This window comes from Silurus aristotelis (genome assembly GCF_946808225.1).
Source record: "Silurus aristotelis genome assembly, chromosome: 3".
In the NCBI taxonomy this organism is placed as follows: domain Eukaryota; kingdom Metazoa; phylum Chordata; class Actinopteri; order Siluriformes; family Siluridae; genus Silurus; species Silurus aristotelis.
The window spans coordinates 14,796,097-14,868,185 of record NC_139576.1 but is presented as its reverse complement, the minus strand read 5'-3'; the positions used below and the strand labels follow the sequence as shown (position 1 = coordinate 14,868,185).

The 72,089-nt window shown below is 38.2% G+C and overlaps 1 protein-coding gene and 1 long non-coding RNA gene across 2 annotated transcripts; both read left to right on the top strand.

Annotated features, from left to right (window-relative positions):
* Window positions 1-32,370: 32,370 nt before the first annotated feature.
* On the top strand, window positions 32,371-46,085 carry irs2b (insulin receptor substrate 2b). The gene is made up of 2 exons (XM_083535925.1): window positions 32,371-36,155; window positions 43,466-46,085. The coding sequence occupies exons 1-2, from the start codon at window positions 32,951-32,953 to the stop codon at window positions 43,468-43,470; spliced, it is 3,210 nt and encodes a 1,069-aa protein (XP_083392051.1). The 5' UTR covers window positions 32,371-32,950; the 3' UTR covers window positions 43,471-46,085.
* Window positions 46,086-50,542: 4,457 nt separating this feature from the next.
* On the top strand, window positions 50,543-58,092 carry LOC310724297. The gene is made up of 3 exons (XR_014533030.1): window positions 50,543-50,801; window positions 55,000-55,312; window positions 55,406-58,092. It is a non-coding gene; the product is annotated as an uncharacterized lncRNA (long non-coding RNA).
* The last annotated feature ends 13,997 nt before the right edge of the window (window positions 58,093-72,089 follow it).

Below are 72,089 nucleotides of genomic sequence, written 5' to 3'. Positions count from 1 at the left end.
TCGCCATAATTCTTCATCTTCTTCTTCCGCTTCTTTCTTATTGCCGGTTTGCATTTTTTTAAGTACAGCATTACCGCCATCTACTGTGGCAATGGATCAGAGACTTATATCCCTATTCCAAAGATCATAAAAACGAGCAACTAAAAGTACGAGCAAACGGAGATATGAGCGACCTTGATTGCGACATTTTACCCTATTTCACAAGCAAATTTCGAAGGCATGAGCACACCCACGCTGCCGGTTCCCCGCTTTCAGCCGAGGGAAGCATCAGTCGCTTAGTTGATGACATATTGCTCGGTCGCTCTCGTTGTTCAGTGCAGCAAAAACTTTTTTTTGTGTTATATTTTTATTTCACTAGAAATCTTGAAAAATGTCTCCCAAGAAAATCAGTGATGGTGCTGTGAAAATGAAAGTAAATAGAATTACCATTGAAACTAAGGAGGTTACGAGCGTAGTGTACGTCTCACAATCAACCACTACCACATGGGTAAGTGTTAAATTATGTTTACATGACGGTAATTTGCGGTGTATTTGTTTGTTAAAATAGGCTACAAATACTTTTTAAATGCAGAAATAAGCGATCGAATGAGGTCTCGGAACGGATTAAATCAATTTTACATTAATTCCTATGGGGAAAACTAGTTTGAAAGTATGAGCAAATGGACCTACGAGCAATTTTCAAGAACGAATTATGCTCGTCCAATGGGGTTTTACTGTATGCATATATGTCACCCTACTTTGACCTATACAGGTGTGATAGATTGGACGATCCAGTGACCCCTGAAGTATTCACAAGACTAACCAATTCGTTCAGGTTACATCCCACTAGCAGCTGACAGTGATGAACTATGAGGATAAAAGCACTCGCGTATCTCCATCCCTACACACACACACACACACACACACACACACACACACACACACACACACACACACACACACCTGTATGTTTTTATCTATGCTAACTCTGTCTGATCCAAACACTAACCCAACCTACAAGCACACTGTAAATTGCAGAATTGTATGTATCCCATTCCAGGCTGTGTCACAACCTGCTGTAAGCTAGGTGTTTTTAATTCACCTATGTGAGGTGAAAAGAAGAAGACCAAAGTGACTCCATATTCTGCTTCCACATTTTTAGCCGTATTAAACCAATCAGTTTGATTCTGAATGGTTGAAGTGTGTGTCACACCTAGTGAGCACAACATCCCATGAGTTTAATTCAGTGTTGAATGATCACCCACACAGATCATTTTAATCTGTCTGAACACAAATAATTACTGCAAGATTAAACTTTCTATCAATTGTTTACAAATAAAGTACAGAAAATCATGTAGGACTTTGCTCCAGCATTTTTGTAATTTGATCAGATGCAACTTTGCAAACCTATGTCATGCTAGATGTTCTCTTTTTTAGAGAGAAGAGGCTTTCTCCTGGTGATCCCCCAAACCATACTTGATCAGTCTCTTGCTAATTGTACCTAACCCTAACTTGCTAACTGAGGCTAGTAGAGTTTTAGTTCTGTTCCTCACTGTACAATGATTGATGGGTGGCAACAATTCGTTTTCTTTCATTTTTACATAAATGTACATGCGTATATATGTGCACCACTCTGTAGCGCACCGGTACATTCATAGGCTGTTTGTGGGCTACAGAAACAGAGATAATAAATAAAAAGTTTAGCTTGCATTTTGCTAAGTGCTCAGTAAGGCAGGTTGTTAATAATATCTAACAACTAGAAGTGAATTAAAGAGAATCTACTTGTAACGTTTAATGCACAGTGCCAGGTTTTGCAAACCTGTGCAGCAACATATTATCATTCATGTTATCACAAGTCTCTACATATAAGTCATTCATTGTAACATCGAGCAATATGAAACTGGGGAGAAAAATCTTTATTTTCTTTCCATTCTTAATTAATTTTTTTATATTATTTATTTCAATTTACAGTATTGTAAATATGATTCCTTTAATCTGTCCTGGTCAAGGACACTGCGCTATGTAAAAATAAGTTATTTCACTTCATTTGATTTTCAATAGCAATATGATTTTTGACATCATGGATATTTAAAAGAATGATGGGTAAACTTGTAGGAGGGTATTAAATAAAATGAGTGTTATCAAGTAGCTGAACAATCTGTACTCTTGTGCAGTAGTCTGGGTGGGATCAGTTACATATACATGTCAAAGGGTGTTATTTTATATGAATGACTGCAGCAAGAGTGTGGGAATGAAAACAAACCCTTGTCAAATAAAAAGTTCCTGTTTGCTCATCTCTCTCTCTCTCTCTCTCTCTCTCTCTCTCTCTCTCTCTCTCTCTCTCTCTCTCTCTCTCACTCTCTCTCTCTCTCTCTCTCTCTCTCTCTCTCTCTCTCTCTCTCTCACACACACACACACACACACACACACACACACACACACACACACACACACACACACGCACACACACACACACACACACACATACTGTAGCCCAGAGGTAAACAGAATTTAGGGAAGGGTGACTAAGTTGGACCAGGTTTAGTGATACATAAATCACGAGTATTCAATGAAGGATTTGAGAAAGATCATATCCCAATGTGTCCCAAATCAAACAATTGCTAATCTCATTTTTGGTGACTGTGATCATGGACTTTTATGTATTTGCTGGAGGGCAAAAAAGCTCTCTAAAGATGGAGAGATAATAAATAAATCATGAGTAATGTCCTAGTTCTGGCCCACACATTTCCTACCTTAATCGGGCCCACATAGTATTTTTTGCCAAAATCTTGATAAGACTATGTATCATGCATGCTATGGACCAGAGCTTTAAATGCTGCTAAAGGTTAGATCAGATTAGCTGTTTTTTAGTAAAAAGCTATTTAAGTACCTGATTTTTATTTCATACCCTACAAGCACTTAAGAATGCATGACTGAGGCCAACAGTGTCAGGATAAAGGAATGTCCTTGATGATTTGTTAGGTGAAAGCATGTTCATGCTAGAGGGTAACTCCTGTCAGACAGATGAGCAAAAAAAAAATAGTAAGGTAAGGCTATTGTGATTCCATTACCTAACTTATTGAGGGCATTATTTAACATGAAACAAGGACAAACAATTAATGCCAGCATTAATATGCCACATGCAATGTTTATTAAACAATGTTGACAAATTTACCCACATAAAAATCCATTCCACGGCTAAAAACAAGTCCAAAACAATTAGTGGTAATTAAATCACAGAACGTTCCTAAATGTTGCAACTTCTTAAAATCTGGTGTAAATAAGAGAATTTAATATACAGCCTCCTAGCAGCAAACACAAACAAGATGTCGACTGATATCAGAAATTGTTGACATACAATAATATCAGTGGTGTGTATAGGAAGGGGTGTGTCCAACACGACTCATTCTTCAGCAGTGGTGAGTCAACTTCCCTGCAGCTCAGGTGAAAAAAAAAACAAAAAACACCAAGGCTATCCGATTGCAGTGAAAAAGGTTATAATATCTCTAGAACTGCTCAGAGTTTTAGTTTTGTCTGATATTTCTACAGAAGAGCTTGAAAAGAAATTCCCTGTAACCTAGTGTAAAAACATACATGGTCTGTAAAAGAAAATGTAACTCTGACTGCATAATTTTGTAAGGGTATCTTCGATATAAATATTGTTTGTTGAATTTGTATTATAATGATATCAAAATGTACTTTACACTACTAAGAAGAACAAACGTAAATTAATAAAATGTGAAAACAAATTATTTTTTTTGCTAGTACATATTGAACACATTTGTGTTTATATGTATGATTATTTATGTTTTACAGGTTCTGTAAATATACCCTGACACATAGCCAGGAAAATGAAACAATCTAATGAGCCACACAAGGAAAACATGGCAAACTTTCCTACATTAAAAAAAAAAAAAAAAAAAAAAAACAGTGCTATGAAAAGAATTCACAATACTGTTCCAATGCTATTTCTTAGTAACTGACAAAGCATCATTGCTGAAGCCTAATTAAAAGCTCTTAAGCAGTACGTAGACAAAACATGTGTGCGCACTTGGAAGCTACAGGGAACACACTGGAAAATAGATGCAATATCCTGTTCAAGCTTGTAATCATTTCAAATAGTGGTGGCATTAATATCAGCTAATAATGAATAATGGTGCTGTAATCCAACTCATTGTGCAATGGCAGTGGCGCAGCAGGCATTTTCCCTAAAAACAGGTTAGTCTAAATGGAAAGTATGGTGTGTGTTTTGATAGGATTAAGAGAGACCTTAGGAAAATGCTGTGACTCTGGGACCAGTTGAAATAAGTCTGGCACATCAGCTGACTATATTCCTCCCTAGAGGTAACATTAGGACACCGTGAACCTGAGAAAAGAAGGTGATTGGAGCAGGCCCAGCATCATGTGCAGAAACGTACCCACTGAATTACAATAACCCGATGCTAGGGCAAGTTGCTTTTTCTAAAGAGCTTTGCGATAGGGCTTATAAATAGACAGAAGAAATACCGCTGCCTCGTTATCCGGCATCCTGCTTTCTCTCCATCACGAATCACAGCCCAGATCACACCTCTGAGACAGGAGTTCATTCAGAATAGTAGTGGGAGCTGGAGAGGAAGAAGGAGCAGCGCTGAAAACAGAGGCGTGTGGATGAATGGGCGAGCAGACACCCACGGCCGAGCGTGGGGGATTTGAGTGGACGTCACAGGAACAGAGTGTGTGTGGGATGAGAGGAGGAAGAGGAAAGTGGGCGATGGGTGGGCAGTGAGCCATCGCAGCTTGCTTTGTATTCCATCTCACTCTTGTAGCTAGTTCTTTCCCTCCACCTGTCTATGCTCCCATGCTCAGCTATTCATGCTAAATCTATTTCTTTTTTCCCCTCATGCTTTTGTCATGAACAGCTTGCATGTACATTTTATTTCTTAAATCTTTCATTTGCTCATTATGTCTGCAATCCCTCGGAGTCGAAGTGAACAAATACATGCATCTTCTCTGTCTGTGTGGTACTGATAATGGCTAATCTCTTTTGTATGCTGATGGTCTGCTATCAGATATAAAATGCATGAGGGCCTGTGTGCACCTCCTGTTGTGCCACTACCATCAGATGGTTGAGAATCCCTTGCTGAGCCAAATGCTTTGGAGTAAAAGAAAAAAAAAGAAAGTAGCACAAGCCTGTGTGGAAGAGGCTGTTGAAGGTCTCAGCTAACAATTTCAAGTTAGCAGGACATTTTCTGAACATTACAGATCTAGGGACTTTGGGTTCAAATAACATTCAGTCTGTCTTAGTCTGTCTGTCTGTTTGTTGATTGAATATTCAGTGGAGCTGCTTTAATAATGAGTTGCTTTAAATGGCTCACAAAATGTTTTCTGTAAAACAAACACTAATATTAATGACATGCATTTGTGAGTGTTTCTGTAACTGAGATTTTGTATAAAAGTAAACTACAGCATTTTTTTTTTACATTACAGGAACATAATTTAACACTTACCCAATATCCTGATGATGTTCTATATTTGTTCAGGTTTATAACTATAATCCTTCCTTTTTCCAATTTAATTGCCTATGGAAAGCGCTTGGTTTGTCTCATTTTAACAGTGAAATTTGGCCATGTTAAATTCCACAGCAAGTTCCAGCTATTAGGAAGTTCACGCCATAGTTTTTCACGTAATCTGGCATCTCATTATCATTTGGTCAGAAAAGCATTCAAAGAACAATTACCTTCAAAAGTAAACAAACATAGTGTGGAAACACACAGGAGGTGGTGTAATCCCCTGTGTGCATGTGTGTCTGTGTCTGGTGGTATAAAGGCACCACCCAAGGGCTGTATTTTTGAAGTCAGAGAGATAGAACCTCAACAGTGGGGTGTCTTAGCTCAGTACTAAGGTTATCTTGTTGTCCATTCACATATGGATCAGACAGTGGTCTAATAGGTGCATCCCAAGAGTTTCCAGATGATCTTTGGCCCACATATGTGAGCAAAGAGCCCAGTGGGACTAAATGCTCCTTGCATGGACACCCATTTCTGAAGAAATGGGGTCATGTAAAGAACAAAAGTTAAGGACCTCCTAAGAGAAAATGAAATGAAATGCAATGTTAAGCCTTTTATGTTTTCAATAGTCATGCTAAAAATATATACATTTACAGATTAGAAAAACTTCATAATGACAATGAAAACATAAATGGGATCTTTTCCTTCATATTTTCTGACAGTATTATAAATTATATAATTGAGAATGCTTCACTTCTAATCTTTATGAGATTGTCTTTATTTTTTTTATTTTACATTTGTGTGTAACTGTGGTTCTGAAACTAATTGAATGGCTAATATGTTCCATGTGCTTGTTTTTTTGTTGTATATTTGTCAAAATATGATGTATACAGTAAAGCTAATTTGTCTTTTTGCGAATCTGATGTCAAAGATTGTTGATATTCATATTTCTGTCTGGCCATTCTCATGTCCAGGGCACAAAAGTGTCCTGGAGACACTCCATTAAGTCAAGCATTTTTACATATGTACATTCCATTCTATCTCCATATGTTCCATACTACAAGGGCAATTTCCTTTGAAACTAGTAAAGATGTCAACATGAGGAGTCATGACATGTCCTGGCAGTGCACCCCGCCAGGCAATAACAGACAGCACTCATAGTGCTGGTACAACTCTAAAAAAATAAAAAATTAAATTTGAGTGTGCATACTGTTCCATATTAAGTATGCAAACAGTTCAGACTCATCACAAAAGAACATGCTGAGGTAAATACTTCTAAAAGGGCCAATCATAACTAGCTGACTGGCCTAATATCTCATTGCCTGTTTTTCTAGTAATGGCTGCACTTTTGCAGTCATTATAATCAATTATAACTTTGGCATCAAGGCTAAACCTCTAACTTTCTCCTTTTTGAGTTGCAGAGGAATACATATGCCTAACACAAGTGGCCCATGCTAGTTACTGCACAATTCTGGTCACCTGCTTTTGTCTTTTCTGATCCATTATCACAGGAATATTCTGTGATGGCAGATAGGGCATCTAAAATAATCTGGTTTCATAGAGGACCTGTTCTTGCACTAGTGACAGGTAGTGCAAAGTGTTATCTTCTGCTTGAGCCATCTGCATTAACAAACCAAAAATGTTGCTTTTTTTTGGTTATGGGCAATAGGTCATGAAGAGTCAGTCATTTTGTTACCACCTTAGAATATATAGACCTGTTTAACAGGCTACAACAGACTCTCCCACAACAACACAGTAATAAATAATGGCATTGTAATAGCCTGCAAGGTCAGCTAAATTACACACTTATTTGACATAAGATTTAGCAGAGGTTTAGATAATAATTAAGAATAAAAGGAAAACAAAAATAAATTGTTAAAGATAGGTTTACTAGTTTGTAGTGTTTTGGAGGCTCTTTTCTATACCCCAAAACTCACAGTCCTTTCAGCAAGGAAATTACAGCTTTTGCCATCAAATAATTAATTAATTTATTATACATTTTTTTAATTGCTTTTTAGGGCAAAAAACATTGTCATGTTTTAGGGCAGAAAACATTGTCATATTTTAACACAAAATGTTATGTTGAATGTTAAAAATGTAAACCATATATTTTTAGCACATACAGTATTCATTTCATTCCCACTCTCTGCTTTATGTATGTTATATTAAATACAAAAAAAGAAAACACACACACACACACACACACACACACACACACACACACACACACACACACACACACACACACACCCACACACACACACACAAAGCATGTGGGGATCATCTTGGCTTAATTAGTATTTATATATGGGGGATTGCCTGAACGGATGCACAGGCAGTGCTGAATTAATCTTCATACACACATTACCTGTTTATTTATAGTACAGTAAAATTAAGCACTTAGGCAGGAAAAGCAAAGATTTATTTTAACACACACACACACACACACACACACACACACACACACACACACACACACACACACACACACAAACAATCAGTGTGTCTCTTTTGACAGGCAATGTGCTTGTTTGAGGAATTGTTGCTTTAGCTCAGCATATCTAGTGGACATTAGCACTGGTCATGAATGCTTCAACCCACTGTTTTACATTAACTGTATCAATCTGTGGTGATTAATCAAGATCCAAGCTTCAAATTTTACACTAAAACCAGTCTGCTTTATCTCACTGTTTGCATTAGTTTTTCATACTAAATTATGCCAGTTAATATCAGCAGTAGGTATATGCATGAAGTGATATGGTTTAAATGGCCTCAGGTTTAGTAATCACTTTGTCTGGGTACTGAATCCCCCCAAGCTGCCATTTCATCACTCAACTTCAACCAAGTGCTCCTGCTTCATTACAGAAACAGTTTTCTTTAAGGCAGTCCCATTACGCAGTGCGACAGCCACGCATGGCCTACTGATTAACACTGATAACCCTGTCTGAATCACACTGCTTCACACAGTAACCAGATGCCCACATTGCTCAGGATATTGTACCGGCTTAATGTGGTTAGTGCTGATTAAGATAATGTGGCGTGAAAACGTATGTTGTGTGCTTTTTTTTTTTTCGTATCTTAATGACATTGTCTGGACATTCGCTTTGTTATATAGAACAATGCATAAAGCCATTCTTAAACACTAACAACAATTAGATCAGGTCCATTTGTCAGCCTTACACACTTGTCTATGAGCAATGACAGATCTTGACAGTCTTTTTCTACATATAAAAGAAGGAAAAACCTCAACCTTTGACCTTGAACTAAAGACTAGCAGAGTGGAAAATATCAACAAACAGTGATGGCATTCAAATGTAGTTAATGGTTGAAAAATAAATGTGCTGAATGCAAGTGAGAGAAAGATAGAGAGAGAGAGAGAGAGAGAGAGAGAGAGAGAGAGAGAGAGAGAGAGAGAGAGAGAGAGAGAGAGAGAGAGAGAGAGAGAGTATTGCTAACATGATCCAGCTCTCCTCAAATCCCTCTGCCTCTGAATGCCTGCGTCAGGGATATAGGTACGCAATTTATTAGCAAGCTTAAGGCCCATTATTTCTAATTGTGGGTTATATTGAGCCAGAGAGACAAATCCAATAAGGCTACAGAAGCTAAAGTTATATACACAGGGATTACCTCTGTGGCTTTATAATCATTAGCAATATTTCTGTAGCTGGGTGTCTGCAGGGGAAACGCCCTGAATGCAATGATTAAAAACTAGATGTTAAAGAATTCATGTCATTGTGGAGCTGCAGGCCATATATTCATGTTCAATATAAAATGTGGAACCCTAAACTAGGACAGTTCCTCTTTCCTGACTGAGAAGGATTTTTGAGAAGCTGTATGTGGAAGTGTGTAATTAGCTGTATTTTAGCATCCTTAAAGAATTTTAATGTCTCAGAAAGACCTAAATGTTTCAAGAGATGTTCAATCAGTGATTTGAGAAACTATCTATAGTCATATGTAGTAAAAGGGATGCTTTAACAATACTGTATCCTGCACTCTTTTGGCAGTGTTAGCGTTGATGAAGGTGCATACAGTGCCTACAAGAAATCTGAAAATTTTCTAATACAGAAGGTAAAGGACAATCACAATACCTTTTGTTTGGAGTTTGCAATTAACTTTGCACTTGCTTTTCAAAATCTTTTAGAAATCAAAAAATATTGTTGTTTAGATTTCAGGTAATTAGCAATTCAAACAAGTATTATTGATTCCAACAAGTTGATGTGGACACTATAACATTAAACAATTCTACCTATGTTTTAGCCAACTAAACACTGATGACTTTTATGCAACTTATGTGACCAATTAAACTCAAGGGAATTTTCCACTAGTATGAAAATTCCAAAACTGAAATATTTCTGATATGATAATGCGGTTGTTTTTAATTTATATGGCTAGTGAATTAATTAACATATATTCCTACTGTTTACCTTTCTCAAGGTCAGCAGGTTTGTAGAGGTAAATTTTAAACAAGAAAAAACCTGTATTAGTTACAAAACCTTATCCATTTTATGGTCCTGTTCACAAGTGGGTCGTTTGATATTACGTTTGTTATTTGTGTGTTGGAATATCGTTAATCCTTGACTGAATAATAATCAATTTCATAGCATGCTTAACACTGTTTTCTGTAGGTTTAATAATTTGTTATTTGATTGATTGATTGATTCATTCATTCATTCATTCATTGATTCATTCATTAATTGAGAAACTCTATGTCAGGTTCATGGTGAATATGGAGCCTGTCCTAGGAAGTCCCTGGGTGTGAGGCAGAAATACACCCTTGATTGGGTGTCATTCCATCACTGAACAGACACATTTACACAATAACTCACACCTAGATGTAATTTAGCACAGCCAGTCCACCTACAAACATGATTTGGGACGTGGGCAATTCCCAATTTAACATGTTTTGTGTTGTCTTGTTGATGTATAAGAGCCTCAGGAAATTTACCTTCAACAATGTGTGTGTGTGTGGGTGTGTGTGTTCATTTGCTTAAGGCCGGGGGTGTTATACTTGTGTGTGTGTGGGTGTCTGATGCTACAGGTCAGATCAGTCAGTCAAGGTGAAGGCTCATCAATGTCCTTTAGGCAGAATATCTGTTTACTAAACAAATAAGTCAGGAGGTGAACAGAAAAGAAGAAAACATTATATTGTCTGCCCTATCCTACATACATAATATGTGTTTGCGTTCATGAATAACACAATTTGGTGTGCTGCCTCTACAAGTCTATATTTCTATATGATATTTAATTCTGTATTTTCGATGTGGTTTAGATGTTAGCTTCTACAAATCACTCAATGTTTCAGTCACAGTAGAGCTGACAGACATTTAACAAACCACATTTGAGATACAGTGGCCAACTCGCCTGTCATACCTGGTCACGTAAACATCAAAAACTCAATTATGACAAATCCCTAGTTATAATGGAATTTTCTTTTCTGAACTAATGAGACAAATTAGGGTGGAGAAAAAAGACTGATAAGGCCAAAGGATTTTGCAGTAATCTAGCATTTCTCAGCTGTCAGTAAAACACAAAAATGAATATAAACATTTAAAAATATAGCAAATTACATTTTTATATTCAAATCATCATGGGCATGGAGATTTGTGTGTGTATATTAGGGATATATATAGTTACTATTTACTAGGTCCCTGGTGGTCTAGTGGTTAAGATGCAGTGCTCCCACCGCTGCGACCCGGGTTCGATTCCCGGTCAGGGAACCATCCCCAGCCACTCTTAGTGCCGGTCCCAAGCCCGGATAAATTGGGGAGGGTTGCGTTAGGAAGGGCATCCAGCGTAAAACATGTGCCAAATAAAACGTGCGGAGGATCCGCTGTGGCAACCCCTAACGGGAGAAGCCGAAAAGAAAGTTTATAGTTACTATTTACTAAAGCTTGTGGCCATCTATATGTGTACAAGATTTGTGTGGCAGTCTAAGAAAACTGTTGGATGTTGCTGGGTTGGCTAAATAAGTAAATGCATGTTGTTATCCTTCGGCTGCTCCTTTTAGGGGTCGCCACAGCAAAACCATTGGTCTGCATATCTGATTTGGCTCAAGTTTTATGCCAGATGCCCTTCCTGATGCAACCCTCCCATTTTATACAGGCTTGGGAACGGCACTGAGAATGCACTGGCTCGTGAAACTCCCAGTGGTTGATTTGGTTCCCTGCTTGGTGAGATCCTTAGCCCCTAGATCATGAGCAAACAATGTAACTAACTAACTAACTAACTAACTAACTAACTAACACTCTAGAGAAGACAGTGGATGATGATAATGATGAAAGTGATTTGTTGTTTTCGATCTTTCAGATAATTCTTTTTTGTAACTAATTGTTACTAATATAGAAATTAGGCCACAACTGTATAAGTAGGTGGGGTAAATGCTTGTAATAACCTATTATCATAGGATAATATTAAACAGGTTATGATCAATCCAAGTGGGATAATGAAGAGATGACTGCAGTGTTGTTGAGGACTCTAAATCTAGGTTACAATGAAAATTTAACCAGCTATTATTTCTTTTTAAATAGAAAAATAAAGAATATTAAACATGGAATGACTACTCAGTGGGCTAGACTCAGAATTAGTGCATGATTTTCAAAGGTAGTCTAATGTGTCACATATTTATATTATATACTAAATATACATAGATAGTAGTTGTTTTAAATGTGTTGGTGTCTATTAGTGAAATAAGAATTAAATTATTTAAAGAAAATTCCTCCTTTTTCACTTTTGTGTTTAAGCAGATTTTAAAATGCAAATACTTTAATGATACGAGATTTGCAAAAGAGAAACATATTGCAATTTGGATAAAGTGGTATTATGAATTTAATATTGCATTGTTAGGTCAAGATTTCTTGTTGCATAGGTTTCCCAGGATCTTTGCAGAAAAGATCAGCAGCACATTGTTTTATAGAACATATGGTTTCTTTGCAATACTATGCCAGCCATTAGAGACGCATACAGGGTTTGGCTAACATCTTTTCTATATTGGATACAGATCAAAAGTATTTTGATGTGAAGTAGACAGGCTGGAAGATTCAATGTTTGACACAATGGCCCCAAGATGACAATTAACTGTAACAACCAACTCCTGCAATCAGCTCCTTGGTTATTAAACAGTAAAAATGTAAAAAAAAACACAACAACAAACAAAAAAAAAAAAACATTTTACATTGTGGTGTTTTCCCAGGTCACCATACAAATGAAAATCTTTGACTTAATTCATCGTATTACAGTGTTTCTTCTCCTTTTTTTATGCTGCTATTTGCTTTTATCTGATAGGAGGAACTTTCATCCAGCTTAAAAAATTACAATAAGAGACAGTGTGTGAGTCAGTCAGGCAGAGGCACTCCATACTTGTTTTGATGCTCCCTGCTGTTGCCATGTATTACAGTGATTGTACACACACGGTGAGCTGCACAATGTGTCTGCGGTCTAGGGTGGGCTCAAAGATGTAGGCTGCTATGTTTTAGTGACTTAAGCTGCTGGGTTTTCTTGAGTAGTGCACTCGTTCTGGTGTGGGATAATGAGGTTGTGTTGGGCCTGGGTGTTATGGACTGTTTAGATTCCATAGGGACAGCCATGCCTGTTCAGACATGTTGGGCTGCAAATGTCAGCTCTGGGGCTGTTTATGGCTGCTCACCATGGTGGAAGAAACAATGGGACCAAACCATCTCATCACTCTACATCCTGAACTATTATAAAGAAAAGTAAAAATAACAACGTTGTATTTGGATAATCAGCCAAGTTCTTTTTTTTTATTATTAATTGAAGGCAGTTTTTAAAACCCTATATAGAGTTTTAGTAAGTACAGCACATAGTCAACATATGCTGGATATTTCAGAGTAGCTCTGCGAAAAGCCTGGCTACAAACACTAAAGTCAAATAAAATAAAACTGAATAAAATAAAATAAAATAAAATAAAAACCCAAATTAAAAATTGCTCTGAGGCTGAATGAAATGGAGAAGGAGCTTTAGCAGGGTAATATGAGCACTAAAGAGACTCAGCATTCAGCTTGGCTTTGCTGACTGCAGCAAAGCACCACACTTACTGTAGGCTGCAATCACACACTTTGCTCAGAGTTGTCAATCACATGCTCATCATAATCTATGCAGAAGCCATTCTAAGCAATTTCTTTCAGGATGTAATCTAAACATGTGTGTGTCTGAGTATGTAAGGTAGAGGCCATAATATATGTGATATATTCCCTTCTCTGAGAACTGACAGGATTTGGTTGATTTGCCGACATGGTTTTAGTGGTGGTCTATTAGCGCACAATGCTGAAGGCAATGGTAGGTCTAGACTGAGTGAGTGATGGCTGATGGTTGCAGACTGGGCAATTCTGCATTCAGTACACATCAACATTTCTGTGCCTGTCTTGATTCTGCTTTAGGTTCAAAATAATTGTTCTACATTGGATGAGAGGTGAAAGAATTCAGCTGTTTGCAGAATAAGGAAGGCAGATAAGTCTTACAGTATGTCTTATTTCAAATATGTCTTAATATCAGAGCAGGAGAGTCAAATGCTTTCTTTTCTTCAAAAAAGTATTAGGAAAGAATCAGAAAAGAAATGATCAATAGAGGCAAAAAATGTGTTTTTATTTATTTATTTATATAATATGTGGGCATTATTTTTCTTCTTTTGTGCATAAGCCTGCCATATTGCACCAGCGAATGCTACCTAAACACAACAAACCACACCACACCAGAACAGTACAAACAGAAAAAAAAATGTTGTTCTAAAGAAACACTTCAAATAAACAAAAAATATTTCTATGTTCTAATCAGCCAAATCTTTGTGTAGAATTCTACTAGCACAGTTTGGAACCCTTGTCTCACTCTTGATTATTTTTTTTTGCCCACAGCATGCTGATTGTATCGCGTCTCACACACACACACACACACACACACACACACACACACACACACACACACACACACACACACACACACACTGAACAAGAGAATCCAGCTCAGAAGTCTGGAACAGCAAATCCATGGGGCTTTAATGTACTGTACCTTAAAAGAGCAACAAAAACAGTGAGTAAGACATAAAAAGCTGGAGAAATGAAGTGATGTGATATTAGAAGTTTAGGTTCTCAGGGAATAAAAAGAGGGCAGATTCCACAAGTCACATTATTTCTTTGCATAGTCCCTGGAGCGATGGCACTCTCTTGTCCTAATCACATCCCAGTGCCAATACTACTCACTGTGGAGAAGCTGCAGTTCTCTACAAAGAACAAAACCACTCACTGATCTACACTGACTTCTAAGCACTATTTTGTAACTACACAAATTTTGACCAGTTTTCCTCCAGTCAAGAACCATGTTCTTTCTTTCTTTCTTTCTTTTTCCTTGTCATGTTGTCATATGGGCAGATATGATGATGAGGCACTCTAGAAATTCAGTCATCAAATGTACTCTTCACAGAATTATGACCAATGGTTTGTTTCAAATTCATATAGCTGATTCATACGTTATATGGCCAAAGGTTTGTAAAAAAAAAAAAAGCTGATCATCCCAACCAAACAACAGCTAGACCAATCCAAAATTACACGTTTGCAATTGCAATTTTCCCACCATGGAAATAGTTTACCATTCCTTGAAAATGTCGTAAATCACATATCCCACAGATTCCCCAAGCAGAATAATAAAATTAAAGCAAAGGGAATAATGTATTTCTGCCATAATTTAGGCAATGATGCTGGAAAAAAATAATCAATTGCTACACTCACTGAAGGTTTTTGTTCTCTGTGGTGTATTTGTGAGCTGTGTGTTTTCCAGTGGTGGACTTAGAATGATAGGATGCTATATATTGATATGAGCACTAAGATCAAAGTATTAGAAGTATTTAAATAAAAGGTTGATTAGGAGGCAGCAAATGTCCTGGCTTCTTAATCTCATCGCCACTCCATTTACATCACAACCTATAGAGAAGTGGGAAAGAGAGAGTGAGAGAGAAAGAGAGAAACAGAGAGTGTGAGAGAGAGAGAGAGAGAGAGAGAGAGAGAGAGAGAGAGAGAGAGAGAGAGAGAGAGAGAGAGAGAGAGAGAGATTTGTAACAATGTATAATTGTTCATCATATATAATGACCATGCTGGATCAACAAATAGTTTTACACATGACTTCTCTATATAATGGTATTAAATGCACACTTTCAGTACCTTTAAAGTGTTCCCGAATGTATTAAAGATTTTTCCACAGAGGGAGCAGCTCAATAGAATTCACCACTTAATCCATATTTTTCATTTCTCTAACATGACAGTTATAGCCATGATCTGAAAGAAATATTACTGCTCAGAGTAAATGTCACTGCTTCAGTCAAGCATCATGTATGTACAGAAACATGTAGAGGGTTAACACACACACACACACACACACACACACACACACACACACACACACACACACACACACACACACACACACTTGTAATTGTATGTCACTTGTATTTCTGTAGCTAAATATGCTAGACCTACCACCTATATTTAAAGCAAACTAAATAAATATTTAAAATTTGTCCAGAATAGCATCTATAGGTTCATCTTCAGCTCAGTGGTTGAGTGACTCTATCAATTAATGCCAAACTGCCATTCATAGATATCTACCCCTAAAATAAGATTGTTGTTATATGTGTTCATCCATTCCACTCTTTCGAACTTCTCTCTGTAAGCATTACATCCCAACCCAGTCATTCTTTCATATCTAACCCTGATTATATAAACATGTAGTCAGCTTTTCAAAGGAAATAGAGAGATCACATTTAAGTTTACAGAAATGCCAATCAGGATAGAGACAAGCCAAATAAATGACATTGAAGTCAGTTCATTCACTATCCTTTCTCTATCCTGTCATCTTCTTTACTCAGCTGGCTTTCTACCCCCCTTTTAACCACAAACTATCCCAAGACTCAAAGCTGCCCTGAGGATTTGATGGTGAATAATATTATTTTTAATTTAACTACTCTCTGCCTAAACATGTTTATAGAAAAAACAATATACAGTAATATATTGCCCTTATCAATCCTAAAAAGACATATGGCTTTTGCAATGCTTCCTTTATATTGCACCATTCATCCTATGCTGTATGAAACACATTAATATGGCAGGAGTAGTTCAGCCTGAACACCTTAATTTAAATTTATGTAAATCAGACCACAAATAAGGCCACGTCTGCTTATATAGGGGTGCATATGTCTATAACTACTCCAGGGCTACAGACATATTTACCCCACTTCTGAAAACATTTATGAGAAATACATACAAAATATATAACACCACCAGAACTACTTTAATTGTCATATCTGCTTGAGCCTGTTTGAGCCTTAGTGAATTTACCTACATTGTGTACTGGGCACACCTATCTTATAAGATGCACACTTGAAGACTGAAGTTGCTTCAGGAACTACCCAACTTTTCATATAAACAAACAGGATAAATTAGTTCATGTGAAACTTAAATTACCTGAAACAGTAAAAAAATGTAACATTGACAGAATAACGTAATTAATAACACATTATACATACAGTAGTTCTGCAACTAAAAGAGAGTTAAAATGTTATTGTTTACTAGCTTCAGACATGAAATGTTATTTGCATGACATCCTTAAAACTAGACATCCTACATTATTTGTACAATACGAAGTGTCTAACAGAAAAGTACTGAAGAAATTAAAATACATTACACACATAAAACAGGTTATTGATCATTGGCAGATTTTGTTGTTTTCGTTGTTATGTTGCTGCAGTATAAACATATGTCTTGCTTGTCAGCTGTTATCACTCTTTAGACAAGGGAATACAGTGAGGGCCACTGAGACATATTTGTATTGCTGAAAGGCCTTGTTAACCTGCGTGATTGTTCCCAGTGGAGACTTAAATAAATGGTAAAGCAAGATCTGTCTATTAACTTCCCTTTGGTGCACTTCATTTTTTCTTCTTCCTGATATTGAGGAAAAAGGGCCAGAGACGGTGATGACAACTCTTCCATCCCCAGTAGTTCAGCGTTTTGGTCCACACCCTAGCTCAGGGCAGGATAACTCCTGTGCTGATGATGTAGGCTTTGCTGCACACAACCCAGTTAGGAGCTCTTCCATAACCACTTACAGCTGCCAAGACATAAAAAAGTTTCTCAGATGGACATAAAAGACATAAAAAAAGTTTCTCAGATGGACTAGTAGACACAAGTTGAATATTCAGCATTCCTTATCATGCTGTCAGACCATTTGAATCATTATATACATACAATGTGGATAAAAGAGCAAACCTTGTGACCTGCTATGAAAGCTAGGCACAATTTTTTTAGCAGCAGTCATACACCAAATTTAATTGGATAATTGTATGCAGCTTGACAAATTGGCATGATATGCAGTGTGCAAACTTTCAACATCAAGGCCAGCTCACATGCTCTACGTGCACATGAATGTCAGGAATCTAGTTTAGTTCAAATGGCATCTCAACGTTAGTTCATGCTGTACAGTCCATGCATACCATCAAGCATTCTCAAAACTCCCCTTTTCATCTTTGTAACAGTAAAATATCAACATAAATGTTTGAAATTAAAGACGCATCAAAATTGTGTGTAAAAACGTGCCATTCTGGTGGTTATATGAAAAAATAACTCATACCTTTACACATTTTTTTTACATTTTTCATGCCTGGTTAAAGGTTAATAGTGAAGTTAATATTTCAACCTTATTAGATTATTATTATTTTATAATTAAATTGTGTAAATTTCCAACCACATTTCCCTTTGTTCAATTGAAAAATAAACCTATTGACTTCAATTAATGTGGCAGATGCTGTTATGTAGCATGACTTACAAACTCTCCACTCTAAGCACAGTGATATAAAGCCCTAGTAAACCTGTAATGCTGCTTTCACTTTTTAAATATAAATTCTTAGTCAGGATATACTGTAGCTGTAGTTGGTGGTGTATAGTGCCATATAGTCTCTCCAATTGCAGTATACATTCATACATTTTTCGATATAGTATGCCATGCATATTTATGAACTTTGACCTATAGGCAAAAAAGGGTCGTGTGCATGTTGCGAGATAGAGAAGGAGGGGGAAGAAAGGCCTTAGGTGGTGTAATACAAGTTTCAATTGTTAACCAGAAAAACAGTGGGTTATCTTGCAAAAACCCCTTATAGATAGTAACTCCACAGCTTAGGCATACAAAACATGCTTTTAACTTATCAGTGTTTTGCTTACGTATGCAACTAGTTTAAAAAAATTATCTCCTTGGATATTTACACAGCCTTTCTTGAAATGATCAAAATAAGTTCAACCTATTGTCATTATTAAATATTAAATAGCATGTAAAAACAAGTATAGGACTATCCTCACATTCTTTCTCATTCACCTAGGATATATCCTCAGATATTAATTTATTTGCTTTATCTTTATCTTTATAATCTGATGCAAAGTAAACCAGATGCTGTGGTCAAAAAATATAACTTGGTTTATTACAAATTTATGAAAACATGGATAATTATTCTGCCAACCCCCAAGTATTATCTAGGTCAACTGAATGCTGATATTTATTTCACCAGATATAATTTAATAATATAAGTTATGTTTTTTATTGACAATTAATGTAGACTGTGATGAAACTATCTCAACGGTGCTCTTATTAGAAAATTTGTGCCATTTAAAATACAGTACTTTATCAGTAAAACATGAAGCCACCTTCTGAAATTGAACCTCATATAGTAATGATGAGCAGATGAAGGAATATACTAAAACCTGCAATTTTTGTTAACACATGACCAGCATTATTAAATAGTCTTGGCATTAATTAAATCACTTCAATAGTGTAGGATTAAATAACACTGCAAGCTTTAATAAAGAATAAACCAAATATGAATGCGATACAATAGGATAAAATATTTTTATAAAAATAATATTAAGTGACAAAGACTTAAAAATTAACCTGAAATGTATTTTAATAGCAGACACAGGAAGTGTTTAACAAGAACAAGTTGGGCTCTAAATGTTATTTCTAAAATGCATAACTCAGCCTTCTAGAATGCTTAGCACCTGTGCTGTTTTATTTTCATCTTTATAGTTGTAACATTATTACACTGTTATGACATAAGCTTTCAAATGCATGCTGGAGACCTTTTTATTTACTCCTCTCTGACATTTCTGAACTATTACTCTTAAAATGAATAAGAATTTGATGTTATTCCAACCCAATATTCAATATTTTATTATTTAAAAATACATTTCCATTTTGGAAATATGCAAAATGGAAGCTTGCAAAGATGGTATTCAAGGAACATAAACTCTAAACTAAAGGGCATTAGTTGGACATGTACTGCAATTTGGATGAAAGCACAAAAGTCATAATATAGTAAGGAGACCATCAGCGACTCCACAAGGAAGCATCATAGGTGAATCAGGGTTCAGGTGCATTCCAGGTCTTGTCTGTTCTACTATCATCTATCTTTGGTGGGTGAATAAGCCCAGGAGGGTAAACAGAGAGCTGATTCCCATTAATGACTGCTGCATTCCTGGAAGGTCCATGTTTTCCCCTGGAGCATAAAGCTCTAAAAATACACCTGTTTTGTTGAGAACAAAGTAGGAGAACTGTATGTTATTGGTAGTCACTGTTGAGCGTTAAAATCTCTGCAGCTTTCTGTGAATCTGATTAAAAAAATACATTGCTCAGTGCCTCCCTGACTAGGCACAATTCCATAATATTCCAGCTAACCTATGCCAGTGGTGTTACATGTGCTCTGTAAATACATCTTTATCTATGTCTGGAATCAGCAGTGTGGGAATGTGTCGGTAAGTCTACCCCTCCCACATGCGGTGACCTTGTCAGAGGTCTCAAGCTCTAAAAAACTTTGAGCATCCAACATCCTCTGGAAATCGGCCCAGAAATCTTCACTCTGGCCTGGGTAAGAGTACGAGACCTGTCTCCCACACACACACACACACAACCTCCAATTCCCTGCCAAATATGGGCTGTGTGTACACACAGATCCTCTAAATATAGCCTGATGAACACATACTGTGTCATTTACAATAATATCAATAATGCTTCTAAGCATTTTATATGTGATTGGTATGTCTGGGGAATGCTGAGCTGTGTTTAGTAGAAGGCAGGAAGAAGAAGAAGAAGCAGCTTCCTGCTGTGATCTAACTTCAAATGATGTTTATAAATAATGTTTGTAAATAATATCTATCCCACAATGACACTGTTATTCAGAATAAAAATATTATTTGTGTTGCATCCAAGTGTATTTGACAATAACAGTGGGCAGAGATTTTGTTTTTAATCTTTTAGATCCTGAAACTAAAAAGAGAGTTTTTTTTCTAAAAGACACAAAGAATTCGATTCAAGCCCGATTTGGTTCATGTTATTGTATTATTGACTTGATACGGTAAAGATTAACCCCTTCCTATATATCTGCATAACCTGTACATTATGTTAAACCTCGGTACTAGAGGGTTCATCAAACTGTCAATACCGGTCGTGCTCTTTGAGTAATGGGGTCGAAAAGCGTTTGGACAGTACGTCTGTTTGCAATCTCTGTGGGTCAGAGTTGACATTACAGATTAATGCCTGTTTTAATGGCTATGCTAAGAACTTAATATCACTGCAACAGCGCAAATTGCATTCATAGCATATCTGCACTCGCAGTTTAATTGGCTCTGCCTATGTCCAAAGTCTTCTCAGCAGCTAACATTAATAACACCCATAATAAATGAAACTGAATATGTTAATTTTTTCAGATGAGTTGCTTGAGTGTTAAGGCACAGGGTCAAATGGATATGTGAGAGTATGAGGCACTATTTCTATAAGTAGACAAAAGAGGTAGTCCATGCAGGCCATTATGCATCTTCTCGGACAACAAATTATTCCACCTGACTTTATAAATGAGTAATATTCTTTAGCAAACATAACACTATGTGTCTTCTGTAAATATAAATGGTGTAATAACATAAATATGTATGAGGGAATATAAAAATCATGTCAGCATTTAAACTTTGCTTTCATCCACTTTGTTAGGAAGGAAGGAAGGAAGGAAGGTAGGAAAGAAAGAAAGAAAGAAAGAAAGAAAGAAAGAAAGAAAGAAAGAAAGAAAGAAAGAAAGAAAGAAAGAAAGAAAGAAAGAAAGAAAGAAAGACATGAGAAGGAATGAAATACAGTAGGAAAGAAAGAAAGAAAGAAAGAAAGAAAGAAAGAAAGAAAGAAAGAAAGAAAGAAAGAAAGAAAGAAAGAAAGAAAGAAAGAAAGAAAGAAGAAACAAAAAAACGAAGAAAGAAAGAAAGAAAGAAGGAAAGAAAGAAAGAAAGAAAGAAAGAAAGAAAGAAAGAAAGAAAGAAAGAAAGAAAGAAAGAAAGAAAGAAAGAAAGAAAAAAAGAAAGAAAGAAAGAAACAAAGAAAGAAAGAAAGAAATGAGAAGGAATGAAAAACAGTAGGAAAGAAGAAATGAAGAAATGAAGAAAGAAAGAAAAAAGATGCATTATATTGTCCAGCGATAACAAAAAAAACCCGCTTTCTTATCCAGAGAGCAAGCAGATTGTTTATCACCGTTTTAATTAACATCCCATGTTCAATTGAAAATTTTCATTTACAAAATCATTCTTCATGATTAATTTAGCCGAGTGCACCTTTATCATGGCACCATCTGTTTTTTGCGCATTTTCTTTATACCCCTTTCTGCCCCCTCCCCCCACCCCCCATTCCCTATCCTCACACACATACAAACGAATGCGCATAGAGCTGGATATACCATCCATGAAATGTCTTCCTACCTCAATATGAAAAAGATTTCTTTTTGGGACAAAGCATGGCTTTGTGGGTGGTGTATGAAACGATGAATGGAGAAAGATTTAGCCTGGAGTGACCTCCTGAGATGACTTGAAAAAAGGAACCCACAGCAGAAAATAAGGGCTAAAACAAAGAGGACTTCTGTCTGTTGTGAAATGCGTAATTACATCCTTTGAGTTCTAATGTTACAGACACCTTGGCTCTGTTGCTTCAGTGTAGCATAACAGGGTGTCATTGGTTGTTGTTGATATTTTTAAAAGCTCATCTTTGTGCACACACACACACACACACACACACACACACACACACACACACACACACACACACACACACACACACACACACATATGTACACCCTTAGCAGATACACCTCTTTTCACTGTCTTAGGAGAAAGCAGTCTCGCCTGCAGTTCTCTTGCTCTGTGTTCTCTTCTCTTGCTTGTGGGCTGAGTAAACAGACTGGGCTCTCAGTGCCATGCAGGGTCAGTTACCTCTGCTGGACATAATGCATGGCCACAGTAGTCATCTAGTAGACTGAAGAGGCAATTATGTCAAATCATCAGCGAATATGTCTAAGGGACGAGCCACAACTGTAAACCACCAAGAAACCATCCCATCCTGTTTTCCACTTGTGTCCAGCTTCTTCTGCTGCATATGTGAGATAGAAGAGAAACGTGTATTTTGACAAAAATGCAACTTTTTTTGCAAATGTTTTTTTTTTCAACCAGCCTCAGAAGCATTATTCCTACTCTCTGCAGAAAAGCATTGCATTATATAAATGCACACTGCATGTGCGTATTTTTGTTTATTTTAGTTTGTAGCTACCGCATATGTGTGTGACTAACATGCACATGTGTGACTAAAATATTTCCAGGCTTCTATCTGTGAGCCTGTCTGGACTTTGCCTGTCTTACTTCACTGGTTAAAAATGTCATAGTCGAACGGCCTTGTTTTTCTTGTTGCCATGTTTTTCTTGTTTCAATTGGTTGATTCTTGTGAAATGTTTATCTCACTAACCAAGTAATAAAAGACTTGGCCACTTGGTTCAGCATGAGATGACTTGCTCAGATACATATCTTATGTTTATGAGTTTCTCTTTACAATTTAAATAGCTGGCTGTGCAACATAAATAAAGAAGGCACATTGCAAGTCTTTGTAAAGTACTGAACAAGTACTTTTGAAAATGTGGCACACGGGGCACTTTGATCTTCAGGACTGCACAAATTGACTACAGGGAGATTTATAGAGAGAGAAAGAAAAAGAGGATAGGAAGGAGGAAGTTTAGCAAATGGAGGGCATATGGTTAGGACGTGAATGGAAGTCGGTAAACACAAAAGATAGATAGAGGAATTTAGTAAGTGGGAAGGAGGTGAACTTGGAATATTTTACTGTTTTCCCTGAGGGTGCCATCAACCCAGGAGATCCCATATGGAGTAGTATATACGAGTAACTGACAGTCTAAGAATGGAGGAAAAGTCTGGTCCAGCTGTGATTACCTCATTGTTACCACAGGTGTGCAACATTGCTGTGCTTTTAGCTAGTACACTTTCTTTGTCCAGCATGTTTCCAGTGAAGGAGATACACACAAATACTTAAGAAACTACAAAAATCAAGAAACAGACAAAACATTTACAACACTGATGAAAGACCACATCAAATCACTGACTTTACTCAGACGAAACATTGAATCATTGATCAAACTCAAGCTTTTTATTCAAAAGATTTGCTTTGCTGTTGTTATTTATATCACCAGGATTATAGTATCCACATACAAAACACCAATTTAATTTATAACTAAAACAGTACAAAAAAATTAAGATATAACACAAATAAAAAATAAAAAAGCTTACAATTCTAGATCCAAAAGAAGGTTATCAACTCCATTTTTTGTGATTTTTTTTAAATCTACAGTGACTTTTGTATTGAGTTTGCCTGCATGTTCAATACATTATAAGTGTACTATATGTAAAATTTTGACTTTCAAATATTGTTTAAAAGGAATGGTCTCTTGTTGGGTTCTACTACAATTAAAATGCCCTAAAATTATTCATTGCTAAACTAGTGCTAGATGGAATTCTTTTTTCTTGAGTGTACAGGCATGGAAGAACCTCATGAATTTATATTTATTCAAAGCACATTGTTTAATGACCAGAACAAAAAGAAAAAAGATTGTTAGATTGTTTAATTGTTAGCGCATAATCAAGACAATAGCTCTTTTCAACCCTGAATTTGCAACAAATAACATTTAATTTAAATCTGCTTGATTTCGTACAACAGTTTTTAAAATACATTGCCACTGTGTCTGAGCTATTCATGTGGGTAACGGTAAACTGCTGCAAAAAGACATAGCCCACTGTAATAAATACAAGCAAATCCAATTTTAATCTATATGGCCCTCTGTTCAATATTTTAAAAAGACCGCTAAGTGTGATTAGTTTATGTGCTTCTTGATATCGTTTGCTGGAACTTCGCCCCTCATTGTTAACCAAAAACAAACCAGAGGTAAATTTCTGTAGCCTGCAAAGCCCAGGGTTTGGATGATAAATTGGTATATAAGTACTATGCGCTTGTCCTTGTTCCATGTGACTCTATGCCCTCCCCCTTTTAGTTTCACCCCAGCATGCAAAAATAAAAAGACGAAAATGTTTGTCTAGATCCACAAACACACCCCCATAATCCCAATGTTATATTTAAAGGGACATTAATGATGTTTGGAACATACAGATACTGCTGGTGTAAGTCATTGGACTATTTGAATGAAAATCTCACAAACTGGATGTGATTTATAAATCATTTTGTAAATTATGTTCAGGACCTTCTAGATAAGTAAAAATAAACCATATACACCGAAAGATCTCTCAGTGAAAGTCATCTTCAGTTTTACACTCTTTTTACGCTCACTGCATTCACCTTTATTTAGGCTTAATTTTTTTTACTGTTCCTCCATTCAAGTTCCTGAACATCGTCCCTCTTAAATGAAACATGTGTAGTTTCATGCAATGTCAGATTTGGGCTTGCTCATGTGTAGAATGATTTGTGAGAAGGTGAGCTTCGGGGGACAGAACCTTGGGTCAAGCTTAGGATCCATGAACTTGCTATCCATCATCTCTCATTATTATTCATTGTCTTTGGTCATGTGACCCAAAATAAATACAGTTGATTAATGGCTTTTATTGGCATTATGACCTCAGGGGAAACAGAAAGGTAATTGTAGAGGCAGGATAAAAAGGCAGTGAAGCCAAACAGTGTTTGTCTAACCTTGTATACATTTATATACACACATAAATAGTAGTGTTAGGTAGACTGGTCCACTTTTTTGTCATTCTAGTAGGCAGTTTGGTATTATATTGTTATTTATTAAAATCTAATCAGCGAAATACAAAAGGAAACAAAAAAATACAAATGCTGACTGATGACTGTTTACAAGTTGACCGCAAATTTTGTAATGATAATATTGTGTCAACTTGTTCAGTTAAAAATATAGCAATTAAAGTAAATAAGTACAACCTCTAAGTACTTTTAACCAGCTTCCAGGAAACTAATTTCGTGTTTCTGTATGTTGGTTAGCTGATCTTTCACTCTTCCCTCTCATTGATATGCACTCACTCCCACTCAGGCCCACTGACATTGCTCTTACATCCGGATTCAAGTAAACATGGTTAAAGTTTCAATGTTTTGAAGAAATAAAATCTCTCCTTTTTCTCTTGTCCTCTAGTCAACTAAATGCATCAAATTCTGCATTTGTCATTTCCTCATTGATCATACTGGGATTATGTAGGACTGTGAACAGTGAAGAAGGAGGAGGGTAAGAGTGGGATGAACAAGTAAGCATAGAGAAACGCTTCCACTAATGAGTAAGAAAAGTTCAGCCTGTTTCAGAAGCCTACTTGTGTCAGCCCATGAAACACGATGGTTGGTTACCAGATACCTTAAAACCTTTTACATACAAGTGAACCCAACAAAAGAATACTATATTCATTTAAGATTACTGTTTCTGTGTATTGTAATGCTGTCTGAGGAGAGCATTATAAAACAGGTGTTTTCTCAGTAGTTAGTGTATGTACAGCATCCAGAACTCGTCAGCAATGTACCCGGGGCCATAAATCAGGGACTTCCAAACAAAACAAGGACTCTATTGCGTGTGTTGCACATGTCAGCCTAAATGCCTATGGCTGGCTGAGATTCAGGCTATCTGGTAAGGATAAGGTAAGGCTCCAGCATTTATGTTTTCGGTCCTAATTAGACCATAAAATAAGACAGTTTAGTTTGAGACATTCATTTAAAAAGAGATTGGGGTGACAGGCTAAAAATACCAGAGTTTACAGAGGGGCCAGCAGTAAGAAAGGCTTACCACCACAGCCTATAGCTATTAAATGAAGGAAAAGCTGCAGGTAAGTCCTGGACTCACTACTTTGGCACATTTATGAATGTAAAAACTATCCACAGCTGCAGGTTTAGTGGTTTTTTTTTAAGCATTTTAAATGAGATATAATAGAATTCATCAGGGCTATACAATTGATTAAATTCCTTGCTTCTCTGGAGCCACATGCCCCAGTAATGGGGACATGCATATTGATGTCAGTGGTCGAATATTTGATGAGGCAACAGGGGGAGGCAAGGCCTGAATGCTCTAAGAGCGATATAATTGAATGAAATTCATATTTCACCATGGTGAATTGGATGCATTGTTGTTTTTGCCATAACTCATGGGAGTAAGAGCCCTGATGAGGTAGAAAAACAAAACAGTGGGAATGGCTCCCTAGGGTGTCTGTGGGCATTCTTAAGCCAGGGAAAATACATTCACTTAGATTAGATTATTTGTAACAATGTTCGAACAATGAGGGAATTTCACTGACAGGAAATTTTCAGTTTTGCCTTGGGCAACCTTACAGCAAGTAGCTTTTCAATCTTATAATGGCAAAGCTTAGTGACACCTGGCTGATTTAATCCGTTTTTAATCCTACCAGTGTGTAATTGGTAGACCAAGTTAATAATGAAACATGACGAATAAATAACAGATGTTTAAATTGGTTTGATTCAATCATAGGTATGAGCTACTGCATAGTTATTGTACATGTACATATTGTACATTAGATAATGTAGCTTTGTAATATAATTTCTTCACAAACTGATGTTATATAAGTTTTTTGTTAATGATGATGTGAGAAACTAAAGTAAGTAAAATCCATTTTAACACTGTCAAAAGAATCTGTCATGGTGTCAATTATACATGTTTATTATGCTTTTTATGTCATTTTCTTACATATTGAATAACGTTTAATATAGAAATGCAGACCTGAGAAACATTAGTAGGCTTACTAATGTAGCCATCTTAAAAAATGGTTTGCATAATAAGCCTATATGAATTGTCAGTGAAATTATCACACATTTCTTTAATATATTTTCATAAAGTGAATAAAGAGCAGATTATCGACCTGCTCTTTGATGCTGTGATGTTACATTGTAATTGTAAGGATAATAGTATGTTCACCTTTACAACTATTTACCTTTTTATTTCATGACTTTAACATTATGCTCAATTAACAGATGGCATGGCATCACATTCTAATAAGACTTCAATGGAAATTGCATAAATACCTAACAAGAATGGTGTTTTTTTTCCAGCCCAGATACTTTTGATCAGAATCAGCTGAACTACCAAGGTGAATTAACCCAGAATTAACCTTTTTCATTACTCTTTCATTGCAGAGAAAGAGAGAGAGAGAGAGAGAGAGAGAGAGAGAGAGAGAGAGAGGGAGAGAGAGAGAGAGAGAGAGAGAGAGAGAGAGAGAGAGAATGAGAGAGAGAGAGAGAGAGAGAGAGAGAGAGAGAGAGAGAGAGAGAGAGAGAGAAAGAGAGAGAGAGAGAGAGAGAGAGAGAGAGAGAGAGAGAGAGAGAGAGAGAGAGAGAGAGAGAGGCTTCCATAGTAGACATTTTCAGATTAATCTAAACTAGATAACATCTAGGGCTAGAAACCTAATTGAAGTATTCAAGGGTGTAATTACTGATGTATAGGCTGAAAGCTGGGGTGTGCACTCATGTCCAATAGAAGTTAAATCATAGACAGGCTCTCTGATTGTATTCTATGGCATTGCACTGGTTCAATCGAGACATAATCAGTGCAGTCAATAAGCCATAGGAAGGACACTGCTGAAACCTTGCAGGCTCCAAAGAGGTTGTAAAAGATATGGCTTACTGTAAGGAGCAAGGCTGTTAGAGACATTTATTGATGAAGCCGATTACAAGAGCAGTAACATTTCGCCCGAACGCTGTGAAATGCCGACAAGAAAGTGAAACAATATTACACTATGATAGAATGCTGATGATTCCATGAGCCTACTTACAAGAGCTAAATCCTGGGGTGAAAGTATCTATTGACATGTACATAAAATAGCCGTGATTGCTTTTGGCTTCAAATTGAAATGGTATAGCAGAATGCTTTATAAACTCATGCATTTCATCAAAGAATTATTGCAAAGGACAGATTTGCACTTCTAAGCATTATGGAATGGAATAAATGAAAAAGAAAATATGCTGCAAATCTGCTCTTGACACTGTGGATACACTGATGTGTTTAAGCTGATTTGGTCAAGGAATAAGAAGGCTGGGATTGAAGCACAAGTGTGTCATTGCTCATTTAGAAAGGGAGGGGGGTTGTAGTAGCATAACACTTAAGAGCGTAAAACTGATCCCATGAATAAACACACAAACACATTTCAGCTTATCTTGTCAGACTAAATATTCTAATCTTCTTCAGAAGAGATTATGTGGTTAGCACTTGTGGTATTTGGTAACAGAACAGGGAGGGAGGGAGGCAGGCCCTGAAGATCAATGTCACTGCCTCAATAACATATTCATAATACACTTCACTGTTATAAACACAGGCTGGAGTATTAACAAAACAAATACCTCCATGTGCAATGCATAGGGTACACAAATGGAGTGCAATACGTTAAAATACAAAGTACACGTTTACCACAATACTATTTACATGAGTAAATGTACGTTTTACACATTTTATTTAGGTTTACACAATTTATTTTTTAATGTATTAACAAACAAGAACGAATGTCACAAGAGGAATTGTGTTATTTATTAACTACCATTCAATATGCAACACTGAATGGTAGGCCATGATTTATGTCATATTACAATCTAAATTGAAGGGAGGAGCTGGAAATGGCAGGAACCTGCTCAAAAAAAGTCATTAAATCAAACAGACTTAATTACCACTGTTACACCTTTAGTTGGGTCATACGTAGCGTGCAAGCGTTTCACAAAAGCATCTTTTACAACCAAATGAATTAGAATTTGATTGTAATTTAATTAACTCATTAATTATTGGATTATTGTATAGAAATTCTAAGATGATACGCATCCATCTTTCATTGAATAACCAACAAAGGAGAGGAGTACGAGCAGATGGGCCGTATGGTGCGTGTCTGAGTGTGCTTGCATTTTACAACACATTTCACAGTTGAAAGAAGCGTGCACGTGACTGCAATTTTATGGTGGACTGATTTGCATGATGGACTGCAGTTGTGTGGTTAAAGAGCAAACACAACACATAACCTCTCTTAAGCTCATCTATAGACAGAAAGAGAAAGAGAGAGTTAGGGCTTCCGTGCTTCTGATAATGAGCTGTGTGGAAATACTCTCCCTCTTCTCTCCCTAATTGCTTTACTATTCAGATAAACTTTAACACACTATGATCCATGGACCCAACATGCTGATAAATCAGTCCAGCTAGATATTACGCAAAACAGATGGCATGATTTAGTTCAAACAACAATGTCGAAAGAATCACATCCGCATCTACAATGTATTAACCGGACAAGCTATTTGTTTCAAAATAGGATGCTCACAAAAAACACATATCTGTCCCATGTATTGTATATGATGTTATGTATATGATGACAAAAATATCAATTAATAGATCCTTTGAATTGTATTAGCTGTGTTTTTGCTTTGTACTCAGCTACGGGTGTTAACTGAATCCATCATCTGATCATGCTGCTTTAAAGTGACAATGTGCAACTCGGATTCATTAATAGAGCCTCCCTAGGCTCGGTATGACCCATGTGACTGCACAGCTGGCCACTGAACCAGTCCGATTCAATTGTGTTATTCATTCACAGCAGCAGTACAGAGGAATGTCACTACATAATTTGATTCCATTTCCACAACCATACCAGCCTGATCAGTGGTCTGTTGCCTTTATTGACCAATGCACTGCTCCAGCAAAATTGACCTTGCTGCTGAAAAAGCAGGTGGCATAGACCAGTGTACCATTACATCCAGAGCTTGTACACAGAAAGGGAACTAAGAAAAACTGTACACCAGGTTTTTCAAATGTATAAATTAAGTCAGTTGGAGGGTCCAGACTTTTCTTTTTACTCTGGTATCAAGCTCTAGCGCTGTTACTTATAATAGGTCTTACACATTCTAATTAATAGGAGACACAACTTTATTGGGAAAAAAAAACGCCCTTTTAACTTTTAGGGAAACATTTCTAAACATGAGTTTCATACTGCGGATCTAAAATACTGTTTAGTGACTTGGTGCAGTGATTAGTGTAAAATTCCTGGTTCTGAATATTATCAATTGTTTGGGATAATTTGTGATAAAACCATCCTGCCTCCTTCAGGTACTCCAGGTTCCGTCCCAGTTCCAAAGATTACTTGGATTGGAAAAGTGTGTTTGCATTATTCTGCCTTGCAGTAGATTGGCACATCATTGAAAATGAGTTAGGTGGTAGAAAAATGCATGATGAAAGGTCAGTAATGCAATGCAGGTTAGTGAGGCCGTAAGATCAGGCAGGCAATAGCATCGAAACACCGCTGTGTCTTATACTTATTTGGTAAAAGCAAAAAGGAAAGACTGAATTATTTGTTACATTAAAAAAAATAACAGCTGCTCATTTTGACATGACATAAGGACAAGTTATTAATAGCCAATCTAGTCTCAGTTACTCAAAAGAGATGCAGGAGATCTCCTGCTTTATAATACTTCTCGTTGAAGGAATGGGTTTATTATTGTTGTTTCATTGGGCGTATACATTTTTATTTTTTTGATTATTTTTTTCTTTACATAAAACCATCTTTGCCCGTGTTAATAGTTCAGTGCTCATTATAGGCTTATTTATAACCTACATTACATTCTTTTCCAGGTCATATTTCCCCTCAATGTAGTATGTTCATTTAAGATCAGTACTTCCGCCTGGTTAAATATTACTACTAAATGTGGAATAGCAGCGCACACTGATTAGATACCCAGAGTTTGTGGGAAAGAGCATTCTGGTCTGACTGCAGTGTGGTCTCTGCACCCTCAGTAAAGAGTCAGCCGGAAGTCTATGAATTCAGGGTGATGTGTGAGCAGCTCCACATCCGCAATGAGCGACCCCGAATGTTCCATGGTGATCACGCGCACAGCTCCCGCGCCTGTGACGCACTCGGCGCTCCGGCGTCATCCTCCAACATCCCTGTCCAGAAATAGCGGACACCTCCTGATGACGGAGCATCATCACAGTTACGAGTCCGCACCCAGTAAGGGGATGTGTCAACAATGTACAAACAAACAAACATTTTCATCACGTGTCATTCTCAGTGCCCGGAAACAGTGCTCGTTTAGTATAGCTTACGTTCAAGCAAAAAAAAAAAAAAAAAAAAAAAAAAAAAAAAAAAACACACACGCAGCAAGCCGAGGATGCAGCCGCTAGGGGCGGTGTTGCACCGCCGCAACGTCACGACCGCTCGCGTGTTTACAATCTCTCGCTTGAATGGTTTCTCATGAGCCGGGTGCGTCACGATGATTCCGGCAGGATACGGCGCGGCGTGGACCGGAACCGATGCGCCTTCTCTCCACAGTCTACATGCAGGAGGAACGCCCCGGAGTGGATTCATTAAAACGATGCTCTCATGCAAATGATCAGACATTCATAAGGTCGCATAAACAACCCTCAGCCGAACTCCACAATTTATTCCCACTCTGAGGAATATATATATATATTTTTTTTTTTCCTTTGATATATATATATATATATATATATATATCAAAGGAATTATTATTAATTTATTATTTATTATTAATAAATAATTATTTATTATTATCAATTATTTATTAATTTTATTTTTCCTATTATCTATTTATTTATCAATCTTATTTTCCTTAAATGACACGAAAGAAGACAATCTAAGTAATGGAAAATTGCCGTATTTGTATTATAGTTACTAACAGTTCTAATCTGTGTGTGTGTGTGTGTGTGTGTGTGTAGTGTTGTAGTGTGCGGGTTGAAAGGAGCGATGGGCGGAGCGTGCACACTCCAGTGGGCGGGGCCTGCGTGTGCCATGCGACGTACGTTTTACTATCTTTCAGCGCGTTCACCCAATGAGCCGAATAAGCCGATCAGCCAGGCGGACACGCCTCTTCTTCCCCTCGGGTTGCGCCGCCTCGTATCAGTGCGTGTGTATTTTTTTTCTCCTGTTTTTTTTGTAACCGTAGCTGGATGTGTAGGACGTCATATGTTTTTTTTTTCTCCTCTTCACTCCAGCCACTTTAGCGATATGGGTTATTTACTGTTTCACAGCGCCGGGGACGGGACGCGACGCTCCGCGCCGGAAGAGAGTTAATATCTTTTATACAAGGCAGAAATCCAAGTTGAAGCAAAGTGAGAGTTGTGTGGTTTTCACAGCGCTGGGAGGATGGCGAGTCCGCCGCCGGTAGTCGGACCCTCGCTTTCCAATCTGAACACGAGCAACAATATTAAAAAGTGCGGCTACCTTAAGAAGCAGAAACACGGACATAAGCGTTTTTTCGTGCTGAAGGCGCAGAGCGACGGCTTCCCGGCGCGCCTCGAGTACTACGAGAGCGAAAAGAAATGGAGGAACAAGGCGGCTGCGAAGCGGATCATCCCGCTGGACTCGTGCCTGAACATCAACAAGCGAGCGGACGCCAAACACAAACACCTCATCGCGCTCTACACTAAGGACGAGTACTTCGCCGTGGCTGCCGACAACGAGCAGGAGCAGGAGAGCTGGTTCGCCGTCCTAACGGAGCTGATGAACGAGGGGCGGGCGTGCGAAGGAACGGCGAGTCACTCGGCATCCTCGCTGCTCGGCTTCGATGAGGCGAGTTACGGCGTGGTGACGCCGCTCAGCGCCGCGTACAAGGAGGTCTGGCAAGTGAACCTGAAATCTAGGGGACTCGGGCAGACTCGGAATTTGACCGGGGTTTACCGACTGTGCTTATCAAGCCGCACGATTAGTTTTGTGAAACTCAACACGGACGTGGCGTCCGTGATTCTGCAGCTAATGAACATCCGACGCTGCGGACACTCGGATAGCTTTTTCTTCATCGAGGTGGGCAGGTCAGCCGCCACGGGCCCCGGTGAGCTGTGGATGCAAGCGGACGACTCGGTGGTGGCGCAAAACATTCATGAGACCATCCTGGAAGCTATGAAGGCTATGAAGGAGCTTATGTGCGAGTTCCGGCCGCGCAGCAAAAGCCAGTCGTCAGGCACCAATCCGATTTCGGTGCCTGCGAGGCGGCATTTAAATCACTTGCCCCCGAGTCAGACAGGACTGCCGCGGCGATCACGCACCGACAGCGCGGCCGCTTCGTCCCCCGGTGCCAAGTACACATCGTGCCGGATGCGCGCGGCGAGCGAGGGTGACGGCACAACGACGCGACCGGTGTCTCTGTCTGTAGCAGGAAGTCCCGTCAGTCCTGGCTTAAACCGGACACATCTGAGCCGCTCCAACACAGTAGCAGCACGCCCATATCGGACTTTTGAAACCTCCTCTCTCCAGCATAGTAAGTCCATGTGCATGCCCGTGTCTCGTTCCCCTCCCTCAGTTGATGCCAGTCCCGTTAGCCTCCCCTCCAGTGGTGCCCGCCCCGCCAGCTGTACAGCCTCGATCGCCGGCTCCCCCAGTGACGCCGGCTTCATCTCCTGTGACGAATGCGGTTCCAGTCCAGGAGACGCGGCCCACACGTTAGCAGTGCACCGCAGCTCCACGCCGGAGTCTGTTCCCGAGACGCCTCCCTCGCGGGATGGCAGTGACTTGTACGGCTACATGGTCATGGACAAGCATGGTGTGTTTGCACATAGCCACGGGAGACGTGGTACCCGCATGGTGGAGGAGGGTGGCAGGGACTTAGAGAAATCCTACAGGAAGAGGACTTATTCTCTCACCATGCCTCATCAGAAGAGAGTGCATTCGCAGGTGTCTTCTGCCTCGCTGGACGAGTACACGCTCATGAGGGCCACGTTAAAAAATGCTGGGCATTCAGGACGCAGTTCACATACTGCATCCCCTAAATTTGCCTACCCTGAGGATTACGGTGATATTGAAATTGGCTTATTACAAAAAAGCACTAGTAGTATTCTAGGGGACGATGGTTACATGCCAATGACACCTGGCGTGGCACCACTGGGTACCAGGATTGAAAACTACATGCCCATGAGCCCTATGTGTGTCTCCGCCCCAAAACAGATCATCAATCCTAGGACACACCCCCTCACCGTGGTGAACGGCTACAGGACCAGCTCACCCTCCAGCTGCTCGCTGGATGACAGCGGCTACATGAAGATGCTATGTAGCTCCAAACTCTCGATGGAAAGCTCTGATGGTAAACTGTCCAACACTGAGTACCTCAACATGTCTCCAGTTGACCCGTGCGTCTCTGACACGCCCCCAGATTACTTCCCCACCACTGTGGGTGGCGTAGAACATCCTCTCAGACAGCCTTTCTCTTACAGCTCTCTTCCCCGCTGCTACAAACCCCAGCAAAAAACAGATAATGGTGACAGCGGTCAATATGTTCTCATGAGCCTACAAAACTGGAAAATTGTGGAGGAGCCAGAAAAGGCGGATCCCAAAATAGCTCCCTCTCCTCTGAAGCAAAACAAACCTGACAACTTGCTCCACAGATCCAGGATCAGCCGACCCACGCGCCTGCCCTTGGATTTGGTTCATACGCTGCCTAGCACGAATGAGCACCCTTTGCCCTCAGAGCCCAAAAGCCCTGGAGAGTACGTAAACATAGATTTCAGCCATGTCGCACAGAGGTTTTCCCCCATTTCCACAAAGAGCCCTGTTTCATCCACCGGCTGCTCCAGTGAGCAGAGGCGGTCCTTTCTTTCAAATTATATGAACATTAATTTAAGTTCGGAGTCACCTAAGTCTGGAGATGCTGCTCCGTTCAGCCCTCTCGATGCCATGCCAGAGCTGGCAGTCTGCCCCGCCCCGTGTGAGGAGGAGGAAGGAATAAATCGTTACAACCTCACATCACAGGTGGAACCCTCATGCCAGGCTGGCATGGTGAAGGATGATTACACTGAAATGACTTTCTGTGTTTCCGCTTCTTCTACTCAGCCTACATCTCAGACCACTATCTGTACCAAGCCTGCCAGCCCATCATCCTGCGCACGGAGGTTAAATTTGAATGATTCAGTGGGGGTACGACCGGTTGAGTCATTCCTCTTGGGTGGCACAGACGCACACCAGGTCGACCCAGACCGAGGTGCCAAGGTGATACGGGCAGACCCCCAAGGACGAAGGCGACACAGCTCGGAGACCTTCTCCTCCACTACCACCGTCACACCCGTTTTCCCCTCCTTCGCGCATGATGCAAGGCGGCTCGGCTCAGCCTCCGTGGAGAACGTCTCTGCACTGACGAGGAACAGTGAAGGGTTCGAAGAGGAGTCCGGCAGTCCCATGTGCAGAGAGACATCGGCGGGCTTTCAAAATGGACTTAACTACATCGCCTTAAACCTTATGGATGAGGGACTGGCTGGCTGTGATGCTCTGGTTAGATTCAAAGCTGCCAGTTGCTGCAAAGGGAGCCTCAGTGCAATAAATGCCAGTCTCTATGGATTCAAGGACACAGCAACAGCAGTGAAAGGTAAGATCCGTCTAATGTTCAGCATGCCATGCATTCATAGGTAAATTTTTTAAATCAGTGATTATGTGCAGTAAATTTGAAAATGCAGAATCATTGGAGAAAAAAGAAGAAAAGCTGGAAGGAAAAAAAAAAATACGTGGGGTTATATAAGTGGCATTGTTTTCATTCTGAAAACTGCTGTGCATTCTTCAGTGTTAAGCTGTCACTTTGCTAAAACTGCTTCCTTGAATAATTTCCTATTGCTTGTGTGTTTTGACCGAATATCCCAAATCATGATTTTAGCCAGCAAATTTAAACCGCAAGCTATGCACGTCTGTCTCATTGATACAATTAACTAATCAATGAAATATTTCGGTAGTTATTGTTAATCTTACTGTGGTCAGTGTTGTTTAGGTTTAAGTAATCCATGACATTGTTATTGTTCTCCTTTTAGAACACGTGAAACGTATTAAATACTTATGTATTAGGAACGCATACCTTTCAGTTCTCATGGCTCAGTGAAGCAGGTTCATATTGGCGGGAGCGCAACTGAACCTGATGTTGAATGTGGCGCAGTTTGTAATCCTGAAGCCTTACACAAGGAAAAAAGAGCACGTGATTTGGTGCTACAATAAGGTTTTTCTGCCATTCGCCAGATGGTTATTCATATTCCTCAAAAATCACTCACTTTCCTCTATCTCTCTATGTTTTTGTGTGTGTGTGTGTGTGTGTGTGTGTGTGTGTGTGTGTGTGTGTGTGTGTGTGTGTGTAAGTACAAACTGCTTATCTGCCTGTGATGACATAATGCGGATATCACATTATCTTTTCTCCATAAAAAAACACAGCTTTGAGTTAAGAAGCTGTAAGAGCCTAGAGGTTATGTAGGTTAAGGTTTGAGCTAAATGTAGTTGTAGGATTAGCATCAATTAGCCACAGTAATAATGTGATAAAAATGTTGTCAGTGGAAGGTGTGTGTGTGTGTAAGTGTGAGTGAGAGAAACATAGAAAGGCTGTTTATCAGTTGTCAGGTGCCAGGTTTCAGAGCAGGAATGCAGTCTGTTCACCGTGTTATCTCGGAGACGGGAATGTCAGCTTGTAATTAAGAACCGAAACACCTTTCACGAACAAGCTGAACTTTTGTTTCATGCTCAAAGAGATTTTCGGCTTATATCCCCGCCCGCCAGACATATATCCAGTCTTAGACAAATAGTGCACTGTTTACATAGTATAGTTGCTTGAGAAGCGAATAGAGGTATTTTTATAGTATGTGTGTGTGAGAGAGAGTGAGGGTGAGGAGATACATGGTATATACAAACACACAGTAACACTCATGTGATGGATCAAAGGTCCAGACAGTGCTGCACTCCTCTGTGGGTGTGGAAGTCTTTGTTGTTGGGAGTGTGTGTGGGTGGATTTTGTGCAGAGCTGGGTTTCAGGGAAGAGCAGGTGTACCTGTAGTAGTTTGTTTATTTCCCAGAAAAGGGAGCTGATCTAAAAGATGTAGCCCTCGGCGAAGAACTTCTGGAACAGTGGGTGGAGAAAACAGTAAAAAAAAACACATGCAGTCACACGTACACACATTTTTACACCTGCATTAATGTTTATCTGGCTGGCTCTGACTGGCTAGGATCAGCATGCTGTAAAAAAAAAATCAGCTGGAGTCAAATAAATATAATATTGATAAAGGTAATTGATAAAAGAGGTAAAAAGGTAAAAGATACTCAACTAAGTAGTGATGGAGAAGATTCATTTTTATGAATGTCTGAGCCAATGGATGTTGAACCATGCATTCTCATTAACACACACACACACACACACACACACACACACACACACACACACACACTCTCACTCTCTCTCTCTCTCTCTCTCTCTCTCGCTCTTTCACTCTTTCATTTGCCTTACTTTTGTGTGAGAATGTAAATTTGACAATGATTTCTGTATATAATAATTGCTAAAATATGCTTCCAAGTTTAACCTCAGTAACCTTTCGGTACACTTATTATACTTTTTTAATAAAAGCAGCAGTTATTTTACCAAAAAAAGTTTACCGTAGGGACCAGGGAAATATCACCCCGGTGAAATAAAAAAGAACCCCCCGCCCATCCCCACCCCCATCCAGACACTAACCCCATCCCCACAGACATTCGCACACACACAATGTAATTTCATCATCTTTTCTTTGTTTTATGTTGAAGTTGTATTTAAACAAGCCCACAAATCATATATATTACACATTTACACAAAATATTACTCAGATTTATCAAGCAGGTTCATAGCTGTGTTTATGATATGACTGCTTTATTAGATTCCTTCAGCTGTTTTGTGCTTGAAGGGCCACTCACGTGCACATACACACTGCAAACCCGGGGTACAACAAATCCCTTTTTTGTTTGACCTCACCCTGCAAATAGAGAGCACAAGCTTTTAGCAGCATTGCTCAGGAGATTAAATGTTCGATTATGTTTTAGGCCTGACGTATATAAGAAATACACGAGCAGTTGTTCTAATTCGACCCTCTTGGTAATTTATCTGTTCAGCTATAAGAGAAATTGCTTTTTGGTGTAATGTGAATTGGACCTCCTTGTTTTCTGAAAAAAATAGCGAAACGCAGTTTTGTGAATACTCACTGTGCCTTATTAAATATTTAGAGGCAGCTTTTGTGGAGAAGTCTCCTCCATGAGGTGTGTGGTGTTGTGGGGTGTGTGTTTGGGAGACTGGGTGGGGCATAGGGGTGGAGCAGATGGTGGGGGCCAGGGTCATGCACCTGTCATTCCAAGCAGTGCTCAGTGGTTATCAAGCCCAAACACAGACACTGGCAATACACTAATCACTACAGACCATCTGCTACCTCGTATGAGAGAGAGAGAGAAGCCGGGGATTAAGTGTTTACTTTCAAAGAAAATGCTTCTTAGTGCTTCCACCATTTTCACTGTATTTCTTAAATCAACCTGCCAATTTTCGTTCTAGTTGCATTTATTATGTCCCAGCTTGTTTGTTCTGTGTGTTGTTTACCTGTTCATCTTTGCTTGCGGTTGTATCAGCTGCATTGTCTTCCCTCTTTCACTCTCCTCCCTGCCTTTTCGATTCACTTTCTTCCTGGCCTCCCTTCCTCCCTCCTCTTAGCCAGCTTGTTATTGTTTTGGTAATTAGCTTTAGCTACATTGATGGTGTGTGTGTGTGTGTGTGTGTGTGTGTGTGTGTGTGTGTGTGTGCTCCCAGAAGACTAAACTAGGCCGGGATGTTCTGCTAAAACGTTACTCTCTTTTAGCAGTACCGGTAAGAAGGATTACACACACATTGTTGAACAGCATGCGAGCGTACTGCACTCACTCACGCACCAGTATGTGAGATTCTCTTGTAGCCAACACATGATAAGGTCATTCCTGGTAAACAAGCCTTCTCATTTCTCCTTATTCTTCTTTCAGCACCATTAAATCGGCCATTGTGTCTGCGTTAATTTCGAGAATGTATGTCTTCTCTCAGCATGAGTAGCTGTGTGACTTTTTAAAGCGGTGTCCACAAAGCCGGTACGAATTCCTGAGGGAGACGTTATCGTGGAGAAGACATTTCATGCTCTGTATTTGTGTGTGTGTGGCACGTGAGAAAAGTAGTGAAGAAAATGACATTTCCACTGGTAAATGAGCAGCACGTGCCTGTGCAGTTGAAAGAGTCTTTTACGGGGCTGTGTTTTTACCAGAGGGAGCTGTGTGCGTGGAAGTAATTGCCTGACATGTGACTCGACTTGTGAAATGAACACATCCATTTTCATGCTTTAAACTCAGCCGTCTAATTTAGTATGTCGTTCTGCACTAACGACTTCATCAGATTCATTGAAGCCGGACATATCCAAAGGGCTTATTTTGTGCTGTGTTTCTAAACAGGTTGATCACGAGACAGAAGAGCTTGTGCCAGCTGAGCTCATTCGTCATTCATAAAATGGCTTGTATTTGGATTTTGCCTCTGAGTGACACAATTAGATGTGAGATTAGTGCACATTATTGGAAGCATTTGGACTTTGACACACTCTAACATATCATCTCAGTATGCAAAGGTGAGCTAGAAGACACAATATTTTCAGGTAAAAAAAAATGATTAGATGTTTTTGTTACAGTGAGTTACAGTTACTTTTGCCAAGAATTGCCTATATGTCTTCACCTGAGTTAAAAGCATAGTATCTGAGGCTGCTCTCGGTGCATCCTATTGAGAAAGAGGAAGTATGGGATGTGAAGCGAGGGCCTGCTCAAAACCTCAAACCTAGTTTGTTCCACATCCTGCACTATGCCTGATCTTTGTGTTTTGTGTATCTTATTAAATAATAGATAACTAATTTAGTCACATGTTGACACTATCCTTAATAGATCTTAGACTTACTATATGTTTCTGTGTGTGTTTTAAGGGGGCAGGGGGAAGTTGTGGACTCCTGGATAATTTTAGCCTATGTGATATACAAATGAGCTTGAGCCTGCCGAAGTGTGTGTGTGTGTGTGTGTGTGTGTGTGTGTGTGTGTGTGTGTGTGTGTGTGTGTGTGTGTGTGTGTGTGTGTGTGTGTGTGTGTGTGTGAGAGAGAGAGAGAGAAAAATAGAATGAGGGCTATTTGGGGGAGGGGCAGAGTCACTGGGTTCACTGGCTGATGACTTCTGGTGTGTGTGTGTGTGTGTGTGTGTAGGGGGTGGTCTGAATTTGAGAAGCTTTAGATATGTGCCTGCCTTGTGTTTTCATATGGCTTCCGTGGGAAGTGCATTGATGAGTACCTTGAAATTTCACACCCGAAGCGACATTTAAGAAGCATGTGTTGCAGAGTATAAGTGATCTTCTGTCCACACCACACACACTCCTCCCACTCATGTGTGCTAACTGTGACAACAGAGCAATAACGTGCTTGCTTTTATCAATGAACGCCGTGTGTGCTGTTGTATGTTAGGGTGCAGACAGTAAAATTCGGGTTAGCTGTAATTACCACACAGCTTCGCTGAGACCAAAGGTGCGTAATAAATATTGTGACTCCTGAAGAAGGGGGGATGGGGGTAGACAAGTAGAAACATGGATGTTGTATTTTAAGTGATAAAGTATCATATAAAGCTGGTGGAGATTAAATGTTAAATCATTTGGTTGCATTCCCACTGAGTGATATTGCACTTTGTATGGCTAATCTAACAAAACATGTCTGTATGTCCAAAATTCTCATGGTGGGGGTTTGGTGTAGAAGTAAAGAAAAAAACAACACCACATACTTATGCATATGCATCATCCTCTCTATATCACTTCCCCTCTTCTGAAGTCCTCTGTCCATTCAGGATATTATAATGAGGCATGTGTGCTCTCACCCAGCTTGGCTCCGCTGCAGCTATCAGCGGCACAGATTGGAGTAACGGTCAGGAAATCAAGCGAGAATGATAACGATTGTGGGATGTATTTTAGGTGTAAGTGATTGTTAGAAGATTCTTCACGGATTTGCATGATCTTATCTCTCACTTCTTTATCCACTCATTGCTTTTTCTGACTCTTTGGACATTCATGGAAGTGCTCGGCTTTCTTTTGCTTAATTAGCTCTGTGAAATTTAAACTGCAATCCTAGTCCAAGTCCCCATCACACACACACACACACACACACACACACACACACACACACGGCAGAATAACCGACAGGTCACTGCCACTCATATAACTCTTGTTCCATGACGTCAATAGAGTATTTGTAAGAGCTAATGACTGTTTATGAGTAGGACTAAAACAGTGCCATGGTGTTGTCAGTGTTTCTATGGTTATTAGACTTGTCCATATCAGAAAACCATCCTCACATTGGTTCAATGCAGTCAGATCTTTATAATGTGTTTAGATGCAGTGTTTGATCTCTGTGTTACGTTGAGGTGCACAGACCTGATCAATGGCATTTAGCTGACACTGCATTCAGACCGTGATTCAGTTTGATTAGGCTTTGATTTATCATAGTTGATCTTTGCTCATGCTAAGTGAGAAAAAGGTTCTTATTGAGTTCAAAAAGATTATGGAAGTTCACAATGGCACAATATGCTTTTAGATGTTTTCTTACCATATATCACTTGTTTATTTGCTTTTTTCCATACAACCAAGACCTTTTAGCTACTTATTGCTTCATGCATGTTCTCACAAAAGTTTTACATTTCGGCTCAATGTCTTTACACAGTCCAGAGACGTTGCAGCCATTTTAGTGTGTGCATCAAGTATGCATTATAATTATAAAATGACAGTACATAATTTGGCTCTTATAACATCAGCTATCACATTTATAGAAACAACTGGCAGAAATACAACTTTTCCTCTGACATGATGATGAGAGAGCTACCTCTTTTTCATAGAAAACATATTCAAGGGCCAGAATATAATGTACTAAGATGTGGGAGTTTTTTAAAGTACTAACTAGAGATGTGTAGATTTCTCAAGTACTGTATGGTGTTTTTTTTTTTTTTTTGCTTTTAGCAGTATGTGTAGCTGCTCTGTAAAAACAGCTCTGGTCCTGGATGGAAAAAGAGCCGTTGAGGTGGTTTAAAATTGGGCTGTGTGGCAGGAAGGAGAGGCCTGCATAGGGTCTGTCTGAGTTAGATACTTCCTCCGCGTTCTACGCTTTTTTTACGCAAATGAAAGCAATCCTCTCTGTTCTAGATTCTCAGGACGCAAAAGAAAATGCTTATAAAATTTGTTTGTCAGTTTGTCTTTTATTACAAATCATCTCGATGACCTGTTAATTTCATGTTTAGAATAATACCATGCGTAAGATCCAGAGAGGGTCTCGGTTTCAACCTGGCTTTGATAACGCAGAAGTATTTGATAAATGACGATGTTGTGTTTCTGTGTTCAGAGATTCAGGAAAAGCTTACACTCAGCTGCATAGCCCTAAAAGCCAGTGTCTGTGTTCTCTCAGAACACCTGCCACTTCAGTTGCTCACAGCAAAAGAAGCTCTCATTCCTTACTTGGTAAAGAAGAGAGGGAGGGACAGAGAAGGGGAATAGAGTGTGTAACTGTTTCACTCCCAGTTCTCAGATATATATCACCAGTGATAGGTTTAAAAAAAATTAAACAGGGAGCAATTCACACTTAATTAGAAATGACTCCATAAAAGGCAGCATTCTGTGAGTAGAAAGTGTAAGCAATGACCTCATCATGGTGTTTGTTGTGTTGGATCAATACTGTTCTCAGAAAAAAAAAAACAAAGAAAATAACAACTATGATTTATTGCTTGTTAGGTTCTGCTGTTGTTTTTGACCCCAATGGATGTCTCTGTGTCTGTCTGGATGTGTTTATGTTCTTCACATTAATTCGTTTTCTCTTGTCTGCTTTCCCCCCCCATAGACTAAACAGATCCAGACTCCATTCCTGCGCCGGTTCCTCGGTTCTTCCTCTGGACCAGGAGGTACAAGGAAGAAGGAGGAGAGGTGGCCATGTGGACAGATGGGCCATACTGCTGCTGCTGTTGTTGCTGCTGCTTCAACTCTCCCCTGATCTTTGACCCCTGAACTTCTATGAATGGCTATCGTCATGGCAACATAGACACTTGACCGCGCTCTTTGCCCTAGTGACGTGGTCCTCTATCTCTGTGCTGCTCTGAAAATGACTCTTGACAAAAACAAAAGATTGGACCACACATCTGTCTGTGTGTCACTCCACACTCACTCCCCTATAGAGTCTACAGTTCTTCTTCTTCTTCTTCTTCTTTTTCTTCTTGTTTATGCTCCACCAGTTTTTGTTCACGTGCTCTGGATGTTAAATGGCCAGTGTCCCCCACATGCAAAAACCTGTGAATCAAACCTGGAGTGAAACATCTGCACATTCTCACACAAGTGTACACACACACACACACACACACACACACACACACACACAAACAAACATGGAAACATGCATAACCACACATTGCACATGGCACGTATTTATTTATTTATGTGTGCATTGAGAAGTGTTTTGTTTGTATGTATGTAGGTATATATGTGCGTGTCTGTGTGCGTGCGCACATGCATGGATGGTTGCAGCACTGCACCAATGTGGCATTTTTATCACAATCATCACCAGTTAACTGAAACAAGTAATCGCTTGAAAAACCCTACCTCAGATGAAAGCCAGGTTTTGAGTTGCTTATAAAAAAAATAATAAAAAAAAACCCTCTCTCTCTCTCTCTCTCTCTCTCTCTCTCTCTCTCTCTCTCTCTCTCTGTGTGTTTTCTTTTTCCATATATATATATATATATATATATATATATATATAACTATTTATTTTCAGTGCTGAATGTCATAAAGGAAAAAAATGCCAATCCAAAGCCTTACTGACTTTCAAACAGTGTTTTCTTTTGTTATGGAAATTTTGTTATGGACCTACACACATTTACAAAATATCAAAGACCGACCACCCACCATGGAAAAGGAATGTTTCTACGTGCAGTTGAAGTGGCTTCTGCAATCAAAGATTTTACTGCTCTTATCCATAGATAAGTATTAGACAGATATTTAAAGCATATTAATATAATTCTATTTATGAGTGATGGTAAATGGCAGGGGGAGCAGCGTTACGCTGCCTTACACACATACACATATGCATAGCAGGCTCTTTGAGAAGGAGATTAGTTTGGAACAAAGTCAGCCAGACAGAAACGGATACACACATCATCCACACTCCAGACATGCGCACAGTGTGTGTCTGAGAGTGTGTCCACCATATAGCAACAAAACACTTTAACACACCACCCGGTAATAATTCCTGCTGCCTCTTATACTCTTTATTCGCGGCCTTTCTATTGCTTTTAACCAGGACAGTCAGTGTGCTCGGTTCTGATTGGTTCTGAGGTACACTGGTGAAGCAGTTGGTTAATGGGACAGACACATTTCAGGGACATCTTGGGAGGCTTTAAAGCATTGCTGCTGCACAGTAGTCAGACAGGGACCGTGTCTGTACCAGTGCTTTGTCTCGCACTTACAAATGTTCTTTTTTTTGTTGTTCTTTTTTTTTTTTTTTTTTGGATTGTATCACAAGACAAATTTGAATGTAGAGTATTCTGCAGCTCCCTACAAGCAAAGCAAAATAAAACAAAAACCATTCAAAGTATGACTTTCACAAAACAAACAAACAAAAAAACACATTAACATGTGAAATGAAACTGACACATGCTACTTGTTTAAGTATATAAAAAATGTTTGCCTGGAAACATGTAAATAATGTATATATAATGACAATTGCAACTGATGTGCAGTTGTGACTTTGGAAAGCTTTTTTTTTTTATTTTTTATTTAAAGATAATACATTTATGTATTTGTACATACACAGTATATGTTTAAAATGAATTTCCCCGAAAAGCGAAAGCACTAATGAAGGTACTGGCCAAACACCAATGTTTGACCTGGAGGTTTTCTTTTTCTAATTCTTTGCTAGGTTTGTAAGTGTGCAAGCTGCACGATGAATGCCACTAAGGAAATATTTTATACTGCTGTAACATGGAAAAAAAAACACAATTATAATATGAACAATACTTGATATGAGAGCTCTAGTTACATAGGTACAAATTAACATACGGCATATGCAATATTTACATTTTTTAAAGATTAGTTTACAAAAAGAAACCAAATGTATAAATACTGTGTTCGAAAGTTTGATAAAAACCTTAAAACTGAATGAGTTTGATTTTTTTTTTTTTTTTGCTGTATAAATTTTTTTTTTTAGCCAACTTTAAATGAAACTTTTGCTGTTTTTGTTATTGGCTCTTACCAGTGATTCGAGCAGTGTTCTTATTCTGATCATTTGTAATTTCTGAGTATGAAAAAGATTTTGAGCCTTGGTTTAAATTTTTTTCTGTCTTCCATTGTATATATTTCATATACTACACATTGTGATGCTATTAGGAGATAATTTAATCTTAGTGTAGTTAGTATTGCTTTGGAAACTGTAATGATTCTGAATAGCCACATGCAATAAAACATTAATGTTATTTAGTGTCTGTCTGTTTCGTCATGAAAGAAGACTCTTGTCCTGTCTGTAGCCTGTGTTTATGCAGTCATGAAAGACTTCATAAAATCGGTCCAGCCTTTTAGGGTAGCAGATGTTTAAATTCATCTTGTCTTCCAAGGAAAGCACCAGATCTACCACACACACACACACACACACACACACACACACACACACACACACACACAGAGACAAGCCCAGACCCATTTTTTGATTAATGTACAGTAGATAAAGGACTATAAAGATAATATGAGATGAAGTCACATCAGATGTCAGTGAAAGCACATCAGGTCATTATAGCTTTGTATCTCAGACTAAGGCAGAATTTGTAATTAGTTAATGGGATTATCATTTTATGCGCTAAACCATATGTTAAAGGATTATTAATTCTCAACCCAATTAAAATTATAATTACATCTGAAATGAGATAAAATCTAACAGTCTGATCTATTACAGAAGGTCAGTTTCAGTGTGTGTAACTAGGTGAGGTGGACAAAGGGAGAAAAAAAACTCTATAAGCCACTATATATCATTATTGAACGTGGTCTCTGTTTGATCTTACGCTGATTAAATGTAGGATTTGAGTTTGGCTTAACTGGCATTTCCTTTGATTTTTTTTTATTATACATTATTTCAGTAGGAGATTATGGCAGCACTGTTGTAGATGGAGCCAGGGCTAAGATTTTTCAAGTCCCCATGTTTTATTAAATAACATATATAATAAATTAATTAATATTAGCCTGTTCTGATGCTAGTATATATCATTGCCTCTAAGTAATAACAAAGCATTTAACTTTGCAAACATCAAATCCTAACCAGGGTTTCAGTATGTAATCGATTCTATTAATCATGTTGCTGACTTGCTCCAGCTCTCTGTGAGGTGGAGGAGCCTTGGGCACAGATTTCAGGTGGAATTTTCACTGAATTTGCCAAGAATGTCATTACTCATGGCTCTTTCAATATACATTGCTTTTTTTGGGTCACTTATGTTCACTAATTTGTTGTATTAAATGCTAATAGGTAATAGATGGTGTCGTAGTTGCTCAGCATATGACCTTAGAAGAGCACAGTGGATGAATAGCATTGGTAACTCACTAACACCTACCTTCAGCTATGCGAAGACAGAAATACTCAGATATGTGGCATATATTAATAAGTGAGATTTGTGTAAGGTAGGGCTACCCACAAGCAGCATAAGCTTAAGTGGTTATGCTGAATTTACAATTTAGCAATATAAATATATGAGTACCCCAAGTTTACTGTTAATGTGCATGTGTGCATGTTGCCCTGTGATAGACTGGGATCCCATCCAGGGTGGGTTTATTTTTTTTTTGCCTCAAACCCAATATACCCAGAGCTTATCCTGGAAAGATTAAATGAGTGAATGAATTATGAATGAATAAAAATACCTAGCAAGCTAAGCAAGATTCAATCATTTATGACGCCAAGGAGTTTTACACAAGCCTTTATATCAACAGTGTTTTATAATTTTCTTTATATATATATATTACATTTGGCAACCTCCGTCTTAAGCCATATGTTAATTTGAGAAAACGTACTTAAAGTGATTTGCCTGTGTTTGTGTGTAAGGGAGAATCTCTTGTCCTCGCCTTTCCACAGGGACCACAGGAGTTGTCAGTGGGGGAGGACACACAAACAAATGGAATGTTTCCTGAAATTAAAGAGGTCTAGTCCATTACATGTTGTGTGAGTGTGGGTCAGTGCGCCAGCCACACAATGATGTTAAATTGTTAAACGTTAAAGCAAGATCTATTTCTAAATGTCCTCTCGTTAGTTACAGATTGATCGGATGACAAATTCTGAAATGTCTTTTTCACTTTACCCAGCAGCCTTGACTGAAAATAACAGTTTATGGTATGAGGAATGCACACAAAAATGTTGGTGAGAAAAATAACAGATCATTTTGGCTCTGGGTGGAAAGCGTTTCACTCTAAAAATGATGAATCCTCCTTTTTTTTTTCTTTTGTGAAGATTGGAATGTAGGAGTTGTGGAAAAATAGAGAAGAGCTGGGAAAATTGGAAGAGTGAGGATCACAGATGGTGAAGTACATACACATCGGTACCAGAATTATCGGCATTCTTTCTTCACAAATTAAAGAAAAACTGAAAAATTTGTGAACTTTGAGATTAAGTACATACATTAACTGTGTATGCATTTTTTTCAAGTATTATTCATGTGTTTAGTTTTCAGCGAGGATAAAAGAATCTCTGAACACTGAGCATGTTTTTTTAGGCTGAAGACACCTACAATGGAAGAGATTATTGCTGTTTGTACTCTTCAAATTAGACCTCAGCATTTTATTAGGATTGCACTCCAAAGACATCAGGTGTGAAAAACCATTTATCCGTTAATCTGGAAGCATTTATGGCCACAGCATCACCGTGATCTCCTGACAATAGAGCAAACGCTTTTCTATTGCACCAGTCAGGAGCCAACATTAACTTGCTAAATGATCCACAGAATTAACCTCATGGTAAAGGGAATCGGGTCCCTGAGATAAAATATCATGATCCTGAGCAGGTTTCATGATTCTATAAATCTTTATAAGAGCCCTTGGTCTACTAGCTACAAAACTATTTTAAGTGCATGTATTTTGTCCTATCCATTACCTGACCTGTGCAGGTCAACAACCATTTGTAACTTTTGTGTTAAAAGCTCTTTGGTTTTCTCTTTTGTGATGGATGATCAAATTGATTTTACATGTGTGCATTAAAGATACCAATGGACTGAACAATAGATCTGAAAACTGGATTTTTTTATTTGCTTGAAATGTTTATGAAAGAAAATATTACTGTTATGGTTTTAATGGTTATTATTATATATTCTATATATATTCTAAATAAATATATTCTATTTTTTTACTTACAGGATTTATTGATATTTTAATGGGTGTAATTATGGTATACAATGAAGATTTTGGCGGAATGATTATGCCCAATTATAAGTGTTTTAAATCTTCATATTAAGACACATAATCACTCTGCAATACACTTTATGGAAACAAATATTAGAGGACAGAAATATAAGAAAATGCCATATGGCAGAGTAAAAATTCAGTTAGAGGCTGTAGTCTGTTTTTCTGCTGATTAGCCATGGGAGGAAGGAAAACACTGACTTACTTCAAAAGCCACATAGACTGATCCTAAACAAAACCACACTGCAAGGAAAGAAGAACTTCCAACATGCAGTCTGCAATATAAAAATGTTGTGTGCTTCCTTTGTTTGTGTGCTATCTGTCAAGCAGATGAATAGGATGCTCTGCTGATTACCAGTGGAAGAAAGAAGGAACACACCTCCTGAATGTTGCATTGTGTAAGCATTAGTATAATGTTTCTGTTATGTGAATATTCGATTGTTTTACTGTCTGAGAACACTTTGATGCACACACTCTTCAAAGAAGTTTAATACGATGGCACAAGGAGCCTTAGGGTTCAATAAAACTGCAAAACTGCTTATGAAGTGCGGAACAATAATAAAGAAGAAGCAACAGCATAGACAGGTACAAACAAAGGACTCATGGGACACACACACACACACACACACACACACACACACACACACACACACACACACACACACACACACACACACCTGAGCAGGTCCTGTGTGGGATGAGTCAATGTCAGTTTGGCAGGAATTCAGGAGGTGAGCTCATAGTTGCTCCCTCTTTTCCCATCCTTCTCTCTGAAAAAAACAAAAAAAAACCTCTCTCTCTCTCTCTCTCTCTCTCTCTCTCTCTCTCTCTCTCTCTCTCTCTCTCTCTCTCTCTCTCTCTCTCTCTCTCTCTCTCTCTCTCTCTCTCTCTCTCTCTCTCTCTCTCTCTCTCTTTGTTGTCTTTCCCAGAACAAGCATCATCAGCAGCAAGGGGTGTGACTGGGCCAGGATATTCGCACACCTCACCTGTGTTGTGTGTATTTGTGTGTGTGTGAGTGTGTAGTCACCGATGTGTGGGAGTGCACTTGCAGGTGTGCATGTTTTTCTCCACCCTGCGTCCCAGTTTACGGGAACTATGTAAATTGCACGAATATGCGGGAGATTTACCTTGTAAAGCTTGAAAATATTTTCACCCATTTTTCACACACCCACACATGCAAATAAAAGTCCAGTGCTGACCACAAAAACAAACATCCACCCATCGTTGTACAAAAACATGAAAAAAAAAGCCTGTGTAAGTAAAATAAAAACATAGCTGAGATGTTCATAAGGTATAATGCTCACGTGTGCTTTTGGTTAAAAGTTCCTGAGTGACTGTTTTATTATTTTGACAGAAGGTGTTTGGCAGGAATGTGGTCAGGGATTGAGTTTGATATTAAACAAGTTATTTATCTTAGACTTCACTGGCAGTTATACTTTTCTGGAGAAATGGGAGTATAATGTGAGAATTAACCACTTGCCCTCCCTTTCTTAGTGTCTGATTCTCTGTCTTTCCTTGCTCAGACAAGCCTGTGGAATGTATCCACTTTCTTCCTGTCCCATAACTAGGTCTTTCCCACTTGTTACCACTCTGCTGCAGCTATAAGGTTCACTTTCTTTCGCAGATGCGGGTATGTGGCTGCTGTTGGGGGCAATTGCACAGTCTAGGCTAGCACTAATGTTGGAGACTATTTAACACAAATCCAGCTTGAAATGAACCATATCCTCCACTAGATAAACAGCTTACCTTTAGTAAACACCCAAGTGAGTAATAAAGCAGCTTGTCATGTGTTAGCTCTGAAATTCATTCATTCATTCATTTTCTCCCGCTTATCTGTAATTCTGGTCGCGGGGGCAGCAGTCTAAGCAGGCCCCCGCCTTTGACTGCTGCCCAATCCTCACAGCACCGTCCCTTACGGTCCCTCCTGCAGGTGGTGAGCCCACGGGAAGAGCTCTGAAATTATTTAGGTTTTTTTTTTTATTTAAGAAAAACATTAAGTGGGACCAGAACACATTGAAGTTATCTATCAACTGTGCATACTAGTGGCTGATATATTAGCCAGAAGAAATGGTAGGAATATGTTCTAATGCAGTGTTTGTGATGGAAAGGAAGTTGTTTATGTTCTGTCATATTGGGCCAGAAGCCAAAGAGCAAAAGAAAGGACAAAATTGAAACCGAAGAAGTTTACTTTTTACCGACTGAATGGATTGTGTAACTGTTTTGCATAACTTGCTTTGTTTCTTTTTTCTCTTGTTTTTGCTCTAGTTTGCTTTCTCTCTCACCATTTTCAGATGATAAAATCAGTGGTTGTGTATTTGTTTTATAGGGAATGTTCTTCATCTATATTAAGACCATAAGAGCCTCGAGTCTCTATAATTCCCTGACCCCTGCCATTCGACCTTAATTTCTATCGCTACTGCTCTACTTTTGCTCCATGGTATTGCCTTTTCTCATGTCTCTGCACTTTCCTGTTCTACATTTAATCTACATTTAACCCCTCTTTCCCCCCTGGGGTCCCAAGCCTAGACCGCACAGAGCAGCCTCCAATGGTTAGATTGTGTAACAGGGAAATAAACAAATTTGTGAGTCGGATATAAAAGACAGAAATATAGATTCATCTTAAGGAGGGTGATACTGCACCTGCTCTCCTGCACTCCTACAGGCTGATTTCCCATAAAAGTGATTTGTGATGTGACAATAAGAACATAAATCGCATTGTGCCCTTTTGAATGGATATTATGTCATTATCTCTCAGACGTGAATTGTGCATATGATGTTTGTTACTGGGAAATCAATTAGGCCGGCATTCATTCATGTTTAATACACTAATGTACCGTATTGCTACAGTTAATGTCCCATCAGAGTGTGTGTGTATGTGTGTGTGTGTGTGTGTGTGTGTGTGTGTGTGTGTGTGTGTGTGTGTGTGTGTATGTGTGAGTGCTGAATGTAAGAGCAGCTTCAAAAATAATTTTCTTGGAGGTTTTGATGTGGAAAGACATTAATAACTATATAATGTCAAACAAAATGAGGTCGAGTGACTATCTCACTTGGCTTATGTAGGCTATACGACTATCTAGGGAATTTTTTGTGTAGCCTACAATCATTCAGCATACAGAGTATCATTGTGTTTTTCTGTACACACTGTATGAATGTACAGTACATTTGCTTGTAAAACTGTACTAGATTTGTTTCTGATTATTTGCTAAATGTTCTTGGCCACTGTGGATTAGTTAACTAGGACAATTTGCCATAAAAATGCAAATCTGGCAACCCTGTCATTAATTGTCCTGTCTACTGCTCTTCCTGACAAATCCTGCATTTATGATGTTAAGCTGTTTAAGCCATTTCTTTGCTACTTTAATGTTTTTTTTTTATTTTAACAACTGCCTTAAAATAGAAAGCGAATGCTGATGAATTCAGTTTAGTCAGTGGATCTCAATTATAAACACTAAGAAACCATGTAATATATATATATATATATATATATATATATATATATATATATATATATATATATATATATATATATATATATATATATATATATATATGTGTGTGTGTATTTTTTATGTATTTTATATATACATATACATATATACATAATTTTATTTTTAAATGTTAACGTTAATATTACTGAAATATTTGCGAGGTGCTTAGTGATTATGGTGTTAATTACTCACTGTGGTATTTTTGTTAGTTCTGTGAGAAATGAGACATTATTACAATCACAACTTTTTTATATCTCATACATGAAGTTAACAGTTAGGTTTTGCTATTAGCTAGAAACAAATTGTGTCTTTTCATATTTAGCATTTCCATTGACGTTCAAGGATGTAACAATTAGAAATCCAGTGTAGGAGACAAAGTTGGACTCAGAGTTCAAGGATGCAGAGCAGCTATGTGACACATTTGTGCTAAGTTAGGATACTTAGATACTTAGAAGAAATAGCCCTGATTTAGTACATAGGATGGGCACAGATTTGTATTTGTAAAAACTGAGGAGAGCCAATATATAGTTAGTTATAATATATAATATATAGTAGTTAATATATAATAGTTATACTGTGGACATATTTGATTCATTTTGTATGAAATAAATTATTTGTGACCTCTTTATAGAGCTCATAGTGAAGAAGATGAATGCATTCATAGACATATACTGTATATGAAATTCATACTTGCACTGGAACATAAATGGCAGACAGATAGGCAGAAATATAGACAGAATAACAATCATATATACATACATACATACATGCATGCATACATACATACATACATACATACATACATACATACATACATACACACATACATACATAAAGACAGACAATCAAACAGACAGACATCCTGTATATATAGAAAAAAGACCATACAAACAAACTGAAATACATGCAGATACATACATGCCATACATACAGACTGTCAGGGATTCACCCTGCCACGCCCCACTCTGTAGCTGTCAGGGATTCACCCTGCCACGCCCCCGTCTGTAGCTGTCAGAGATCCACCCTGCCACGCCCCCCTCGATAGCAGTCACGCTGCTTCCCAAGATTACCGACAGCTGTGGCTCATGAAAGATCAGACTACATAAACTCACGTTCTTGAGTCACAGGCTGTCGGTCGTTATATTGTCAAGCTGGACAATCGCGTGGCTGCTCGACCGCCGGCTGTATATGCGAATTCCACTTCCGACTTGGATTACTCATTGCCGAAGGCTTTATGGATTATGCTTGGGACATTCGAACTCATAGCGGACAACGCGTCTCGAGCGGATGTCTTTGTTTGTTGTTTTCAACGGCTTATGAGTGTTTTTGTGTTGTACGGTTGTTGAAATAAAAGGACAATGATCGGACTATATCGGCTTCCGCGTCTGCAGCCTGACACAGACATACATATATACTATATATAAAAATGTAGGCCGCCAGCTGCAAAGACAGACAGACAAACAGACACACATACATGCAGACAGACAGACAAACAGACACACATACATGCAGACAGACAGACAAACAAACAAACAAACAGAGACCAGAACCCCAGCTTAGCGCCTTACTACGATCTGTCCAGGAACTGATCTCTGTCACAAAGGATTGCTATTAGCAGGTGTGTGTCTGTGTGTGTATGAGGAACACTCTGAGTAAGGGGGTTGGGGTGAACATGGCTCTTTGGGGAATTAATGTTTTATTGTGTGAGGTAGTGATGTAGGGGGGAAGGGGGCTAAATAAATAATTAAGCAAACTCACCCTCCGGCTGCAGCCCCATTGGGGAACATAAACACATCTACAGACTGCAGTATGAAGAAGTATATGAACAGAAAATCCATCAATATGCATCTTTCAGTGTTTGTCTTGTTTCTAGCCATCAATCATGATAACACCTTATACTTTGATCTGACTCTTAGCTGCCATTTTGACAACTATCATATTTCATCTTCTTTCACTGTGAAAAAAGCATGCTCCATGTAGACAAAGTAAACAGTGTTCAACTAATTTTTCTTTTGAAAGCATCTCAAGCTTTGTGGAAAAAGTTGGGTGAGGTGATGCTCTTTTGCTTTCTAAGGATGTGTGGTTTTTGAGGAAGAAAGAAAAATCTCAGAGGCGTATGTGAGGACAAGCTTGATGAAGTTCAGGTTTCCTGATTGAATGACACAGTCTAGCACTGGACATTTCGTTCTGTTGCCCTTTTGTTGCTCAGAAACACATTGCCCTCTACAAGGGCAAAAAACAAAATTATCCGAATGAAGCTGTGACTGGAATGACAATAATTATTGTGCTTTCATGCTTGTCACACTGCACTACTGTCATTTTCAACTCCTCACAATGGCAAGACTTGTCACATCTCCTCAATCTGTGTATGTGTGTGTGTGTGTGTGTGTATGTGTGTGTATGTGTGTGTATGTGTGTGTATGTGTGTGTGTGTGTGTGTGTGTGTGTGTGTGTGTGTGTGTGTGTGTTCCAGGATTTGGGTGTGGACTGCTCGCCTGACTAACCTTTGTGGACACAACAGCATGTTCCTGTTGATATTATCTTCAAGTCTGCTCAATATGGGGGTCACCTGCCAATGTTTGAATATCAAATGGACCAGAACAGGCAAAATAAAGAGACATGTATTTATCATGTTTTCACACAGATTATAGGAACACAGAGACTGCTGGATCACATTTTGTATGTCTTTGTATGTCTCTTTTATATATCATATTTGGTCAGTCTTTCTGTTCCTGTCTCCTGACATTAGCTTACATTGTTTCATGTTCTCACCCATTATTCTTCATGTAATTACACTAAAGTTCTGATTGTTTTCCCTGACAGCTTCCATGTTTTTTTTTTATGTTTTTTTTTTTTGTTACCTGCTGGTGTTCTCTCAGGTTTGTGATTTGCCCTTAGCAACACCTGCTGGAGTTTGGACACCATCCATGAAGTGTAACAATGATGTTTGTGAAGTTGCAAATAATGAAGAAGGTTTAGAAGCTGCGGAACTGAACATTGTGGAACGAAAACATACATAACGGTAAATGACTGTGTGCCATGCATGAACAGAGCATGTGATGATGGATGAAACGAATACGTCTCTAGCTCACTGCTGTCTGTCTCTCTCTCCCATCCCCCTCTCCTTGTCCATCTGTGGCATCCGCTGAATGGGAAGGCAGACAAAAGAAGCCCTATCCTTCAGCCATCACTTACTGGCAGAGACATATCAATCTCTCATCATTATTGATAATTCTACCACTATGAAAATTATGAAAATGAAAAATAAATGCTGGAAGGTTTATAATAGGAGATATGCTGTAAAAAAAAATAATAATAATAATAAAGGTAAAAAACAATATAAAAACATTCTGAGAAATCTGGAGCTGGGTACAGTAGGAAAATCTATAGTACACCCCTTTTTTATTAATTTGACTTAAGTTACTGAATAATTCATTGTAGCTACTTAATAAAATACTTGAATATGAATAACGGAATAATCATTTGAGAGTTATTAATTCAGTAACATCCTCTGCAGGGTATCGCACACATTTATTAACGCCTATTGGTAACTTAGAATACCTACAATAGTAGCACCTTGTGTAAGAACTGAAAACAAAGAGGGAACATTTTGTGTTTGTAGTAACAGGTAATTCACACAAACTTGTCATATTTCAGAAACTTTATATAATATTGCATAAAAAGAATAATCTTGAATGAAAAAATCAAAAAAATTTTCGGTATAGGCTTATATATAACAAATTTTTTTTTTTTTCTTTTTTTTGTTCTTAAAAAGGACTCCAGGGTCAGGGCTATGGAAGGAAGATTATTTCTGTTTAGTTTAGTTGTCTTTTCTTTAGGACCGAGGACATTGCACATTGCATTTTAATAGTAACCCAAAATTGCTTTCAAATGAACTTTATTAACTCAAATCTACGTTGTTTTGTAAATGTTGCACAACAATCAATATACTGCTAAACTGCTACTAATACTGCTAAATGGACCGCTAAACTAAAAATGGGGTGGTATTCTTTGGTTAATACAAAAAATCTGCTGCTATAGCATTACGCTCTGTTATCTTTATTTTACTCTTATTGCAGAAATTGCACAAAATGAAAACGACTTTAGCTTCAACAACATAATTAGCTGTTGGACCACAAGCCATTGTATTATTATTTTAAAAGATGTGCTAAGCCTAAAGCCTTTTTCACACCAAACACAGTAATTACTCTGATTTGGCTTTGCTCTTCCACTTCTTTGTATGTGGTTGTATGTTGGTGAATGTGAAAAAGATGATATGCATGCTACATTGTAGAGCCTATATCCATATTCATAACAGAACGTGAGATGTAGAGTAATGTCAGCAGTGATCAAGCACAGCAATTCATCATTCCTAATTATTTGAAACTGCACAAGAGTGGAAATCACTGGGCCAGTCAACATTATATGATCACATATAAGTGGCAAAGAAATTTTTTTTTCTCAATCTGTCAGTCAATACAGTTACTTGTGTTATATTTACTAGCTCCTGAGAATAAGCACATAAATGACACATCTAGTCAAGTTTATTTTTATAGCGCTTTTCACAACAGACATTGTCTCAAAGCAGCTTTACAGAAATCAACAGTCAAGGTGAATGGTGTGCATTTATCCCTGATGAGCAGACTGTGGCAAGGAAAAACTCCCTTAGATGTTATGAGGAAGAAACCTTGAGAGGAACCAGACTCAAAAGGGGAACCCATCCTCATTTGGGTGACATCAAGAGTTTGATCATAAATCTTTCAACAATACAGATTTTGAATTTGCACCAATGTGAGAATGAAAAATCAGTGAATTGTCTTCTGCTTGCAGTCTGTGCTGTGATGCCTCAGATATAAGGTTGGTTTAGACTATGTAGTAGGGGGAAATGGCAGTGTTACTTAGTAGTTCCTAATATTTCTAAATTTTGTCTGGCAAATTTATGACAAAATCCACCTGATAAATTATATTTTTATTTTAAATGACATGTAGATACAGCTAGGTTTGTACCTTAAATTTACGTAAATATGTCTGTAATTTCCTAAAAGCCACAAAGTAAAATCCTGAGCAGAAATAATTTCCTCGCAAACATATTGGTGTTTCTTTTCATTAAAACATTAAATAAAAAAGAGCTTTTTCCAAGTCATGCAAACATTAACAATTACAGATATGTCACTTCAAAAACATTTTCAGAATAATGCAATTGATATTAAAAAATAAAACTAGCTAAGCTAAACCAGAAAGAATGGGCTAAGTGGAAAACTTACATAGTGTCTGACATTAACATGAGCTAAAACTGTATTTAACAAATATGTTATTTCCACAGCTAAGTGACTAAGCATTAATACATACTATCATATTGGGTGATAAAAGTACGAAACCATAGTTGAAGACACTTAAACTTCACATGTCAATCTTCTGTAGTGTTTTGATTTTTATTGAATAAATAAGAAAATCCTGCCTGGTTGGTTGATTAGTAAAAAAATCTAACCTTAAACCTAGCGTTTTGAACAACCCACTCTACATTTAGTTCCTATGTGCTATTATAATAGCCTTCATGCTACTGGGAACATATGGCACTAGTTTTTAGAGATTTTTTTACATTATTTTAGTATCTCATCACTCTCCTCTGACGATCTCCAGTCAGAATTAATGAAGTAGAAGACAATAAAATATCCTTATATATTTCAACCTGTATCCTAGTGTTGTTTCTGGTTGTAAGAGTTTAGAAGTGGAGGCTTCGTTGTGGCCCCAATTAGCAACACTGCACACAGTGTTCTTTGTAAAAAAGCTTTGCTCTTCAATGCATTAGAATGAGTACATATGGCTAGGAATCTAAAGAGAGGTCCACATATAGTACATGTTTCTGTAAGATAATGTGTATTCCTTAGCAATGGAGGTCGACAAATAAGCCAGACCCCGAGAGAGGGCACTACGGCAACAGATAGGGAGCAAAACATGTCACAGAAGAGGAGATTTACACTGCAATGTACTGATTACAAGCAGCTGATTAGAAATTTATGATTTACAGCAAACATATGGTACTTCCGACCTTCTTCCATACTGTTTGCTGATCAAGCCAGTTAGTATTAGGGTCGCTGGTTATAACCTTGTAGGTGCTTCATGGAACATAAACAGCTGAGAGGGGAAACATACTTTTCATACACCATATGACCACACACAGAAAAACAACCTTGTGTCCTTGAATATGTATGTAAATGTGCACGTATATGTGTATTTCAATTCTCAATCATTTCTGATTAGTCTAAAACTCAATAAATAAACAATAAATACCAGTATTTTGATTTGAAAAATCTTTTTTTCAATCCTGAAATTTTCTTTAAAAACTCATCTTTTCTCAAGGTTTCAATTTTGTGACTGTGTGACAGGGCTGTAGAACAGAAACAGACAGCTCCCTGAATGACAGTTAGGGTTAAAGGAAATATTCAGGCCAGATCAATGTTCCCTTTTTGCTATAAATATTTCACTTCCTAACATCTCCCTTTTACTCTCACTTCCTTTTTCAGAGCAGGATATTTCAGACTTCCCATTAGCTGACCCTGATTTTTGGCCAGCTGTCCACACACACACACACACACACACACACACACACACACACACACACACACACACACACACACACACACACACACACACACACACACACACACACACACACACACACACACACACAAACACACATGCACACACAAACACACATTATTATAAACTCAGATCATATTTGCTCACTGCTCTCTGGGATTCACGTGAGGGAAAAAGAGGAGAGAGATACTATGAATGAGAGCAAGAAAGGAAGGCATGGAGAGAATACATAGCTCAGCCCATTCTCAGTAGGACCCGAGGGACAAATGAACTGATGCTAAAACAATGCTCTTCAGCCACCATTAAGAGTCTGTAATAAAAGCCTGAAATGATATAAGTATACAGGAAAGCTGGTTGTTTTGCAGGAGAAAATATTTGAACATCATCCAAATAACTAATCAGAATTCTAATTCGATGTTAATAGCACTGTTTGATGAGTAGTAAGCACTAACCATTCATAAAAAAAAATCTGTGGGATGCTTCTGTTAGTGTTGCCCAAATGCTCTGAGTAGAGCAGTGAAGGCTAATGTCCCCCCCTCCTTTTTCAATGGACATCCGGAGGAAGCAATTGGAATAATGAGAGGAAAGTTCACTGTTTTCACACCAGCACATAGCTGCAAAAAGCTGGCTTTCCTCCAGCTTACTGCTGTGTTACACTTAAAGATTTAATACACAGATGCACTCAGATGCCAACCTACTAAGCATATTTATGTCGTACAAAATAAGCAGGCAGGTCAGTTCATCTCAGTTCATTTGTTTGTTTGGCTGGTTGGTTAGTTGCATAACCTTATAACAATACTAACAGTTTTTTTCATGATCACAAACAATAAAGAAAAGTTTCATAATGATATGATTTGAACCTTAAAGTTTGTATTTCAACTTTATGGTCAGTTATTTGCTGTTTTGCTCTTTTCTCATCTTTTTGGAATTCCTGTTATAATCTTTGCCAGATGTAATACTTCCTTAAATCTGGATCTGGATCAAATCTCCAAGTCTGGATGTCAGAAATCATGGAGGGGTCTGAAATTGTCATCGTAGGTGCATGTCCACTGTGAGACATAATCTAAAAAGATAAAAAAAAATCCAGAGATTTCTCTCTGTATTAAGGAGAGGATGACAGGGGCCATGTATTGCGAGATTTGGGGAACAACCTCCTTCCCTCAGTTAGAGCATTGAAGATGGGTCGAGGCTGGGTCTTCCAACATGACAATGACCCGAAGCACACAGCCAGGATAACCAAGGAGTGGCTCTGTAAGAAGCATATCAAGGTTCTGGCGTGGCCTAGCCAGTCTCCAGACCTAAACCCAATAGAGAATCTTTGGAGGGAGCTCAAACTCCGTGTTTCTCAGCAACAGGCCAGAAACCTGACTGATCTAGAGAAGATCTGTGTGGAGGAGTGGGCCAAAATCCCTCCTGCAGTGTGTGCAAACCTGGTGAAAAACTACAGGAAACGTTTGACCTCTGTAATTGCAAACAAAGGCTACTGTACCAAATATTAACATTGACATTCTCAGGTGTTCAAATACTTATTTGCAGCTGTATCATACAAATAAATAGTTTAAAAATCATACATTGTGATTTCTGGATTTATTTTTTTAGATTATGTCTCTCACAGTGGACATGCACCTACGATAACAATTTCAGACCCCTCCATGATTTCTAAGTGGGAGAACTTGCAAAATACCAGGGTGTATATATATATATATATATATATATATATATATATTTATACAGTACAGACCAAAAGTTAGGACACACCTTCTCATTCAAAGAGTTTTCTTTATTTTCATGACTATGAAAATTGTAGATTCACACTGAAACTATGAATTAACACATGTGGAATTATATATGGAATTATATACATAACAAAAAAGTGTGAAACAACTGAAAAATGTCATATTCTAGGTTCTTCAAAGTAGCCACCTTTTGCTTTGATTACTGCTTTGCACACTCTTGGCATTCTCTTGATGAGCTTCAAGAGGTAGTCACCTGAAATGGTCTTCCAACAGTCTTGAAGCAGTTCCCCGAGAGATGCTTGGCACTTGTTGGCCCTTTTGCCTTCACTCTGCGGTCCAGCTCACCGCAAAACCATCTCGATTGGGTTCAGGTCCGGTGACTGTGGAGGCCAAGTCATCTGGCGCAGCACCCCATCACTCTCCTTCTTGGTCAAATAGCCCTTGATGCCGTCAGTGTGACGCTACAATTTTCATAGTCATGAAAATAAAGAAAACTCTTTGAATGAGAAGGTGTGTCCAAACTTTTGGCCTGTACTGTATATATATATATATATATATATATATATATATATATATATATATATATATATATATATATATATATATATATATATTTATAAATAATTCGTTATTTACTTTATTTGTACTATGTAAAAAATGTTTTAATGTAAACTTTTCTCGACACACTGACCTGATGGACTTACGACCGTTTTTTCCGGTCCCTATCTACCTCATGAGATGGGTTCTACCTGTATTTTGCTTTCATTTTTTATATTTTATTTTTGAAACAAGGTCCTGAGAAATATAACCTACACACAAATACACACACGCACACATGCACACCAATATACAGTAAATGGAGACAGGGCTATGTAGTTGTGTAATGTTGTGTAATGTTATTATAGTGAAATGGTAGCATGTTGTGCTTGTATGGAAGACTAACATAAGCAAAAAAAGACATGCACTAAATAACATATGTTGTGGGCTTGTATGTTGGAAAAATTCTTCTGTGTTCTATAAACACTTCATTCTGCATTTACATTTAGACAGGACATTCTGTTTACAGTGGAACACAGAGTTCTGTATTTATGCATACTCTGTACATGGTGTGGCCCTTTTGCTCAATCTGGCCTTCTATAATAAATGTTATGTTTTTTGGCACGTTGTAAAATAAATGAAATACAAAGACTAACTCCTAACACTTTAGTCTGAACCTTCTACTATGTACTGTATGGCAAGTGTAAATGTGCATCACTGAGAGTCTCCAGGTTCACAGAGAAGAGGTAATGGTTGGACATGCTGAGATTCACTGCCTTGCTGTTGCCATAGTGTTGCTATGGTGTTTCACTGTGGTTCTGTTTGTTCTGAACAGTTAAGTGATCCAGTACTCAGAAAGGTAGACACACTGCTTAAACGTTATCAAACAATGGTTAAATGTTTAGTCCAATAAAAACACTGACATTTAGCTCCATCTTAGTCAATAGTAGGGAAAAATTATAAATACCTGTATCATAACTTTGTTTCCAAGTGCTACACTGGAAAGAATGAGTCATTCCACAGTGAAGAACTTATTACAAATATGGGAGTGCAAGGTGTAACATGCACACACACACACACACACACACACACACACACACACACACACACACACACACACACACACACACACACACACACACTGTGTTGCTCATTTTGCCCTATTGCTTTTATTTCATCAATACATATACAGGTCTTATATTTAACTAAGGCAAATCAAATTAAACCAACACAGACTCGGTCATCAGTTATTTAGTTCCATTTGATCTATGCTACTATGTCTGCCATGTAAGAGTCATTTGTTGTTTGGCACTCAGTGTTCCTCTTTGGTAACACAAAGGAACACAGTGTATCAGTGAGCATGAATTTGTTCAGCTTAACTGCCCTTGCTGTCCTTCGAAAGACAGGTAGCACCACGTCAACAATGTTGCGTTAGTGCCGGATCAGACAACAGCAAGGACACTTTGGAGACATCAGTGTGCCATTTTTAGCATCATCCTGCCAGCAAAACTGTTATGTAAAAGACCCTGGTCTGCTGTATATCAAAAAAGGACACTCAATCTTTTCAGGAGAGTAAGAATACAGGGAGAATACAATGAGTTTACAAACTCTTTACCAACATTCACACACATAGATGACTTAAAGCATCCACATAACTGACTTAAAGCATGCTTTGTGGAGAATAGGTGGAAAAAGTATGTCTATAGGACCATTCTGAATAATTATAATGCATTATTAAACCTTATTTACATACTATAAAGCAATCATGCAACTATCTGTTGAGAGATATGTATTCTTAAGAGCAATAGCATGCCCACACTGTCATTTCAGAAAAGCAGGAGAGGATCACAGGGCATTGTTCAAAGTGTTATGCATAGAAATGAATCTATTAAACAGTTTTCCTATACACTTAGCTTTTTTTCTATTTTTAGAGGCAGTTAAATTATTTCCTTTAATAGAGAAAAAGCCACCTGTACATTTTCCTGTTACTTTCCTCGACAGAGTTTTGGAGATTGGCTTTATTTAAAGGTGATAAGCTCCCTTTCAGGCCTTGTTAAATTCCCAAGGCTGTATGTTTGAGTTTCCTAATGTGTAGCTGGACCACACTGATAACAAATACTCATTCATTAATGGAGAACTCATGTATGACGAGGTAACAGATAATAAGCAGTTATGCACTGGAATGGTGCTGCATTAGGCTGTTAATACAGGATCCCACAAGATTTTCCATGGAACAAAAAACAAACATGTTGCACACAAGCCAAGATAAGACAAGGTGGAATGCCTTAGAGGCAACTTTTTGATCTTGAACTCAGATCAGCTTGGAAGAAAACTGAAAAGCAGCATCACATGTACATGTTGTTTTAGGAGACTTAATTTATTTAGGATGTTGTTATATGATTATGGATCGTTTATTAATTACCTGACCTAAACTATGCAGATAGGGGCAAGATAAAATGAAATATTACATTGTTTTCTTGTATTTGTTGTTAATCAAAGAAAAAAATACTAATATATCTGATAGAAAAACAAAACAAAATGAGAATACAATTACAACAAGTACAGGAAATCAAATGCAATCAGATATCAGAATGACCCAGTGGTTTTAAATGAAACATGCTGTTCAATTCAATCTATTTATTCTTATTCCATTATTCAAATCCAATGAAATCATTATTTTCCTGTAATGCCGGTAGCAAGTAAAAAATCTGGTATTAATTCATGCATGTGAAGTACAGTGAGGAAAATAAGTATTTGAACACCCTACTATTTTGCAAGTTCTCCCACTTAGAAATCATGGAGGGGTCTAAAATTGTCATCGTAGGTGCATGTCCACTGTGAGAGACATAATCTAAAAAAAAAATCCAGAAATCACAATATATGATTTTTTAACTATTTATTTGTATGATACAGCTGCGAATAAGTATTTGAACACCTGAGAAAGTCAATGTTAATATTTGGTACAGTAGCCTTTGTTTGCAATTACAGAGGTCAAACATTTCCTGTAGTTTTTTACCAGGTTTACAAACACTGCAGGAGGGATTTTGGCCCACTCCTCCACACAGATATACTCTAGATCAGTCAGGTTTCTGGCCTGACACTGGGAAACACGGACTTTAAGCTCCCTCCAAAGATTCTCTATTGGGTTTAGGTCTGGAGACTGGCTAGGCCACGCCAGAACCTTGATATGCTTCTTACAGAGCCACTCCTTGGTTATCCTGGCTGTGTGCTTCAGGTCATTGTCATGTTGGAAGACCCAGCCTCGACCCATCTTCAATGCTCTAACTGAGGAAAGGAGGTTGTTCCCCAAAATCTCGCAATACATGGCCCCTGTCCTTCTTTCCATAATACAGTGCATTCGCCCTGTCCCATGTGCAGAAATACACCCCCAAAGCATAATGCTACCACCCCCATGCTTCACAGTAGGGATGGTGTTCTTGGGATGGTACTCATCATTTTTCTTCCTTCAAACATGTTTAGTGGAATTATGACCCAAAAGTTCTATTTTGGTCTCATCTGACCACATGACTTTCTCCCATGACTCCTCTGGATCATCCAAATGGTCATTGGCAAACTTAAGACGTGCCTGTACATGTGCTGGTTTAAGCAGGGGAACCTTCCGTGCCATGCATGATTTCAAACCATGACGTCTTAGTGTATTACCAACAGTAACCTTGGAAACGGTGGTCCCAGCTCTTTTCAGGCCGTTGACCAGCTCCTCCTGTGTAGTTCTGGGCTGATTTCTCATCTTCCTTAGGATCATTGAGACCCCACGAGGTGAGATCTTGCATGAAGCCCCAGTCCGAGGGAGATTGACAGTCATGTTTAGCTTCTTCCATTTTTTAATGATTGCTTCAACAGTGGACCTTTTTTCACCAAGCTGCTTGGCAATTTCCCCGTAGCCCTTTCCAGCCTTGTGGAGGTGTACAATTTTGTCTCTAGTGTCTTTGGACAGCTCTTTGGTCTTGGCCATGTTAGTAGTTGGATTCTTACTGATTGTATGGGGTGGACAGGTGTCTTTATGCAGCTAACGACCTCAAACAGGTGCATCTAATTTAGGATAATAAATGTAGTGGAGGTGGACATTTTAAAGGCAGACTAACAGGTCTTTGAGGGTCAGAATTCTAGCTGATAGACAGGTGTTCAAATACTTATTTGCAGCTGTATCATACAAATAAATAGTTTAAAAATCATATATTGTGATTTCTGGATTTTTTTTTTTAGATTATGTCTCTCACAGTGGACATGCACCTACGATGAAAATTTCAGACTCCTCCATGATTTCTAAGTGGGAGAACTTGCAAAATAGCAGGGTGTTCAAATACTTATTTTCCTCACTGTATGTAGTTGTGTAAGTTGTTCCTATAGAAATGAGTGAGCACATTAATATAAATCCTGCAACAAAAACTACTGACAGTGCTTGCTGTTAAAGAAAATGTATGAAATCTTTCTTGTAATAAATGAGCATTCAACAGAACTGAGGTGTAAATTAATATGAGATTATTCAAAAGAATCATGAAACTAAATCAGTCAGATAGCCTGAGTATTTTATACATAACCAGAAAGTCATTTGAAAAGCTATTAAGGATAAGTATATAATTTGTAATCAACATTTGTCCAAAGAGTCAAGAAAAGGTTGGGATCTGAGTAAAAAAACTTGCTTAATGGCTTAATGTTAACATGCCTAATACTTTATGACAGCCTAAGGCCTTCATGACATCTGATCTGAACAAAAGCATTATAGCATTGAAAATAAAATTGTCAAAGTCAAGATCAATAATTTTTTTTTTTTTCGAAAAAGGTTGTATAATTACATTTTCTGAATGCCAAGATAGCTGCATTTGTAGCTTAGTATACTTCTGTTATATCAGAGTCACCTAATGGTAATGGTGTGACTGCCAGGCATCATCAAACCTTTGGTTATACGGTGTATCCGATAAATTAGAAGTGTGCTGATATAGCAGTCATAACATGATGATAGCTTACACAAGCTTTATTTTACCACTCTGATTGATTGTAGGCTCCAGTTTTACAACGCTGCTCAGACAAGTGATCACACTGCTTATGTCGTTTAATAAAGCCTAACCTGATGACCTTTCCTCTGTATGCCTCTTGTAGCCATGTATTTCGAACTGTTTAGCTCACCTCCCCTTGTTCTGAGGCACCTCCCCACCACACCCCAGACCCCCTTTCACTTATGTCTGGGTAAAAGCTTCAGGCTTTATACAAGCCCTCATTGATTTCCAATGTACCACAGCCTGCCTGGTGTGTCTGCTGAAAGAACCTTGGGAGACTGGAAGAAACCTACTGGCCTGATCATGAGTAAAATATCCTGCTTCTATGTTACAGCTGTAACCTCTATGCAAGTATTTATAAGTTATATGTTTAGCTGGTATTATGAAAAAAAAAGTACTATATAAACCAGAACATATTGTATAGCATCGCTCTTGAATACACAGTGCTTTTCAGGACAACGCTTCTTTTGTCTAATTTTAGGGCCATATACAGTATGCTTATCATGATTCTTTAAATAAAATAAATGATAAAAAAAAAAAAAAAATCGTAAAAAAATAAAATAATGCATGTCTATAATTATGTTAAATGAAGTGAGCATGTACATATTGTAACTGTGGGTTGTCAATACAATGAATAGTCGAATGGAGGACAGGCATGGAATCTGAGTAGCCCTTTATTTTTAGTCCCAGTGCTAATGCATTTCTGTCTGTCTGCCAAAGCCATGCAGGAGGTTTGGGGGGGATGGTTGGTTGGGGGATTTATAGTGCATGTGATTTTTTGTTTTTTGTTTTTTGTTTTTTTCAAAGCCAGCTTTCCACCACCATTACCAATCTAGACAGACAGTCAGTCTGCTGCTGTCTGCCTCTCTCATTTTCTGCCTCTGTCTATCTTGTCTTCCTTTTCCTATTTCCACATTCTCTCTTCTTCTGTCTCTGTCTCTCCCTTGTTTTGCTCTAGTGTGCTGCTTGCAATCCATTTCTGGATGGGTGCCAGTTTTTTCTGTATGCACCTGTGTCAGCCATCTGCATAAGAAAAAACTTTTCCATGTTCAACACCAACCCCCTCCCCCCTCCCCCCAACCACACACACACAGAGAATATGGCTTGTCAAATTTCCTGATATTACACACTATTTACATACGCATTTCCTAGTAATACATACTAGGAAATGAGCGGAACTACAATAGTCTATTTATATGTACCTGCTTTTCAAAAGTACTATATTTACATAACCGACAAATGCTAAACTTGTGCCACAACAGTTAATAAGCTTGAGGACATTTCAGCCCTCAGGTCACACATGTGACATGGCCTGTTTCTGTGTAAGGGCCTCACGTGTGAGAATGATTTTCACATTCTCCCAACAGTAAACACCTGCATTAGCTGCAGGGCAAGCAGTGCTGCACGTGTTGTCATGGATACAGGTGTGCTAGTGGGAGCACAGCGTGGCTGGCTGTTCTAGTTATCTGGCTGATTGGTAAAGCGCAGACCTTCACTCCACAATGCTTTGATTTGGGACAAACTATAACAAGGTTAAGACGTTGATCCTCCACACACCACAGCACGCCAGGCCTCTAGAGAAAGAGGAACAGATTTTACACTTGCATGGGGATTTGTGTGGCAGCCTGAGAAAACCTTTCTCAAATTTGGAGATTTTTAAGTTCAAAAATATACTCTGAAGCCGAAATATGTTTCCTGGCATATATTGCAATCAGCTATTATTTTGCCAAAAAAAAAAAAAAAAAAAAAAAGCATTTAAAGCTTGATTTCTAATTCTAATGCTTGATTTTTAATAAAACACACCACCTACATCTAGTCTTCAAAACTTTTTCTGCTGTCATCTCACAGCATGTGTAAATGCTCTTTAGAAAAACCTCGTTTAAGGCCAAGAGACGATTACGAAGCAACCTAAATACAACCAATTTCATGTGACTTTGACAAAATATATTTATTTATTAATACGACAGCTGTTACTTGTGAAAAGCAATCACCTGCTTCATCCAAGGTTGTTGCTTATGCTGCTTTATGAGTCGGTGTAACACACTCACACATTGTTTTTAACCCTCTACGGTATCTATGAGCTTACAGACACAGAAGATTGGCTAGTGCAGCGCGAGGGACAGGGTCAAGAGAGTTTCTCATCACCTCTACTGAAAGTGCACAGCCAAATTTGATCTCTGGCTATGGATGGCTGAAGACATTATTAAGGTTCAAATTCACAAGAAGGCACACATATATTTCTGTTGCACCCAATATATGTATATGTCTTCACTAGACATTTTAATTGAGGTTTCTGTTTTGTATTTACTGTTAATGTATTGTATATGGATTTTGCTGTGTAATTATTAGGAATTGTTTATCTGTATGCCTGTATGTTTACTCCTATATTTCATCCTGTACTTCATCACTACTGATATTATTATCACCACTAACTGGTTTTGCATCAAAAAGAAAAAAAGCTGATTTTTTAAACAAATAAATTTGGCTTGGTATATAAAGAAGTCTTGTGTATTATGGTCTCGTGTTACAGTCAATAATGGTATGAGCAAGCACTGGCCCCTCCTCAGTCTCGCCTCGATAAACCTTTATAAAATTGCCCTCATGACTTATTAAGGGCACAAACTAAAAAAAAACAACCTTAAAACATTCCAAAACAAAAATTAACTTAAACAAAAAATATAAATGTTCAAATATTAACAAAAATCTATATATGGCTCCTACAATATGCTTTTTCACTGATCTGCCAAGTTATACATATTCCTGTGTACCTGAAAATTTGATGAAAAAAATAAGATTCTGATCACTTTATTCAATTATATCATTTACTGATACCAACTTTAGTTCCATACAAAAAGAAAAGTGGTCTGGGTTACTTTTTTAAGAAATGTAAAGAAATAAGCCCCTTTGATTCTATTTCTGCAGTTTGCTGTCAAACTTTGTTTTCCCTCCATAACTTACCTAACTTTCATCATTGAGTTCAAAGGAACATGGGGTGCCAGCAGTGTAAACACATAGCAGAAATTACCTGAAAAGGACCAGAAAGTACCTCAGGTTTGCATTGCATTCTGTTCTGTTCCTCAGTTGGGAACACAGTAAAATTATTGCCTGTCAAGGGCACAGCCAAGAGACACTTCCCTGAGAGTCACAGTAGCTTCCCTGAATGTAAGTATTATGAACACATAACTACATCAACTAAGAACAATTTTCTTTCATAAGTGCCACAGTATAAATCAAAACACCTGTCTCACCATCATCTTCACACAATTAATACACCTACACATTGTAGGGATTAGAGACTAATCATGTAACACAAATTACACAATGAAATGAAAGGTGTCCTGAATAAATTACACAGTTATAATGAAATGGTATCTGTATCAATTCACAAGGCTTAATCTTCCACTCTCTGCTTATTAGACATTGTGAATATAATATAATATAATATATAAATTCTCTGTCTTATGATATGCTGATATTACTAAACTTGTCAAAGCAGTGAGTTAGGGGAAAGTACTCAATGTGCTAAGGGTTTTTTCCTTCATTTAATGGCTAAAGGTGTTAATGCATCTTTACAGCACAGAGAGAATTTCAGAGAGGGTCACAGTGTTCCCCTGAAGCACACAGAGACTAGCTATAGCATATATTAACAGCAGTTGTTCAGAATTCCTTCATTAGGTATGACACAGAGCAGGAACAGTCCCTGCTTTGCCCTTTACTGAGTGTAACCTAAGACTTTGCTGAAGTTTCTCTGAAGTTTGGGCTTTGTATGTCTTTGTGTCACATGGTCAATGTCTGTTCTGGTTTAACAGAAAAACAGCATAATCTACTGCAGACTGACTGACATAGCATCCTTGTTGTGACATCGCACCATTCCAGGACACAAAACACAAAGAGGTTACTCTCTGCCCAGTTAAATAACTCATTGACTGCTCTCTTTGGCCATTTCAAAATATTTTATCTCCGTGTTGACAGAAAGCTGAGATTAGCACATACCTGAACACACACTCAGATGTTTTTTGGAGAACGGAGTAGGGATTTCAAAGAGAAAGGAAAGAAGAGTGAGTGCTGTGTTATAGGATAAAGGAGATTCTTACTGGACAGCTCACATTTTTACTCCCTAAATGTAACCCACTTTACCAGCAGAGTAACAGGTGTGTAGCATTCACTCACTCATCACACATACACAGGTGCTTATTTATTGCTCACTGCTCACCAGCAACAGATCTCCAGTCAGAACCTTAATAACCGATTCTCCACTGCCCATTCGGTGGCACACGAATGATCAGGTACACATTATAGTAAAAAATGATGTAGCTTATTTCCGTGACTCACAAGGAAATACAACTATTTAAATTGTATTAACATACAAATGGACCAAGTACATTTGGTACTTTTTGGGAGGTACAACCTTGAAGCACCTTGCAAAACCTGAATCAGAGACTCGTTGTGTGTGCATGTGTGTGTGAGTGTGTGTATATAAAGGTGACCTCCAGGAAGCCTTCCCTGGAAATCCCCTCACTTTTTCTTTCTCTTTGTTTTGCTGGACACCAGGTTCCCTCCTTTTATTGCCTTGTCTGTCTAAGAAGAGGACAATCAATTATGCTTTAATAGGAGATACAATTAGGCGTGCACACATTGTGCTAAATATAATCTTTATTGTCATGATTTAATAAGCAGGAGGCTGGAGTTTGACCCCTGACACTGCTCTAATAGTAACAAGGAGCTTCCCAGAGCAGATGATTATTTAAAAATGAGAGAGATGTAATGTGACGAGACATGGCCCAATTACAACAGGGGCATGCTAGCTTAGCAAATGATTTAGAAGTATGGAACATAGATTAATTGGAAGAAATAGCAATAAATGATATACATGTTATAACCTATACATTTAAAAGCAACACTTTATCATTCTTCTTTAGATTATTCAAAAACACACAAAGCCAGTTTTACTCAGAAACAAGAATTGAGCTTAAGTGGGAAATGAAGTGACCACTGAGTTAGACATCCTACTCCCTCTCTTTCTAACACACACACATATACTCTATTCCTCATGAGGTGCTAGATAAAGCAGGGTCATTTTAAACACAGCCATAAAATAAGTATTGTTCTCTCAGATCAGAAATCCATTTAGAAATCCAACAACACTATGAAATTTAGTGCTCACATGCTGTTCCAGAGACAAATTACCTTGGTGCTGACTAAGGTTGAAATATCTTACTTGCTCACATAACACAATGCCAATAAATAAAGACATGCATCTTGCTAGCACTGCCTACTAATCACATCTAATGTTCAGAATTCTACACACACACACACACACACACACACACACACACACACACACACACACACACACACACACACACACACACACACACACACACACACACACACACACACAAAATTTGTGTTCTACTCTCAGCACTACCTCATGCTATGTTGTTGGGGCCATTTGTGAAAAGCAATTCACTGGTGCTTTGCAGCTGCATGTCTTTATTTACTGACACCCACATATTCTTGTAGAAGAATGATGTTAAAGCATTCATTGACCACAAACCAGCAATCTTTAAAATGTCCACATAGCCTCTCACATAGCCATCAAGCAATAGTATTCGGCCTTTCTTGAGTGGCAATGATACAGTCTTTCTTGATTTGGATTGCTCCATTGCTGCTTA

Coding starts and splice junctions, on each gene's coding strand:
- irs2b (XM_083535925.1), top strand. CDS start 32,951: ATGGCGAGTCCGCCGCCGGTAGTCGGACCCTCGCTTTCCAATCTGAAC.